Source organism: Gossypium hirsutum, chromosome A09, assembly GCF_007990345.1.
Source record: "Gossypium hirsutum isolate 1008001.06 chromosome A09, Gossypium_hirsutum_v2.1, whole genome shotgun sequence".
Taxonomy (NCBI): domain Eukaryota; kingdom Viridiplantae; phylum Streptophyta; class Magnoliopsida; order Malvales; family Malvaceae; genus Gossypium; species Gossypium hirsutum.
In genome coordinates, this window is record NC_053432.1 from 41174128 (window position 1) to 41246216 (window position 72089).

General features: G+C 36.8%; 1 non-coding gene and 1 pseudogene across 1 annotated transcript; both read right to left on the reverse strand.

The window, feature by feature from the left end:
* Positions 1-7508: 7508 nt before the first annotated feature.
* Positions 7509-36167, reverse strand: LOC121205991 (protein argonaute 4-like; annotated as a pseudogene).
* LOC121206787 (small nucleolar RNA R71) lies at positions 23722-23828 on the reverse strand. The gene has a single exon (XR_005901960.1). It is a non-coding gene; the product is annotated as a small nucleolar RNA R71 (small nucleolar RNA).
* Positions 36168-72089: the final 35922 nt, after the last annotated feature.

Genomic DNA, 72089 nt, shown 5'->3' on the forward strand with positions numbered 1-72089 from the left:
TTCGGGTGAAGAGGTCACGTCGAATGCCAGAGCATACTAGGAAGGGATACGATTACACAACTAGTTCGTCATCCGCTCTAGCAAAAGGTGCATTGCCTATGGCTGCACAATATCTGGGTCACTTCAGCGCAGGTATTCCCATTCAATTAAGTAACCTAATGTTTTATTCACAAGCACCACTACACTACGCACCACCACCACATGTGGCAAGTTCTTCTGTTCCCACAGGTATATATTTTGCTCCATCGACGTCCCCGCATACTACACCCCTATGTAGATGTGATGCCGAACCCCATGTTGGGACAAACACTGACATATCCACTGCCACCGATGCAAATGCCAATGCAGCAGTTAATGGTGATGTCGATGTCCAGTACATTTCCAATGTACCCGGATTTGAAGCACCACAAGGTTTCATGCCTATAGTGACCCAAACACCGCGCGCATCACTATTTTACAAGGGTGGTTCATTGTCACAACAAGTGGATTAGGAAGTGGCAGATACACGATGGCAAGCGAAGATAACACAACAATCGACCACAGAGGAAGATGATGGTAGTGCCAATCCTGAATATATGATCGCGCAAGGGGCCATGATAGCTACGTACTCAGGTGACGACGACAAGGAAGTCTACAAGCCCACACCTCCGGATGCTACTCCAGATGCACATTTGGTTGCTCATACTTTACTTCTTTCAAATTGATTTAACTCTTCTTACATGGCCAATATCCAATATTCATTATTTAATGCTTCTTTGATATTTTTAGGCTCAATGCATAAGATAAATGCAACATACTTACAAGCACTTCTAAGAGAAGATCTAGTAATTACCCCTTAGGACACATAGTTGAACTCTCTTGGATGAGTGACTTTCCTTTCCTCAATTGAAAGTACTTCTAGAGCATCTTGTGTTTGTTCTTGAATTTTGTCATTTGATTGTTGATCCTCTTTATCATTATTAAAAAATTCTGCATTATCATCATCAAAACAAGAATCCTTTCTAGAAGGAGGATTAGAGTCATAAAAATATAATATGTATAGACTCTTCGACTACTAAAGTTCTTTTGTTAAAAACTTGATAAGCTTTAGAATTTAAAGAATAACCAAGAAAAATTCCTTCATCACTTTTTGCATCAAATTTACCAAGATTATCTTTGTCGTTGTCTAAAACAAAACATTTTCATCCAAAGGAATGAAAATAGCTAATATTAGGATTTTTATTTTTGAAAAGCTCATATGGAGTTTTCTTTAAAATAGGCCTAATCATTACTCTATTAATAATATAACAAGCGGTGTTTATGGCTTCTGCCCAAAAATATTTTGGTAAATTATTTTCACTAAGTATTGTTCTAGTCATTTCTTCTAAAATTTTAATTTTCCTCTCAACAACTCTATTTTGTTGAGGGATTCTAGGTGCAGAAAAATTATGGAAAATTCCATTCAAGTTGCAAGAATTTTCAAAACCAAGATTTTGAAATTCGGTTCCTTTGTCACTTCTAACACTAGTGATAGAGTAACCTTTTTCATTTTGATTCATTTTTGAAAATGTGATGAATTTTTCTAAAGCTTCATCGTTAGTACTTAAAAAAAGAATCCAAGTAAATCTAGAATAGTCATCAACAAGCACAAAAACATAATGTTTTCCACCCAAGCTGTCCTAACAGGACCAAATAAGTCTATGTGAATTAGTTGAAGAGCTCTACTAGTTGATACATCATTAATAGGTTTAAAAGACATTCTTTTATGCTTACCCTTAACACATGCATCACAAACTTTATCTAGTTCAAAATCAATTTTAGGCAAACCTCTTACTAAGTCATTTTTAGCTAATTTATGCAATATGCTCATGCTAGCATGTCCTAGTTTTCTATGCCACAATAAAGAACTATTTTCATTTATAATAACAAGGCATATGTTAGAATTATGCAAATCATCTAAATGCACCATATATATATTATATCCTATGTCCTATAAGCATAATTTTATTAGAAGAAATGTCCTATAACCATATATATATTATATCCCATCTAAACTCGAGCATTCTATTTATGACGTCAGCATGCATTTAGGGCCACACGGCCAAGACACACACCCGTGTGCTAGGCCGTGTCCTCCACATGGTTGAGACACACGACCATATCTCTACCCTTGTGTTTACTACCATGCATTATGACTTAATGTTTTTAGGTGCAGGGGACACACAGCCATTTCACACGCCCATGGGGCGGTCCGTGTGTCACACACGACCTAGATACACGCCCGTGTGTCCATCCGTGTGGACCTTATTAGGTTATTTTCCAAGGCTTAGGTTACCCTCTAATAACCATATCCACTTATAGTTTTCAATAACACTTAAAATGGTCTAACTATACTCTTAAATAACCTTAATATACCTCATTGCATGTAAATCTCATCTCATCGATTTTTATACATGCTAGGTTATCCCCTTTATCTTAAGGATTTCCATGACATGTGACTCAATTAAGATTGGCTCGTTATCTTAACTCATTGCCAAAATTGTGGCCTAACCACCCCATGTGATTTGGTCATGCTATATATGACTAATTGTAATACACCATATTTAATCATCACAAGAACATTGGAACATAACATGCACAATTTGGTAGGTCATAACCTACACCAACATGAGCTAATTTCCATAGCCATATACAAGTGAATATGTATAATTTTATAAGCCTTCATATTGGCTAATCAAATGACACATATAACAAAATAACAAAAGGCCTATACATGCTATTGAACAAAATAAGAGTATCTATATACCAAAGCTAGACAAGATGATAGTGTGTTGACTCTCCAACCGTCTCCCAATCTTCGCGAGTCCACGAGCTCTGTAAGACAGGGAAAAGAGAGGGGTAAGCATTTACATGCTTAGTAAGCCCGAATAACTGGAAAGTAAACTTACGAATTAATTAGCATGCATCCATATTAGGCAATAAAACCAACAAGCATGAAATAGTTTCCCTATCACATGCACTCAATCAACAAGTTAGTCTCATAACAATGTACCATGTCATTTATCTTAGATGAGCTCATCATTCAACATTTTCATTTTTATATCTCGTGTTAATCCCGTTGAGTTTCTGGGAAGTCTTGATGGATTATTCATTTACCGTCAAGTCATAAGAGCGATCATCTCAAGTATGCACTCTTGCGAACCTCACATTTTACGGCGGGATTACCAGTCCAGGCTAAATCCCCCGTAATGTAAACTCATAGGGTGGTGTCAGGATTACCAATCCAAGCTAAATCCCTTGCAGCGACAAACACCCGTAATGAGCTCAGATCTGAATTACCAGTCCAGGCTAAATTTAGACCCTAGTCGGATTACCTGTCCAGGCTAAATCCACAATGCACACATATTCTTCGGGAGGCTCGATCATTCAAGGAACACCCGTCTGGGCTAGATCCTTCCTATATTTGAGATCAACGGATTACCCGTCTGGGCTAAATCCTTTTCTGTAATACATGCAAGATCTCAAATCATGTAAGCCATGGTTTATCCATCAAATTTCCCTTTTTGACTTCAATCGGGACATTTATTATCATTTCATTATTATTAACATACTTCATGGATTTTCATGCCATCATTATAACCAATTATCATACATTCATAACACATGTAACTAGGCATATTAATAGTTTACTTAAAGTTATTCGAACTTACCTGGTATCCGTTTCGGTTTTGCATCTCGGTTATTCTGAAACCTTTTGTTTTCCTCGATCGACCTCTGGAATTTGTTCCTTGGGGTCTATAACAATAAAAATGAATCAATAATACCTCACATTATACTTTTTGAGTCTAAATTTCACCCCGGACAAAATGACCATTTTGTCCCTAACCTTTCACATTATTTACAATTTAGTCCCTAGGCTCGTATGATGAAATGCATGAATTTTCTACATTACCCAAGCCTAGATGAATGTTCTTTCCTCTTATGGTAGTCCAAAATTTTCCATTAATCCACATTTCTACCACATATTTTACACCTTTTGCAAAAAGGTCCTTTTAGGGGGTTTTCATGAAAATCACCTAGAAAAAGATGTTTAACACGCATCCAACTTTCATATTCCTCCATAAATCATCAAAGAATAAAAATTTCACACATGGGTCACTTTACATACATGAACCCTAACTCAGAATATGGGTAGAAATTGAGAGAGTAAGTTACCGGGATTTCAAAAATACGAAGAACATTAAAAACGGAGCTTGGAAGCACTTACTATTGAGCTTGAAAAGTGAAGAAACCCTAGCTATGGTGGCTCTAAAATTTTGGCAGCAAGGGGGAGAAGATGAGCTGAGTTTTGGCTTATTTTCCCATTTTATTTCATTAATTAGCCAAATGACCAAAATGCCCTTAAGCCATTTCTTTCAAATTTTATCCATACAATGCCCATTTTTGTCCAAAAACTTAAAAACTGGGAAAATTGCTCTTTAAGGATTTCTAATTAATAATCTAAATCAATTTCATACAAATTGCTTTTAGAATCCAATTTTTGCACTTTATTCAATTTGGTCCTTAATTTCCAATTGGACACCTTACTCATAGAATTTGTTCATGAAACTTTAACACATGCATATAATCATATTATAGACCTCATAATAATCATAAAATAAATATTTCGACGTCAGATTTGTGGTCCCGAAACCATTGTTCCCACTAGGCCCTATTTTGGGATGTTACAGGCATCTTGCATCTCATCAAAAGAATAAGAATTTGAAATAGATGAGTTATAAGTTACCTTAGAATCATCGATGGCCATGAGACATAAGTTGGATATTTCTTGTGTTTCTTCATCGGATGAGTCCTTATCACTCCAAGCAACAACATTGACCTTGTGTTTTTGTTTGCTAGACCCCTTCTTTTTCCATTGAGGACAATCAAACTTGATGTGTCTTAGTTTCTTGCACTCATAACAAAATGATGAGATCTTTCTCCTTGGTTGATTCAATTTTGAGTCATTCCTTCTTTTGGAATTGTTTTCCTTTATTGGACCTCATGAACCTCTTGAATCTTCTAGCAAACATAGTCATCTGTTCATCATAATACACATCTTCATTTGTATTACCTTATTCTATTATGGATTTAAGGTCAATGCCAACCTTCTTCTTCTCCATCTATTATTCTTCAACCCCTTCTTTTATTCTCATCTCATGAGTAAGTAATGAACCAATAAGCTCGTCTAAAGAGAGTGTTTCCAAGTTCTTTGTTTCTTCTATGGCGATCACTTTAGCTTCCCATGTCTTTGGCAAGCTTCAAAGCATTTTTCTCACAAATTCTTCATTGGGATAATTCTTCCCATATGTTTTGAGCCCATTGATGATAATTGTAAATCGATCTGACATAGCCATGATGTCTTCCTCGGGTTTCATTTTGAATGTTTCATAGTTGAGTGCAAGAATTCCTACCTTAGACTTTTTAACTTGACTTATACCCTCATGAGTGACTTCTAGCTTGTCCCAAATTTCCTTGGCATTGGAACATGAAGAAACTCTAATGTATTCTTCCAGACCAAGTGCGCAAAATAGAGTGTGCATGGCATTTGTGTTGAGTTAAATGTTTCTTCTATCTTCCTCATTTCATTCATTCTTACTCTTTAGAACTAAATTACCTCATTCTTGCTTTTGAGGAATGGATAGACCACCCATGATGACGTCCCACACTGCAAGATCGTTGGCTTAGATGACAACGTCATTTTAGTGTTCCAATAGGAGTAGTTTACACTATTGAAGTAAAAGGCTTGGAGATGGCTTGTGATTCTCCAAAAAAAAAAACTAAACCAGATGTAGAAGTCATCTTATGTGGTTTGATTTACTGAAAGTTGAGCTACTTCTAGGATTTCCTTTTTGGTTATTAAATCGTCTAAAAGAGGCAAGCTATGATACCAATTGTTAGCTTGATAAAACAAACCAAAATAGCAAAGAGGGGGTGAATTGGCCTTTAAAAAAATTGGTGAAAGCAAAGACAGAAAATGAAACAATGAACACAAAGGTTTAGAATGGTTCGGCCCCAATTACCTACTCCACTACCTTAGCTTTCCACCACTAAGGATTTTCCCAAAATTCACTAATTTGATAACCTTTGAGGATAATGTTAACCTTACAACTCTCTTAATATTTCTACCCAAAATCTTAAGACATAAACCCTCTCAAGGAAATACAAATAAGAAAACAAAGAAATAATCCTTACAAGATCAAAGTGTTCGCAAATTAAGCTCAAATACAATGAAATACACTTAAGCAAAAGAATAGGAGTAAAGCTCACAAGTGTATGAAAAAGCAATATGGAAATAGTAAGCTCAAAGGTTGTTTGATGGAAGATTTTTTTGCTTGAAAGTGCTTTTTTTTATGTAAGTCTTTGGAAAATGGTATTTATGCCCCCTAATTGATTTCCAATTGTTAAGGTTGTTGGTGTCATGAATATGGTCGTTAGGGATGTAAAACCAAAACATTTATTTTACCTGCAACTGTGAGTATCGATACCAAATAAAAGAGTATCAATATTTTTTGTAATAAATACTAATTCAGTGATCGTTGGGATTTATTAGTTGATACCAAAAACATTTTATCGATACTTTTGAAAAAATGTATCTATATCAGAACGATACTGTGTAGGGTTTGTAAGAAACAGAATGCTATTTTGGTATCGTTTTTAAGGAAGGTATTGATTATTTTCAGAAAATATCAATACCTCAAAAATGGTATCGATAATCTTTAGGATTTTTGAAAACAAAATGCAAGTTTGGTCTCAACTTTTCTAAGAGTATCAGTAGTTTCAAAATTATTGATACTTGGCCAAAATGGTATTGATACTTTTTAGCCTGGAACAATTCTGACTTGTTTGAAAATTATTTGATGTATTCAAAATTTTATCTCTTAAACTTCAAATTTAAAAATCATTTTGTCAATTTTAACTTATATTCAAAAATACTTCAATTAGTTATATCAAAATATTTTATCAAATAAAACTTGGATTATCACTAACTCTAGGATAGAGATCTAGAAAATGCATCTAACTAGACGAGCTTTTTGAAAAACTCATTTAGCTGGCCGCGCTTTTCAAAAAGCTTATTGGACGTGCTTTCTAGTTAAATCGACCTATATCCCTAATTAATTTTTAAAACTGGTCTAAATGTCTAAATAAAAATAAAAATCCGCCTAGGACTTATTTTGCCTTTTTTTAAGGAGAGTTTCTATAATTTTTTTATTATATTTTGAGATAAATAAGGCTTTATTAAAGAAGTAGAAAAAAAGGACAATGATGACCTAAGAAACGTTTTCTCTACTCTCAGCCTAATCACAGATAATCCCCTCCATTAACAAAAAAAACGAGAAAAACAAGGGGAGGAAATCTGTGAGCCAAATACAGCATACCGAAGTTGAAATCTGGAAAATCGTTCACCTCAAAGCTTGCATATCATCTGGGAGGATTGTGTCCGTCGTTTCAAACCGAATCTCGTCCCCCCTCTCTCCTTTTTACTTCTTCTAATCCGGCGGTTCCACGGTCCTTCGATCCGCCGCGACTCTCGGGACTTCTTCCACCCAACACCAGTCCTGATCTCTGTGAAGAGCATCTCCTGCCAGCAGATGGGCAATTTTATTGCATTGACGGTGGGTATGTTTCGGTTTTACTTCCAAAACCTGGTTCATTAAGGCTTTTTCGTCTGAAACATAGGGGCTTATGGTTGATCTGTCTAACCCCTCATGCTGGATTTTATTAATCACCGTTCTCGAATCCCCTTCCAAGATTACATTTTGAAAGCCCATATCCCTCGCAAATGACAAAGCCTGAACACAAGCGAGAGCTTCTGCCGCAAAAGGAAATGATACTCCTTTGTTCACAATCTCACAGGCCCCCATTATGCGGCCGTTCCCATACCTAGCAATTACTCCCGTGCCCGCGAATTTAGTATCCATTTTGAAACTGGCATCGAAATTCATTTCGATAAACGTGTCTCCAGGCTGCTTCCAACTAGAAGGACATAGAGGAGTTTCCTCAGGTAAAACTGCTGTTTCTCTGTCTCAGCAATATAGGATCGTATATAGCATGCAATATTTTGGGTTGTGTCTTTCTTTCATGCAGCCATTTATTTCTTGCGTTCCACATAGCCCAACAATTTACTTCTAACATCTTGCATCCCATCTCATTTGAATGTTTGAACATAAAGCTAAGCTGATCCTTAAACTCTGTGCTCTGCTGTTGCGAAGGTCCCCAATCAATATGACACACTTCCCATACCCGTTTACTCAATCCACAATTGCGTGTGCTGAAGTTTCAGGCCTAGCTTGGCAGACTGGACACAAGGGATTATTCGCCACTCTCCGCTTGTACAAATTTGAGTAAGTAGGAATAATGTCGTGAAATATCCTCCAGACAGTGATTTGAATCTTTGATGGACATGTAATATTCCCGAGTTTCTTTTAAAAATATGTATAATTTTCTGTTGAGGTAGCAGTATCTGTATTTAGAGCAGAATTTAGGCCATTATCCATCAGAACTTTGTATCCGCTCCGAATGGTGTACTCCCCTGTCTCCCCCCCTAACCATACACGCATATCTGGCATCTCATAAGTTGCAAGCGGGACTCCTAATATTTGCATGTCAGTTCTAATCGCAGAATGTTCTCTTTTAACTTGATCAGACCCCAACAACCAACGATCGTTCCAAATCGAGACAGTTTCCCCATTGCCTATTCCCCAAAATTTTTCATTCCATGTTAAAATAGCACATTTACGTTTAAAAAATTAAAAGCAATCCCGAAACTTTTAAGAGATAATAATAATAATAATTTTAAATATCAAGTTATGATAATAATAAACATCAACTTATAATTTTGAGAGAATATTTTTTAATCTAATCTAATATATATTTGTATAGGTTTTTATAAAAGATAATTTTTATAATTTTTCATTTACGTAAGATAAGTTTGATTTATCTGAAATATTTATCAGAAGTGAAGTTTTATAATATGTTGTCTTTTACTCTCTTGTTCTTTATTAGAAGACATTTCGAAAAAACAGGCCTCCCCGTAACCTGCACAATCGTCACTCGGCTATTTAAGTCATTTGCATGTTTTGTACAAAACAATTAAACAAATTCAATCAGATTTGGCCACTACATTGCTGAAAGGAGTAGAAACAGATTGGCGCTGGAGAGAAGTAAAGATACAAGAACCCTAAGCCACAGGAGGATAGATTCGGACTTCCTCAAAATTTATTCATTCGAGATTTGCAGGATGATTTGTTTTATTTTATTTTTAAATTAATTTTAATTTATAATTGATTTGATTAATTTATTATATTTTTATATTTTGGAGGATAATGAAAGATTTCGATCTTAGTATTATTTTTTATTCTTGATCTTGGATTTATCAAACAAAAATTTAAATTGGTATGAAGCTTTGATGTATTTTTTCTTTCAAGTATGATTGTGATTATTATTTTATTTGTTTTAATTCTAATCAAATTATTGAGTTAGATTATTAAATATTGATGGGTTCATAAATTTTTATAATCAACATTCTTAATATATTACTTTTAAATGATTGTTTAAATATATATGTTAATTGTCGATTCAAAATGTAAGTTTTCGTGTAATTGTACCCTTTTAAAGAAAAAATCTGTGGGGATATTTAGAAGACTGTTCTATTAGATATGTTGCATTCCCTTAACTTTATACAAACATAATTTTTTAATGATATAATCATGGACATGAAAAATGACATAATAATAACCTTTCAAAATATAGAGATAACTTATGCTATCAATGTAATATTAAATATCATTGGTCACATACTTGTCTGGGCATTTTGTTCAAAATCTATTAATTTTCGTTTGAGGAAGAAAAGATGTCTCATTAACAATGTAACAATGAATACTATCCTTATAGGTAGAAAGTATTTATCTTAATTGGTACTAAAACAAACCAATATTAATGCAGTATTCGATAGTACAAAATTAGTTGAAAGCTCCAAAAGAGCTAATAATTTGCTGGTACAAAATTAGTTGAAAGCTCTAAAAGAGCTAATTATTTGATAGTGCAAAATTAGTTGAAAGCTCCAGAAGAGCTAATATATCAATATCTAAAAGAATAAAGTTAGTTATGGTTAATGCATAATCCTCTAGAAACATTCACTATAATGGATCTCATATTGAGATTTTGAATGAGGAAAATATTGTATTTAGTATGAACCACTCTTGTTATGAATACATACCTCTTTTACAAAGAAAGATTCAATTATTGAATTATATTATGCATGATACTTGGATATCTATCTTTATTTTGAAAATGATAAAGAAAGATTGAGTTATTGAATTATATTTATTACTCTTGTTATTAATTTGAATTGATTGTCATTATCTCTATAATCTTCATTTGTCATCATCCTCGTGAAGGGAAAGCATAATATTTATGTCACACCCCAACTCTGGCTAATCCAAGAATAAGGTGTGTAGTTGTGAAGTTATCTGTTTGGCGTATTGTAATCTGCCATGTAACAGTTTTCTGGCAGACTAGAGTTTGGTGAAATGTATCCGCCGTAGAATTGATTAAAGATTCTATTATAAGTTATTCTGTTATTTAAGAAAATAATATGTCAATTGAATAGTAAACATGGTGAGAGTTATCGCCAAATGTATAGTACTTTTATTTTGTTTGAGTATTGTGCTAGTTGGGTTTTGTAGTGTGATCTCGTTGGGAATCAACTGAATTGATTGGTCAAAGGGCTTATGATCAAAACTTCCATTTATAATTCTTCTGGTTATTGTAGGTCAAATAAATGACAACTACTGATTGAGGTTGACACTTGTCAAGTTCCATTAAAGGGAATTGAGGTTATATATATGTATAAGAAGGGTTCATGGGGAAGTTTCTTCTTCCTTCAATATTACTCTTTGATTTTTTTTCTTATATCTAATTATATATCTTTCTCTTTAAGTTGGAAGCTAAGATTCTTGGTTTAATTAGTGGTTGTTCCACCTCCTGTTAAGTATTATAGCTCTACATGTAAAGTTTTTGAAAGAGTATGATTGTTAAGAGTCATATGAATAGTAAGTTATGAATAGAAGGCCTTGCATGATGGTTATCTATGATTGAAATGTTAGCAGTTTGTATGTAAATGAATCCTAATGGTGAATCTATGTTCTTTAAGCTGTTGTTATTGGGTTGAGATAGATGTCCAAATCTAAAAATTTGAGCTACAGCTAGGTGAGTACCAGTTGAGTTTCTATACTGACTCTTGCATGAGAACTGTTCAAGCATAATTATATCGATGCTAATGGTATCTAGTATAAATGGTAAGTGTATTAAATAAGGAAAATATATTATACATGCGACAATGATATGTATTAAGTATTGACTAAATAGAAAGCTAAGTGGTAAGTATGCAGGTAAAGTATGATATGAGAGAGTACGAACCAAGGAAGTGTGTAAATGGATCCTGGAAAGTGAAATTTGGGTAAAACATTCCCTTGTGATGCCTCTGGTAAGGCAGTTATATTGCTAACTAGACTAGCAGATCACGATTAAAAATAAGTGTAAGACCATGTGGCTAAGACCCATGGAAATGTATGATAAGAAAACACTCATGGTGATGCCTCTAGTAAGATGAAGACTAGACTAGCAGATCACGACATGAATGTGTGTAAGTCCATATGGCTGAAACAAGTGGCATAATATGTTAATTTGTTAATATGAATATTCATAGTGTTGCCTTCGATAATATGTCAATTGAACTGGAAGATCACGACATGAAGTTATATATAAGTCCAAGAGGGAGAAACCCATGGCAACTTCTGTGAAAGTCTGTCGGGACAGTAAACACGTAATTATGTATATTGTATATGTGGTGTAATCTGCTAAGCCTTTGTGGCGTATTCTAAATTACTTTTGTGGCGAATCCCATTATGTTCGTGTAGCGTATTCAGTGATATGTATATGTATGGAGAGTTAGGTTATTGGCCTTTGTGTTAAGATCTAGGTAAGTTTTAAGATTTCTTTGATAGCTAGTTCTTTGATGAGTTTGAAAATAGTTGGGTTGTTTGGTTTGGTAGTAAGATTGATAAGTTGTAAGAGGTGAACTCTGAAGGAGATATTGTGTTTGTACTTATAAAGGGAACTCTGACAATTTGGGATAAGGGTGTATTCATATTATGAAATGTATACGTGTTCGTTAGTTCAATTTTGGTTACGCTATGTAGGATTGAAATCTAAATTATCTGATATATGCCAAATTTAAGTAGTTGATAACTCTTGAAAAGAGTTATAATTCATGCTTTTAAACTTAATTAAATACTTGTACTTACATAAATTAACTTTATTTTAGGTAATTTGCATGATAATTTCTATTCAATCGAGCAGTGCATCTAAGAACTTAATATGGTGATTACTTTATTGCATCTCTACTTTTCATTGCTTGTGAAAAGGTCTTGTTGTGGCTGAATTATAGGTTTAAGGGAGAAGGATAGTAGAGGATGGAGTTTGCCAAGGCATTCTGAGAGGTTTCCATGGCAATGTTTGTGAAGAAAACGACAAACACCTAGTCAGCAATGAGATCACTTAGCATTCGGTCCCCACATACACGTGAAAAGAAAAATATTCACTTCAAAATTAGGGAAAAATAATCTATTGGCTGATGGCTTTTAACCTAAAAGACAACCAAAGTATAAAAGGCAATAAAAAGGAAAAGAAAATGAGGCAGTTGGTGTAACACCCCTAACCCGTATCTGTCGCCGAAATAGGTTTACGAAACATTACTGTAAAACCGTAACTTTAAACATTCAATTCCAAAAATTTTATAAATCATAACATAATTCATTCAAACAAATGCATAACGTCCCTAATTTGAGCCCTCAACACCTTAGAAACATTTTAGAAATAATTTAGGACTAAATCGAAAACATTTAGAACTTTATGGAAAAAGATAGAAAATTTCACACTGTAGAGGTCACACGACTGTGTAGCCAAGCCGTGTACCTCACATGGCTGAGACACATGCCCATGTCTCAGGCCGTGTAACATTAAAAATAGGGACATGCGACCATGTCCCAGCCCGTGCCCGTGTAACTCTCTGACTTGGGTCACAGTCCAAGCCACACGTCCGTGTGCCAGGCCGTGTAACTCTAGAAATGGCCTTACACACCTGTGTGCCACACCGTGTACTAGGCCGTGTAACTGCCTAACTTGCTACCCTTTGAAACCTACAAAGGACATACAACCGTGTCGCATGGTCGTGTGTCACACACAACTGAGACATACGCCCATGTCTTAGGCCGTGTGGACAAGAAATAGGCCAAATTCAAGCCCTTTCTTTCACCCATTTCAAGCACACACCTACAAGCCATTTGCACATACGATCAAGCCTTAAAGCATACCTAAATCATGCACAATACAACCAATTCAATAGGTCATTTATCCATACAACCAATATAACAAAAGGCACCTCAATCACAAATCATCAAATCAACCTAAACATAAACATATTTATCCATGAATCAACCATACACAACTACCTATTTCCATACCAAGCTATAGCACATTTGACCATATACCAAGTGACAATCAAACATACCAAATTGGTCATTCATAATATACCTTCACTTGACCATTTAACACCAACCATTTAAACATCAAAATGCAAAAAGTTCAGCAACCATAACACCACATATATACATGCCAAACATAACAACTAGATCATTAATACAAGTCCACCTATACATGCCATTATAACCATGAACAAAAAAACAAAAGCTACCAATATATTTGTGGGATAGTGTGATAGGTCTCCGACGAGCTTTCAAACTGAACGAGCTTCCGATTATCTATAAAAACATAGCATAGAATACTACGTAAACATATAATGCTTAGTAAGTTTGTATAACATAAAATATAAATTACCATTTCATTACATAACATTAAAATTTAACATGGTATAATCCAACCAATAGCTTGGCGTAAGCCTAAGCGCTACCAACAACACATGTTAACATACTTGAACATAATTCATATGAATTTAACATAGATAACCATTACACTTGAACATAATTCAATTGAATTTAACATATTCCATAACATAACATATTTTCCATGTATCTCACCATTTCAATCTTTTTCATAAATACATATCTTGGTTCATATTGGACACTTACCATTTCCTTTCCAATTCATGCCCGTTAAATCGTTTAGAATATCATCGAATACGTAGGAAAGCTCACACAAAGTGTGCTAAACATATGGTCTTAACCTTTTCATTTCATTTACATCGTTGCTCACATGAGCTATGGGTCGAAATGTAAGCTAATGATGCTGCCCACATGAGCTGTGGAGTATCCGCAAAAAATGGAAGACCTCAGCCATCGGTAGGACATTCAAGACCATCACTCAAAACATGAAAACCCTAATGACATATCATTTGTATCCTACGAATTCCTAAGGTTCAAACATGGCTCGATAGTTTTCGTAACATCGTTGGATTACATTAATTGATTACATAACAATCAACAATTTACATATAGCTCAAAAGATAGCATTAACACATTACACAATTACACGAACTTACCTCGATGATAAAGGCGTAGAAATTGAGTCGACTAATTCGAAGCTTTATCTTTACCTTGGTCTAAATCTGTACGAGGTCTAACTTGATATAAATAGATAAATTCAATCCATTTAATATTCATTCTATTCAATTCAATCCAAAATTCATACATTTTCAAAATTATACTTTTGCCCCTATTATTTTGATTTCTTTACAAATTAGTCCTTAAGCCCGTGAATTGAAATTAATGCAATTTCATCCACTTACTATGCTAGAAAAATTCAATATAATCCCAAAGAAACTCATACAAATCATTATTTTACAATTTCACCATGTATTTTACACATTTTACAAATAAATCCCTAATTGACATTTTTAACAAAAATCACTTTACAAAAGTTGTTTATTTATAAAAAAGATTCATTTTATTCCATAAAACATCAAAAATCACAAGAATAAATTCATGGAAAAACCATAACCCTTTAAAATTTTTTCAAATTAGTCTCTGAGCTAGCTAGATTAAGCAACAACGATCCCGAAAACATAAAAATCATTAAAAACGACACAAAGATCACTTACATGCAAGTTAGAGATTGAACCAAATGCTTTAAATCTCTAAATATGTTCTTTCTTCTTCAATTTCAATGGAGGAAAAAGATGAATGAAATAAAATGGATTTTGTTTTATTAATTTTAACCTTAATTACCTATTTACATTTATACCCTTTAAAAACGTTAATAATTTCTATAAAACCAAACTCATAATTGTCCACTAACACAATAATGGTATAATTACCATGTAAGTACTCTTATATTAAGGTTCTATAGCCATTAGTTACATTTAGTTACTAGAACTCTACTTTTGCACATTTTATGATTTAGTCCTTTTCACCAAATTAAACATTTAAACGTTAAAATTTCTTAATGAAATTTTGATACGATCTTGCTAATATACTATAGACATGAAAATAATAATAAAATGAATACTTTCACATCAGATTTGTAGTCCTGAAACCACTATTTTGATTTTACTGAAAATGAGTTGTTACAGCTGGAGCTTGGAAAAAGGCCTCATTGTGGGAAGAAGGGTAAGTTGAGATGACTATGAACTTTGGTGAAGATGGGAAACAAGACACTGAGTTGGGAGGATTGGAGTTTAGAAACCTAGATTTCTTTATGTAACAGCCCGATTTTGGGCCTAGTCGGAATAGTGGTTTCGGGACCACTATTGTGGGGCCGAAGAAATTATTTTCAATGATATTTTATGTGTTATAATATGATTATATGAGTGCATGAAAAATTTGGTGAGTTAATTTTAGCGTTTGTGAGCTTAATTGTGAAAAATGACTAAATCGCATAAAGTGTAAAAGTCCTATTTTATTAGCTAAAGGTGTAAATTGAATATGAATCATATTGTGGAGGTCTTTAAAGGGCAAATATACCCTTTTGAGAGAGGTGGCTGGCCATGGGAGACAAAGAAATAGAAAAGTCAATATTAGGTGGAAATTCGGTGATAAAATTGAATAAAATAAAACAAATAGGAAAAGTAGTCATGTTCTCATCTCTCTTTTTACTTCTCCACCGATTTCTCTTTAAGAAAACATAAATGGAAGTGCAAAATTTTTAGCAACCTTAAACTCTTGCAAATAAGTCTTCTTGGTGGTCTTTCTTGATAATTTTTGTGTTTTTGGAACCCCTAAAGCTTAATCTAGCTAATGGAGGGCTATTTTTTGAAATGATTGATAGTATAGGGATTTTCCGTGAAAGGATTTATGTTTTTTGCTAAAATTTAATGGAAGAAAATGAGTCTTGGTTGTGTAATAAACAACTTCTGTGAAAAGATTTTCATGAAAACACCTAATATGGACCATTTTGTAAAGATGGCAAAATGAGTGATAAGTATGAGTAATAATAAGAATTGTGGGCTGATCCTAGTATAAAAATAATTCAGCTAGGCTTGGGTAGTGAGGAAATTTGATAAAAATCGAATTACGAGCCTGGGGAAAAATTGTAATTTTTGTAAAGTCTAAGGGCAAAACGGTCATTTTTCCAAATTATGAATTATTGAATGTTTTAATTAATGTAATGATTAAATGAGTGAATTTCATCATGTTAGATCAAGAAAATCGAGATTTGAGCTTAAATCGGAGAGTACAAGGTTATGGACTAAAATGGGAATAATTGGCCGAAATTTGCATTCGAGGTAAGTCCGTGTGACTAAATAAGCATGTTACCCATATTATTGTTAATATAATTGAAACATATTTTTCTATAATTGTATTGAATTATATGTTGAAGATATTGTATATGAGAAAGTGATGCCAAATGTTAATAACATGTATGTGATGATTGAATGTATTGGAAATTTGATGGAATATGATATTCCATTGAAACGAGTAAGTTGGGTGTAAATAATGCAACTACATGGTTATTATGTGTGATTAAATTGATATAGCATAAAGTATTTGATTGTGACTATGAGTAATGGTATGATGTGACTTATCATGATAAACTCCCAGTTGAACCTTAGAAATAGATTGAATAATCATGCCATAACATTTGGGTCATATGTATGCTAGTGTAAGACATGTCTGGGACATGCATCAGCCTCGAGATATGCAAGCTAGTGTAAGACCTGTCTGGGACATGGCATCGGCTTGACATGTGTCAATGTAAGACCTGCCTGGGACGTGGCATCGACACCGATAGATGAGAGCCATTGTAAGACCTATTTGGGACATGGCATCGGCCTCGATATATGAAAGTCAGTGTAGGACCTGTCTAGGACATGGCATCGACTTATATATGTGAGCCAGTGTAAGACCATGTTTGGAACATGGCATCGGCATCGTACCATATGTTTAAGGCTTAGTGATTATCCTGTGGTATTCCAAATGGTTCAACGGAAAATTTATGATTTAGGTCGAAATTACAGAGCTTATGGCTATGTTGTGAGTGGTACAGGTACTTACATGAAATTGATGAGATTTAAATTCAATTCATGTTGTATGATTAATAAGGAATGAATATGAGTAAGTATATGAGCATGTTGAGTAACACAGGTATGTATACCAAACTCATGAGAAATGATTTCGGTTTATGATGCACATTTAGTGAGGATGTAAATAGGTAAGTAATGCCTATGAGAATGATTTTGTGATGACCTTATGATTATAGGTCTATACTTATGATGCAAAAACATGTATTTTTACCAATGTGGTGAAAATGAATTAATAAGGTGTGATAAACTTAGTATCATTAATTTACACTAAAACAATTTTGGATAGCAGCAGTCCGGCTTTGAAAATCCACCAAATTTTTTCGAAATTTAGTTAAAGGCTGAATAAAATATTAAATTAAAGCTTAATGAGTCTAGTTTCACATGGAAGAAACGATGTAAGCAAAAGAGTTTCATACTATGAAACATTTAAATTGTTGTGAGACAGAGTTAGAATGATTTCGAAATCCCCCGTTCTGATTTGGGAAAATCATTAAAAATTGTAAAAAAATAATTATGGGTTACAATTTATATGATTAGAATCCTTAATAAGTTTATTTTCAAAAGAAACAAATGGGAAGACCATTCGAATCTCATGTGAGGAGATAATTAATTTTTAGTAAAGAAAGGTTGAAGTTGTCAAATGGCAGAATAGGGGTGACTTTGAAGAATAAACTGTACTAACTGACTAAACCAAAAATTTTAAAAATTTTATGGTAAGAATATATGTGAGTTTAGTTTCTGGGAAAATTAGAGGATCCTAATTTGGAGTTCCGTAACTCCAGATATAAATAATTTAGTGACTATGACTCGAGAAAATAGCTTGACCTGAACATAGAAAAAAAAAAGCAATTATGATAGTATTACCTTGAGATCATGTTGTAAGAATTGGTGGAAGCATATTGATAAATTGCTTATTATTTTCATATGAACTTACTAAGCATGAAGCTTACTCCCTCCTTTCCATTCCTTTAGTGTTGTCAGGTTAGCTCAGGGTTGGAGATTGTCGGAGGCAGCATCACACTATCAAGCTATCACCTTTGGAGCATTGATACATATGTTAGCATTTTCAAGTGAGTGGCATGTATAGGGGCTCAATTTTATGATATGAGTTATTTTGGTTAGCCAAATGTATTGACCTATATTGAGTTATTTGTATATGGCCACGAAGTGTGGCTCATATTGATTACGGTTTGTGAACTTATCTATCTATGCTATGTTCTAATGCTAGTGATATGATGATATGATTCTGCTTGTTGGACATATAAGGTTGGTGTTATGAATTATGTGCATAATGAATGCTTTATGACCAATCGAAATGGTCATGGCTATGAATTAAATGTGTAATATGGAAATAAGTTGATAACTATAGTATAATGGTAAAAGTGATCATCAAAATGACTAGTCTTATGAATGTGAATTAAGGAATCTAAACTTGGTATTGCATAAGTAGATTCATTTCTTGTAAGAGGACATGTTATTGTTATGAATATGTCTTAATAAAGAGTGTTTAATCACTAAAATGATGTCATGATATGTGTCCTTGGTGGGTATAAAGATGTGAAGGATTAAGGGTAACATAAAGGCTTGGAAAATAGCATAAGTGTTGGCCACACGGGCAGAGACATGGCTGTGTCTCAACCGTGTGGACACGGCCTTAGCAGACAAGCATGTGGCTTGGTTGTGTGGTTTAATTTAGTCACTGAAGTCATAGTCAGAGAGTTACACGGCCATAGGATACGGGCGTGTCGAAAGCACACGGGCGTGTTCCTGAGTCCACACGGACGCGTGACTTTGTGTCATGAAAATTTGTTTTGAGTCTTCCCAAAACTTTTTAAGGTTCTCGATTTAGTCCCTAACTAACTTGAATACATGTTTACGGCTTCGTAGGTCTGTGTATGGGACATCATGCATGTGTTTGAAAAGTTTTGATTTGAACAAAATTTTATGGCCCGATTTTTGCATGTATGTGCATGTTGAAGCCCAATAATTCCTTGTACCTTGTCCCAACGTCAGACACGGCTAAGGAGTGTTACACTTTATCTGCATTTTGTTTCAATTCTTCTATTCTAGACTCATATTTTGGGATATTGATGATACGAAATGTATAACCCAACCATGAGCTAACTTAATACGACTAGGGTTTGCTTTGGATGATATTTTAACTTTGATTAATGTTTATGGATTAATATGGTTTATATTACTACTTTACCCAATGGTTGTTTTTGTTTAAATGCTTAAAAGAGTGTTGATGAATGCTCAATAAGTCTTAAGGTGGCTTGGCACCGACAGGATTAGGTTACTTGGATCGAAGTTGGGTAATATAAATAAGTGTTGATTAAAATACTCATGTAAAATCTAGACATAGAGCCTTACCTTTAGAGGGTTGAGCTTTAGAAGTAGTTGCTAATCCTGAGCCTATATACCTATAGTGTTTTAAGGGTGAGTAACCCTAGGTCTTACTTTTGACAGAGGTAAACCACATTAGCACTCAATCAAGTAGTAAGTTTGCCATAGTTTTGCCATAGCATTGTTCACGGGTTAGAATAAATCCCTCAATAATCCTAGCTTTCGTGACCTATATTCCAACCTTGCTAAAGCCTTTAGTACTCTTGTTTGATTTGTTGCAATGGTAATCTCTGCTAGTATACTTCACTATTCTCACTTTTAATGTGTTAATCCCATTTTAATATCGTTAAACACCATTCGATACATTTATCTTTTCTATTCAATTGTGATAACTTAGAAAAAGAGCACTCATACAATCCCCGTGGGAATGATACTCACTCATCATTTTATTACTTGATTCAATATGTAAACTTGCAGAATTCGCACATCATATTCACACGCAACAAGTTTTGGGCGCTGTTGCCAAGGATTTGCGATTGGTAACTTTAGTTTTTGTTATTACAATTTTTATAGTTTTAGTTGCTAAATTTTTTGTTTCATGATCTTAACAGGTCTATTACCAGTTGTATACATAAAGACACTCCTGCTGAAGGACTCTATCCCTTAGATCCAGAAATTGAAAGGACCTTGCTAAGAAGGAGAAGAGATTAAAGAGCAATACAAAGTGAAATGAATCAAGACGATGACAATCCACCTGCTATGAATAAGCAACTTCATTCGAGAGCTCTAAATGTTAATCCTCTTGTTGCTCAGATGTTTGATGATCGGGATAGACCAATATGAGAGCATGTAGTGCCTATCTTAGACAACCTGAATCCTAGAATAGGCAGGCCAAAAATTCAAGCTCCCCACTTTGAACTGAAACCTGTAATGTTTCCGATGCTTCTATCAATTGGTCAGTTTGGTGGTTTGCCAACTGATGATCCCAAATTGAACTTGAGACATTTCTAGGAGGTCTGCGATTCTTTTAGACAGTAAGGTGTCTCTAAAGATGCCTTAAAACTAAAATTGTTTTCCTATTCTTTAAGAGATCATGCTAGACCATGGTTCAATGCTTTACCATCTGGAATAGTAAAATCATGGAATGATCTCTGTCAAAGATTTCTACTGCGATATAACCCACCCAATATGAATGCCAAACTAAGAAATGACACAACATCCTTTAAGAAACTAAAGGATGAAACACTATATGAAGCATGGGAAAGGTTTAAAGATTTACTTAGGAAATGTCCTTAGAAACACGAAAATTTATATATTTTTACATACCTTTTTTAACTTAAAATCATACAGTTTCGATAAAATTATTGTCGAAAAATAATTAATTTTTATAAAATAATTAAAGTGCACTTAAAATATGAACATGTTGAATTTTAATTAATTTTATAATTAACTGAATTTTAATTAATTTTATAATTAATTTTGATAAATTTTGGTTATTTTTGATAGATTTGCACAAAAGGAAAAAAATGGCTCAGCAGACTTGCAATTTGAAGTATCGAGATGAACTAAATTTCAGCATAAGACGGTCCAAAATTATATGAATTAATTCTTAATATAATTAATTTTATTTTATATCCAATTTAATTTGGGTTAATAAATTATTATTAATTAATTATGAAAAAGTGGTCCAGTTGAACTGAACTGAGTGAACCGAACCGACCAAGAAATGGAAAGCCCAAAAACCGTCGCAAGAGCTGACCCAAATCAACTTATTAGCTGATTATTTAAGGTTGAAAATAGGCCCTTGAAGACTTATTCAAGTTACATTCAACCCCTTCACAATTGGTGGCATTGTAGCCCCAAGCCAAATTTAGCAAAGTTGAAACCATCAACCTTGCCACATGTGTGGCCGACTAAGGGATGGCTCTTTGGCTGATATTTTTAGCTAATTTAAGCAGCCATATTCAGCTATAAAAACCCCTCTTGGCTGATCGTTCAACACATCTCACTTTCATTCACATCTTTTCTCTCTTCTCTCCACTTTCTCTCTTCTTTGCCATTCCAAATTCTCTTACTCTCTTGCCGATTTCTTCCCTTGGAAAAGAGGTGTTCATCAGCCATTTTGGAGCAAAATTGAAGTGTTCATAGTAGCTTTAGTTGACGAGGACAACGGAGAAGGAAGAACGGAGCAAACTAGTCAAGCCACGGAAAAACATCGGATTTGATTCTTGTTCCCTATCTCTTTAATTTTTGTTGTTGTTATTATGAACATATCTATGAATATTTATGTTTTTGGAATGGTTAATTTAATCAATTTTTCTTGAATTTAATTCGTGTTAGGTTGATTGCATTTCGTTTGCTTCAATTGTTAAAATTGTGTTTATGTTGTTATAGGTCTCGGTAAGATGCTTGATTAAGTAAAACCATGACTAAGTTATTCTTGCATTATAATTGTTAGGTAATTAATGAATTAATTATTTAAATGGATTGAAATTGTAATTAATGGACACAATACTTAATCAGTGCATGTTTAATCATCTAAGGTAGCTGAGGGTTAAATTAGCAACGGTATTTGACGATACAATTGCCTTGCATAACTTGCAACATTATTGTGATTAAATTGTTTCAAGGTAAGGATACTTTGTTACCTCACATAGTCTTTTATGTGCTTATTAAATCAAGTTAATTGTTTGAATTGACATAGGGATATGTTTAAGAGATTATTTCAATTTAATAAGTATGTATGTGCTATAACATATTTGCCTATTAAGATTTGTTTAATCGATTGAATTGACATAGGGATATGTCCAAGAGATGAATGGATTGTGGTAAGTAAGTATGTTCATATGTTAGCAAATTACCGAGTTGCCGTGAATTTATTCGCAACAATGTAAACATGAGTTTAATAATCCTAAGTTAAGAAATGTAATTAATTTAACACAATTATGTCATCTTGATTAAACCGTATTTTGAAATCGTGCATTTAAGATTTATTTATTTAGTTTACTTAGTTTAAAATCTTAGTTTTTAATCACCCTCTTCAAACAAAATATTTTTCTTCACCAAAGTGTTTTAAGTAGCATTCATAAATAATTCTTTTCACAGTCCCTGTGGGTACGATAACTCAACATTTACTTGTCACTTTATTACTTGTTGCAATTGTGTAAACTTGCACATTTCATTGTTCCAAGTTTTTGGCGTCGTTGCCTGGGATTTTTTTAAAAAGTCATTATTTGTGAATTTGTTAGTTTTGCATTTTGGTTTATTTTTCTGTTTAAATTTTAACTTAATTAATTTTTCTACGATTATTTCAGGTGTTTATGAGTATTGACTGATTTATCAATTTACTCCCTGTAGACCCTGAGATTGAACGAACTTTTCGACAGCGTAGAAGACAAGCAAGTTAGAGAAGGACCGAAGAGATAAACTTCGAAAATCTGAATCAAGGAAATGGAGCAGACCCTGCTCAAATTCCTATCCTTATTGCTGATGATAGGGGTAGAACTTAAAGACAGTATGTCGTGCCAGTGTTTCATGGTCTTAATCCGGGTATTAGGAGACCTAAAATCGAGGCACAACAATTCGAGCTGAAGCCAGTCATGATCCAAATGCTTCAGACAGTGGGCCAATTCAGTGGAATGCCTACCGAAGAGCCTCACCTACACTTAAGACTATTTATGGAGGTGAGCGATTCTTTCAAGTTAGCCGGAGTACCCAAAGATGCCTGGTTGAACTTATTGCCACTAAACACAATTACCACATGGCAAGAGTTAGCAGAAAGATTCCTTATCAAGTATTTCCTGCCTAGCAAGACTGCTAAGTTGAGGAACGAGATCACTACTTTCCAATATATGGATGATGAGTCCTTGTATGAGGCATGGAAAAGGTACAAAGAATTATTACGGAAGTTCCCTCATCACGGAATCCCACATTGCATCCAACTTGAGACATTTTATAATGGTCTCAATGCTCACACGAGGATGGTAGTATACGCTTCATCTAATGGTACTCTCATTTCTAAGTCTTATAATGAGGCTTATGAAATCATTGAGAGGATTGCCTGCAACAATTATCAATGGTCAGCCAATCGAGCAGCTCCAGGAAGACGAGTCGCTGGAATACATGAAGTAGACGCTCTCACTTTACTCATATCTCAGGTATCCTCAATATCCTCAATGTTAAAAAATTTCACCACTAAAGGGTGTAATAGTTTTGCAGCACAGCCACCGAATAAATTTGAAAATATAGCCTGTGTTTATTATGGGGAAAGACATTTGTTCGAAGAATGTCCATCGAACCAAGAATCCATGAATTACATGGGTAACCAGAACCAAAATCGAGGAAGGCAAGGGCTGCAATCCAATTTCTATAACCCATCATGGCGAAACCACCCGAATTTTTCTTGAAGTAACTAAGTGCAGGAACCAGTAACAATTATGTCCAACTTAGACCGACCCAGCCACCTAGTTTTCCCCAACAAGGTCAAAAACCAACCCAAGCTGAACCATCCAATAGCCTAGAGAATCTATCGAAGGCATACATAGGAAAAAATGATGCCACTCTAAGGAATTTAGAGAATCAAGTGGGCCAACTTGCAACTGAACTCAAAAACCGACCACAAGGTTCTTACTTAGTGATACGGAGAGTCCGAGGGAACCAGGGAAGGAGAACTGTAAAGCATTGACATTAAGGAGCGGAAAGACATTAGAGCCCAACACCGTCGAAGTTGAAAAGGAGCCAGCTAATGCTCAAGACTCAGAGGACAATCAATCGAGTATTGAAATTCTAGTTTCACAAGAACCAGATTTTGCAAAATCCAACAAGGTAACTTTAGAACCAGCTAATTCTGATCAACCAACAACTCCGTTAGATACAGAATTACCACAGGAGACGAATCAACTAGTTCCAGTAAAGAAACCTCCACCACTCTACCCTCAAAGACTTTAGAAGTAGAAGCAGGAAATGCAATTCAAGAAGTTCCTAGACGTACTCAAGCAACTTCATATCAACATCTCGTTGGTTGAAGCATTTGAACAAATGCCAAACTACGTCAAATTCATGAAGGATATCCTATCTAAAAAATGAAGGCTTAGAGAATTTGAGACTGTAAACCCGACAAAAGAATACAGTGCATATCTTCAAGATAAACTACCCCCAAAGTTGAAGGATCTGGATGTTTTACCATACCTTGCAACATTGGAGCAACATATTGTGGTAAGGTACAATGTGATTTGGGTGCGAGTATCAACTTGATGCTCATGTCAATATTTAGGAAGTTAGGAATAGGTGAAGTTAGACCTGCTACGGTTACACTTCAACTAGCAGATCGATTCTTAGTGCATCCAGAAGGAAAAATCAAGGATGTATTGGTACATGTAGACAAATTTATTTTTCCTACTGACTTTGTGATTCTAGACTTTGAAGCAGACAAAGAGGTGCCAATCATCTTAGGAAGACCTTTCTTAGCAACCGGAAAGACCCTTATTGATGTGCAGAAGGGTGAGCTTACTATGCATGTTCAGGATGATCAGGTAACATTTAATGTTTTTAAGTCTATGCGATTTTCTGACACAATTGATGATTGTTCTGCAGTGTCCGATTTAGAGGAGCTAATCATGGAAAAGGAACTCAATTATGATGAGGACCCATTGGAACAAATTTTGACATCAGATCCTCCAAATGATGAATACTTAGCTTTGTTAGATACTAATCAAAGGGGATTTAATCCGCAATCTTGCTTTAAATATTTAGAGTTAGAGAAAAGGGATTATGCCCAACCAAAAGCGTCAATCGAGGAGCCATCTAAATTAAAACTGAAGGTACTTCCCTCACATTTGAAATATGTTTATTTAGGTAACTCATCTACTCAGCCTGTGATTGTTTCAGCAGAATTAACTACTAAGCAAGAAGAGAAACTCATCCTGGTTCTAAAACAATTCAAGAAGGCTATTGGATGGACCATAGCTGATATTCAAGGAATTAGTCCATCTGTGTGCATGCACAAGATTATCCTGGAAGATGGAAAAAAAGGGACAATTGATGGACAACGAAAACTGAACCCCATTATGAAGGACATAGTCAAGAAAGAAATCATCAAGTGGTTAGATGAGGGTATAATTTACCCCATCTCAGATAGTTCATGGGTAAGTCTGGTCCAGTGCATGCCAAAAAAAGGAGGTATCACGGTCATTGAAAATGAGAATAACGATTTGATATCGACTAGAACGGTTACGAGATGGAGAATTTACATCAATTACCGGAAGCTAAAAAAGGCAACTAGGAAAGATCACTTTCCTTTGCCGTTTTTGGACCAAATGCTAAATAGACTCGCAAGGCGAGACTATTACTGTTTTCTCGATGGATACTCGGGGTATAATCAGATTATAGTAGCACCGAAAGATCAACACAAGACAACATTTACCTACCTATACAATACATTCACATTTAGACGTATGCCGTTTGGTTTATGTAGTGCACCTGCTACATTTCAAATATGTATGATGTTTATTTTTACTGACATGGTTGAGAAATATTTGGAAGTCTTTATGGATGATATTTCAGTATTTGGAGATACATATGATGATTGCCTAGCCGATCTAGCCAAGGTACTGAGGTGATGCAAAGAAACAAACCTCAACTGGGAAAAGTGTCACTTCATGGTACGAGAAGGTATTGTTTTAGGGCATCAGATAACGAGACATGGAATCGAGGTAGATAAAGCAAAGGTAGATGTTATTGAGAAACTCCCACCTCCAACATTTATAAAGAGTGTTAGGAGCTTTTTGGGCCACGCCGGTTTCTATCAAAGATTTATCAAAGACTTCTCCAAAATTGCTAAACCCTTATACAAATTATTGGAGAAGGACACGACGTTTAAATTTCATGAGGAGTGCTTAAGAGCTTTCAACGATTTGAAGAGTCGACTAGTTTCAACACCCATTATCATCACACCAAACTGGGATTTGATATATGACACAAGTGACTTCGCGATCGGAGCTATCATGGGTCAATGAAGGAACAAAGTTTTTCATCCCATCTACTATGCGATTCAGACTCTGACAGGAGCTCAACTGAAGTATACAATAACAGAGAAAGAGTTACTTGCTATTGTGTTTGCTTTTGACAAGTTTCGATCTTATCTTGTAAGTACCAAAGTGACTGTCTATACGAACCACTCGGTAATTAAGTATTTACTTCTACTTCAAGAGTTTGATCTAGAAATTCAAGATCGAAAGGGAGTAGAATACCAAATTAAAGACCACTTGTCCAGGTTGGAGCCACAAGAAGGGAACTCTCCTCTTATACATATTCGAGAGTCGTTTTCAGATGAACACATACTGAAGGTAAATCATGTCCATAATACCCTTTGGTTTGCTGATATTGCTAACTTTTTAGCTTGTGGGTTGATGCCGATTAATAAGACATATCATTAAAAGAAAATTTTTCTTCACGATGTGAAGTACTATTTCTGGGAAGAGCTGTATCTGTTTAAAAAGTGTGTAGATCAAATGATCAGGAGATGTGTGGCAGAAGATGAGATACATAAGATTTTATACCATTGTCACTCAGCTCCGAATGGGCGACACTTCGAGGGTACACGTACTGCAGCCAAGGTATTGCAAGCAAAATTCTTTTGGCCAACATTATTCAAAGACGCATATGCTTACGTAAAGAGTTGTGATCAATGTCAAATGGTCAGAAATATCACCAACAGAAATGAGATGCCTCGAACAAACATCATTGAGGTAGAATTATTCGATATTTGGGGTATTGACTTTCTCAGTCCTTTCCCTCTGTCTTTTGGTCACAAGTACATATTAGTAGCAATAGACTATGTGTCTAAGTGGGTTGAGGCAGAGGCATATCCAACAAACGATGCTAAGGTTGTGATGAAATTTTTGCAGAAGCATGTGTTCACAAGGCCTGGAACCCCAAGAGCCATCATCAGTGATGAAGGGTCCTATTTTATGAACAAGTGGTTGAAATGGTTACTTGACAAACATGGAGTTAAGCACAAGGTCGCCACAGCTTACCATCCGCAGACAAATGGGCAAGCTAAACTGGCGAACAAAGAGATCAAAGGCACACTTGAGAAGGTAGTTTGTCTGAACTGACGAGATTGGTCCACAAGACTGGATGATGCTTTATGGGCTTACAGGACATCATACATGACACCTTTAGGGATGTCACCCTATAGGTTAGTCTTTGGGAAAGCCTACCATCTACCCTTGGAGTTAGAACACAAAGCTTACTGGGCTCTCCGACAACTCAACTTGGATCTTAAGCTTGCTAAAGAGAAATGCATGCTCCAACTCAACGAGTTAGAAGAATTCCGAATGTTCTCATACGAAAATGCCAAATTGCTCAAGGAGAGACTTAAAAAATGGCATGACAAGCACATTCGAGCTCGTGAATTTGAAGCAGGTCAGCAAGTTTTGTTATTTAATTCCAGATTAAAGTTCTTTCCAGGTAAGTTAAAATCACGTTGGTCTGGTCCATTTACGATTCATCAAGTCCATCTGTATGGAGTTGTTGAACTTCAAGGTAGGGGAGGTAATTTTTGAGTTAATGCTCAACGTTTGAAACATTATTAGGGAGATAAAATTGAACGGAATCAAATCTCATTCATTTTATCAGATATTTAATTTTTTTCTTGTTCATCTTTTTGAATAAATGATTTAGGGTATATTTTCGGAATTAGTATGTTTAAATAAATTCTGTCTAGAAGATTGAAACTTAAGCAAGACCGCTTGTGACCCCTCCAATCTTTCCTAGGAATTGATTTTGACATAATTTTCTGAGAAATTATTCCCTAAATGGCAAAATAATTTTTTAAATTTTCAAATAAAAGGGTCAATCTTGATCCAAGTTTTAAAATTGCAACTCAATTTCAAATTTTCATTAAGTCTAGGGACTTTATTGAACTGTTTTTAAAATCTGGTTGCTCTTTTTGTAAATAATAAAAATTAAGTGCCTCTTTTTGTAAATATTTTTAAAAGGCATCTAGTATAAATTTTTTTAGTTCAATAAAAAATGATAATTATTAATATATAATTATATCCATTATAATATATATTAATTATTATCAACTTTATATAAAGTTAGGATTAGTTTTAATTTAATCATATTTTATTTGATAAATTTTTATCTTAATAAATTACTAGCAAATAATAATTTAATATGCATTATATTAATTATTAATTGCTATTTACTTTGATTAGAATTAGAACTTAGAATTTTTAATTATTAAATTATACTAAGAATTCTACTCTAGATCCTAATCTTTTCACTATATATTCCACCCATCTATTCTTTTTTTTTCATTCATACATCATTCCCTCCAAAAACACCAAAACCCTTAAGTGTCGAAACCTCCTAGCAATTCCCTAGCCACAACATTGCCCTGCTGATCGATCAATAGCACGCTGCACACCCATCTCACGCACGCCTGCTCTATCGTGCACTGCATTGAGCGCCTGGTCTTGCTCAGCACCTAGCTGCTTCTTGGCACGCCTACTACTCCAGCCCCAACAGCCCAGGCCGTGTCCCGCATCAGTTCCCAGCTTCCGCGTGCCCACACCAAGCCTGCTCAATGATCCGCACGCTGTTCACATCCATCCCCTGCTGCGCGCTGCTGTTTTGCCCACCCGAGCGGCACACCACCCTTTCACCCATCCTTAGCCAAAAACCGCCCAACCTCTTTTAATTTGCCATCTTCTGATTCATAATTATTTTTCTTAAAAGCTCTTAAATTTTACAAAAAATATAGTAAGACCAACTTTTCTCTTAAATTTTAATTTTATTCAATTATCTAATTTTTCAATTTATTGAATTATTAATATTTTATATTAATTAAATTTTTGAGAAAATAATTGTTACCATCTTATGATTAGGTTAATCATGCCTCACAAGAGAACTCGTGCATCTGCCCAAATTGATGAATCACAAAACAAGTTCCACTGTGAAGAAGCCAAAGCGAGATACGAGAGTATCTTCAAGAATCACCAGATACATCCAAAGAAAGGCTTTAGATTGAAAAAAAGCAACTATATTGATTTTATGGCGCGTATTCATCAGGTTGCTGAAACTCTCAATTGGGAGTTGTTTTGTAAGAAGAGGCGTAGTGTGGATGAGGAGTTAGTTCGTGAATTCTATGTGAATTTAACCTCAAGCGAGTTGACGAAAGTTCCAGTTTACGGAATCAAGGTACCAATAACTTCAAATGCTATTAATGAGTTCTTTGAATTACCTGATTTCAAAAACAATGAATATTTTTCCTTAATGAGCAATATCGAACCTGAAAATTTGCAATAAATACTCGAGGAACTTACATTTCTAGGTTCTAAGTGGATTGTGTCAAAGCAAGGAATCCACACTTGTAGAAGAGAATATTTGACACCACTTGCGAATGTATGGTTCTATTTCATCCGATTCAGCCTTATGCCTAGTTCACATGGAACTATGATTTCATTAGAGCAAATGGTATTATTATACTCGATTTTAACTGGAAAGACCATTAATGTGGGAAAAATCATCTTGAGAGAAATGTGGAATTGTGCCGTTAGACGTTCTGGCCCAGCTTATTTTCCCTTTTCGATAACAATTCTATGCTTGAAAGCTAAAATTCTTGAAAAGGAAAGAAAATAGGCTATAGCCAGGGCACAATCACAGATTTGGACCTCTACTAAATAGCTGGAGACTCTATTCTATAGTAACGAGTTGAAGAAAGTGAGGACCCCGAAAAAGAAAAAGAAGATCCCATAATGTAATCAGCTGAAGTTCCAGATAAGGCGGAACCAATAGAACCAGAAGCTGAACCTGATGTCGAAACTTCAATGTTCAGATCTCAATCACCTTGCCCAGATCTCCGAAATGAGCTGTCAAAGTTGATGGACATAATGCAACATATGCAATGGTAGTAACAAGCTTACTAGAGATACTCAAAAATAAGGGATGACTCAATGAGAAGCACTTTTACGAAAATATGCAATGACCCATTTATTTTTGTGCCTGAGTTTCCAAATTTCATATTTGAACCATAGAGTCCACTATCGAAGAAGGAGCGAAGTGATTCATGCAAAGGCAATAATGATGGAGCAAAAGATGAGTAAAATTTAGAAGGATCTGCAAATAAATAAAGGGGGGATCTTGGCTTTATTTTATTTCTATTCTTAGGTCATTTTAAGATTATTTTTAATTAGGAAATTTTATTTTTGCATAATAAAGCAAGAGATGGAAATCATGAATAAAAAGGAACAAGTCGCAAAGTATAAAGTGTGGTAATAGGTATATACATGTCTAGGATTGTATTTAGAGAGAGCTTGGTACTTAAGCAGTCAATTTGACTCACCCCCACCTTTCTAGAATCCTACCTGGTGTATGTCGAAACCATTTTTTAAAGGGATGTTTGAAAAAACGGGGTTCGACTTTTTGAAAAATGAAAATGGGAGTCGCCACCAACCTTTTTAGGTGTGATTGGATCACCTTTATAAAACATTTTGATCTACGAAATTCAAGAAAACAGGTTCAGGAGTCGGTTACGCACAAGGAAGGATTAGCACCCTCGTAACGCCCAAAATTGGTACCGAATTGATTATTTATTGTCCTAATGTCGAAAATTTGAAAAGATTTTAAAACTTGAACAATTTAAAGTTGAAACTTGAGATTCCTTTGTTTCGAAAGTATTCAAACATTACATCCAACATGTTAGGACACGATGTTTCAAATCCTCGTAACTAAAATTATCTCATGATTTTGAAAATTTATTAAAAGGATATTTGGTTATTTAGTCAAACGAAAAATCGCAACCCAGCATGTTAGGGCACTATTTCCCGAATTTCTAAACACCAAACATTGCCTTATTTAAGAAAAACTTTTTCAATTAAATGAAATATATTTTTTAAAACAATGAATAATATAGAATTTAATAAAAAAATAGTTTGATATAGTACTAAAATTATTAAAAAAATAAAATATAAAAGAGAATTAAAAATCAAGGAAATAGGGATTAAATCAAAATAAAAAAGGTTGAAAACGAAGATGAACAAAGAATAAATAAGAACAAACCGTAGAAAATAAGAACGCACGAGGGAGAGAAATTTGAGTGAATGCTCTTAAGAATTCTTATTGCTTCCCAAAACTCAAGTGAAGTCAAGTTGTTTTACAATGAGGGGAGAGGCCTCTATTTATAGTTGAGCCTCCCCAAATCCAACGGTACAGATCAATTACATCAACGGTTAAGATTAAAAGGTATCTACAAATTAAATCTCTAAGATTACAAAATCATATCTTCTAAGATTGCATATCATATCTAAGATTGCAATCATATCTAAGATTGTATCATATCTAAGAGTGTATCATATCTAAGATTGCATATCATATCTAAGATTGCATATCATTGAAGATTATATTTCCATATAAGTCAAGCTTATAAATGGACCTTAAATCTTTTCAAGTAATGGGCCATTCCGATTAGGCCAAATTATTTTGTAATTCTGGACTGAACTTGGACTTCATTTTTTTTTTGGGTTTATTATATTTTTGTTTTTGGACTTATTTCTGGGCCCGGGAAAAATTGAGTGTCAACAGCTGCCCCTCTTTGCTCATTGATGTGTAACAGGAATAGAGCAAAGACTATAAAAGGACCAATTTTGCCCGGGCTCGCCTAGTCTTGAGTTCTTGATCCTTGATCTTCTTTAAATCGCCTCTTGATGGCTTCAATCTGCTTCACTGCAACTCAGGAAGGCGATATCTGCTATCTTTGATCTGCTCCCCGTCTAATACAGAGACGCCAAATCTGTTATCTTCGATCTGCTCCCCATCTAATACAGAGACGCCAAATCTGCTTCTTCAATCTGCTCCCTGTCTAATACAGAGATGCCAAATCTGTTATCTCTGATTTGCTCCCCGTCTAATACAGAGATGCCAAATCTGTCATCTTGGATCTGCTTCGATGTAAACACATGAAGGTTAGATCTGCTATGTCTTCGATCTACTCCCCGTCTAATACAGGGATGCCAAATCATCTTGGATCTGCTTCAATGAAGGTCCAATCTGTTATGTCTTTGATCTGCTCCCCGTCTAATACAGAGATGCCAAATCATCTTGGATCTGCTTCAATGAAGGTCAGATCTGCTATTTCTTCGATCTGCTCTCTGTCGAATATAGAGATGCCAAATTTGTTTCTTCGATTTGTTCTCTGACAGTACAGAGATGCCAAATCATCTTAGATCTGCTTCAGCGTAAACACGTGAAAGCCAAATCTGCTATGTCTTCGATCTGCTCCTTGTAAACGCAAGGATACCAAATCATCTTGGATCTACTTCGATGTGAAAACATCTGAAGGTTAGATCTGCTATGTCTTCGATCTGCTCTCCGTCAAATATGGAGATGCCAAATCTGTTATCTTCGATATGCTCTCTGACAATACAGAGACACCAAATCATCTTAGATTTGCTTCAACGTAAACACGTGAAATCCAAATCAGCTATGTCTTCGATCTGCTCCCTGCCAATACAGAGACGTCAAATCATCTTAGATTTGCTTCAACGTAAACACGTGAAAACCAAATCAGCTATGTCCTCGATTTGCTCCCTGCCAATATAGAGACGCCAAATCATCTTAGATTTGCTTCAACGTAAACAATTGAAAGCCAATTCAGCTATGTCTTCGATCTGCTCCCTGCCAATACAGAGACGCAAAATCATCTTAGATTTGCTTCAACGTAAACACGTGAAAGCCAAATTAGCTATGTCCTCGATCTGCTCGCTGCCAATATAGAGACTCCAAATTTGCTGTCTTCGATCTGCTCTCTGCCAATACAGAGATGCCAAATCTGTTATCTTCGATCTTCTCTCTGTCAATACAGAGATGCCAAATCTGCTATCTTTGATCTGCTCTCTGACAATACAAAGACGCCAAATCATCTTGGATTTGCTTCAACGTAAACACGTGAAAGCCAAATCAGTTATGTCTTCGATCTTCTCCCTGCCAATACAGAGATGCCAAATCTGTTATCTTCGATCTGCTCTCTATGATACAGAGACGCCAAATCATCTTGGATCTGCTTTAGTGTAAATACTTGAAGGTCAGATCTGCTATGCTTTAGCCTATTACCCTACTGCTTAGGGGGTTAAGGCGCACCAATCTTCAGTGTCCCTTGAAGGACACAACCTGTATAATGTGTATGAATTCATGCCTATTGATTAGGATACTTATGATTAAAATGGGTCAAATACTCTTAATTAAACCTGTTATAATGCAAAATGTTTATGAATATAACCTCTATTCAGACGTCACTACTCATTCTTTCATCCAAGCTCATCCTTATTTCTCTCAAAATATCATTCTCTCGAAATATCATTTCCAGAGTAATGAGCAAAACTTCATTTGTGAAAATTATTTAGTTCATCTATCATTATTTTAATGCAACATACTTTAAGAATATTGGAAAATGAATTTAATCTTGAGAATAATTAGATTTGAATAAATTTGTCAAAAATACAAAGGAAATTAATATGAAAGCCTATCTTTGAGAAGAAAAAGAATCTAAGGATAGCAAACAGGACAAAAGTTAGATGCCCTAGATATCGCCGCTTGAGCGTTTATATGCCAGCTCCATGAAGACTTTCTTGAATTCAACATGTGTTTAAAAGATCCAAAGTACTTTGCTGATGCCCCGATATGCAACGCGCTTCACTCTTCTTTGAATCAGATATAGCAAGATTACCGTGTGCTCTTCAAAATTTGAGCTGCCCTTTCGGGTTTTCAACTCAAAACCCCTTTGGTCACAAGGCGCCCTTTGCAGGTTTTCACCTTGGCCTCTCCATTTCTTCTTGTTTCTTTTTTTCTTTTTTATCTTTTTCTTTTCTTTTTTCCTTTTTTTTTTGAAATAGAAGTCCCAAAGTGCCCTTTGCGGGTTTTCACCTTGGCTTCCCTTCTCCTTCAGACAAAGTACTCCTTGACCGAGTCCGAATTCACTGGATCAGATAAATTCTTCCTATCCATTTCTTGTCAAAATCAGTGCACCTCTAGAAAAATCCCTCTTCGCAACATATGGCCCTTCCTAATTCGGTATCCTTTTGCATGGGAAGGATCTCCTTCAGCACAAGGTTTCCTTTATGAAATTCCTTTGGACGAACCTTCTTTGTCATAAGTCTGTGTCATCCATTCCTGGTACATTTACTTAGGATGAATACTTTCAAGTTAAGTTTACTAGAGGTATTCAATTCTTAACTCCATCAAAGCTTGGAGGAAAAATCTTGATTCATAAACCCATGAGAAAGGAATTGCCCCAGCAGCGGTCCTGGCTGTTGTTTGTCAAACCCTATAAAAAGATGGTTCAATGATTCTCATCAGACAAGTATGAAGTTACTGACTTTATCCTTCAACCTGGAAAGCTGAGGTATAGAGATTACTCCCGGGGCATACATCCCACCATGACTCGATGATGTTTCTGAAGCATCCCTAATCTTCATAAATTGCCCCCAATTGCGAAGCTGCCAAATGAGCGTAGCAAATAGGAGCCACAACAAATATGGCTGTGGTGCTCCTTTGGTACATAAAGGATAGAGAATGAACAAACTCTTGCAAATCATCAGTCGAAAACCCAGCCTGGTCTAAGAGAACATGATAGTGGGCCTACCTCGTGATTCCAATCATTCCAGCATGGGTACCAAGGTAAAAATCATTGTTCTTTGGATGGCATACTTTGTTGTCAATGACAGTACCATGTAGCACATTGTCAGGAGATCCCTGCTGAAAAAAAAACTTGGTATGATGGTTTTTCGTACAATAGTAACCGCAATCTTTAGGGTTCCACTTCTCGTCAAGGAACTTGCAAGCCTCAACTTGATCAAAACTTGATTCAATTGAGACTCGCTAACCCCATCCCTGAAAATAATGATTCGATCAGGTTTCGTCTTCCCTAAACTTGTATAGAAGTCTAAGAGAGCTTCCTTCATAATAGCGTCATCCACTTTGTCAGAAACTGGTTTTGAAGAAAGAATCTATCATTTTAAGCTTCAGAGACTGTGTACGGCCTGATGCCCCATAGTTGGAAATCAATGGCCACCACCTGGAGCTAACCATCGCAGCAATTGACGGCACATCAGAATGATCAGGAAAGCCAAACAATGCACCCATTCCAAGGATGATGGTTGGAACATTTGAAACAATTGGAATTAAAGGTGTTTGCCCCAGCATAAGCATAGAGAGTAGGCGGTAGTTTCTTATGCCAATTTTTACCAGTCTCGATCATCTTCTGTAATTTGTTTTTTTCTTCTTTTTCTTTTCTTTTGGTAACCTTTGTTGTACTGTGGTATGGCGCATTATCTTTGAAAAGATTGCAACAGTTATATATAATATTTTTTTTGAAATGGATGACTTTTGACTTTGTAATATTAGCATATGAAGCTATCTCCCCCTCTTAATGGAGTAGTTGACGTCTACAAAGATGAGTTATTGTCAGCTTGAAACTTTTGACGAGCTCGCGCCTATAACATACATGCCTTATAAGTCTTGACTCCTTTAAATTTGGCATTCATTGTACAATTGATGCGATCTCTTTCCATGGTGGACCAACAGTGCCCCAAAACCTCATGTTTATCCTGGCAAATGCAAATCCTCCTGCATGCGTCTTTGGACCACATTTTTGAATTCCCATAATAGTCTCAACAAGGTCTTGTTTTGTCTCCTCAACTAATTCCAATTTCGCAATCTTTCCTTCCTCTAAGGCTATATTTCCTACCACCACTTCATGGGGTAAAAACCATTTTCAACAAATTCAGAAACAACTCACAATTTCTATCACCTTCAAAGTACTGAGATTCCTCTAAACACATATCGCACTCAAAAGGAACTCTGAATCTGTAGTATCATTGCCCGTGTCATTGATATCTAGGGATCTATGATAGGCACACAAAAGAATATACAAGGAATAAATGAATTCAAGAAAGACTATTTACATGAAATGAAAATTTATAAAGAATGTCAAAGGTTAAAAGAATCAGAATGAAAGAATATTTACTCGAATAAATAATAAAAGTATGTTTTATTGAAAATAAAAATGTCTGAACATGAGCCCACTTCTCAAAAGAAATCTCATTACTCCTAGGCTTTAGAGCAATAAGAGTGTTCTGAATATTACTCCGTAAAATTCCTAAAGATTACACTTCTTCTACAGTCCAATTGTTTAAAGAACTTCCTGGTTCGTAAGGGCGAATGCCCTCAAGGTTTCTTTGTTCAGTCCCTTCCTCATGTATGACATTGATGGGATGATTTTCATTTCCGAACACCCCTTTCTCCGGGTAAACTATCCCTCCTGACACAAAAGTCGAGGATATGTAAGGGAACATTGTTAATTCCCATTCAACTTCTTTTTTACTCAGCCGTGACCCTCTTCTCTCTCTCTCTTTTTCTTTCTCTTTTTAATAACTTTAACTAATTAGGGTCTTTTTATGGATTTAAATACATGTGATGTGATGCAATGCAAATGCATGAATGCAAAAGAAAAGGAGATGTTGATCTTGAATTCAATTCCATTAGAATAACTTTTCTAGAAAACAGATTTCTTTACATGAAAATAGATTACATATGCGATCTTGCCCTTCATAGTCAAAGTAAAAGCTAATCTTTTCTTCATGGTCGAATCCTGTAAATTCTCCAAAAGATGCCTTTGCTAGCTCCTTGCTGCTTAATCTGAGCCTCGATCTCTGGCTCGCTTATCTCCATGATACTCATCAAAAAGTGCCGGCTCTTGGATAATCTTCGTTAGCAATTAAATCAAGTCATGTATTCCTTCGTGGACTTCCAGCTTTCTCTCGTCATGCTCTTGGATAACCTTTGTTGGCTTGAATCTCTAGCAATTACATTATGTATTCCTCCGTGGACTACCAGCTTTCTCTCGTCGTGTTTACTTGGACTATATTCAGACGATCGCACTATAATCTACTTTATCAAGAAATTCATTTCCTTATGGAAAAACTATTCTATTTAGGAATCGAATTTCGAATCAACACCTTCTTTTCTTTGATGTAATGTAATGCAAATGCATGAATGCAAAAAGGTATCGATCTCAATTTAGTTTTATTTTAGAAAACGTTATTTAAGAAACAAAAGTCTTTTCATAAAACGGATTACAAATACGCTTTCGCTCGTAGGCCCAGAGTCTTAACCCTATCTAATAACAAAGCTAAATTTTGACCATGATCTGACTGTAGCTCATATTGGTGCTCAACGTGCTCGCCCTTTCTACCAGTATCTGTAAATGATTAGCTATCTTTTGAATTTGAATTACGGCTTCACCTACGAAGTAAGCTCTACAGCCAAAGACACCTCCTCCAATGTCTGTGAAGTTGCTCTGATTACCTTGAAAGAAAGATTGGCGAACAAGTAGGCATTCCAGCTCCACAGCATACTGCCTTAAAATGATATCAAACATCCACAGTGCTTCTTGAGAGTCTACAAATTTCTGCCCCCACAGAACATTTTAAATTGCTCGCATGAGTATCTTCACAGCATAGCTAATCTCCACTTTAAAAGTTTTTAAACAATACGATCTTTTTTAATCTCATGCTCATTTGGGCTGTCCCGGCCATTAGGTCTTGCATTTCCATTATTTCTGATAGGTACAATCATCCTAAAGTACCACAGTAAATTCCAGCTTGTTGTTTGGTAACGGTCCTATAGTAAGTGAGCCTTTCTACCATCATAAGCAAAATTCTTTCCATCCAATTCAATTTTGTATGTCTTATACCCCTACCATCCACGAGGTGACTATCTTCATCTGTAATGGTAGAAGTGTCCCTCAATACTCCCCACGCTCACCTTGAATTGTTCATCTATCTTCATGTCAAACAAATATTGCAATTCCCCATAACTGTAGAACAACTGCTTGGTTTCGTTACTCCATTAATCCAATATTTCCTTTAACTCTTGGAGGTTATTTTGCATCACACTAATGAGAGTGTAATCCCATAATTCTGATGTGTATCCTTTGGTGACACAATTTCCTTTTTCTATCTGGGTTTTCTCTGACCAAGCACAAACGAAAGAGTTGTCCTCTACTTTATTAAGATATTCGTTCCCCATTACAAAACTTTCTAACTCAGAAATCGAACCTTGAATCGACACCTTTTAATGATAAATGACATGCAATGATAGCAAAATAAGAAAAACAAGTCAGTGTCACATATATAATAAATAAGAACTTATAAAGGTAGGTACTAAAGGTCATCATCATACTACCTGGGGCAAGCACTTAAAGTTCACTATATGTAGTTCGGCTCTAAAACAAGGGTACCTGAACCAGCAGATTCCTCGATCCTCACTAATTATAGGCTCATATGGACCAAGTTCGATTCAGAGGGACACATTTCCCTATGGCCATGCGGAGATGAAAATCTCACGAAGACATAGGTACGGATATATCCCGGAAGCAATCCACTAGCCCATGCGGAGGTGAAAACCTCACGAAAGCATTGCTTCTCACTCCCACTTAAGGGTGTGACCACAACAGTCATGCAAATGCAATGTGTGCGTAAACAATAACAAACATATGCAACAAACACATGTAAAAAGAATGATGTATTTTAAAAATTTTCCAAATTTCCGACATTAAGACAGAAAATAATCAATTTTTGGCTTGACTCTCTTATAGGTCCCCAACGAAGTCGCCAAGCTGTCGAAACCATTTTTTAAAGGGATGTTTGAAAAAATGGGGTTTGACTTTTTGAAAAATAAAAATGGGAGTCGACACCAACCTTTTTAGGTGTGATTGGATCACCTTTATAAAACATTTTGGTCTACGGAATTCAAGAAAACAGGTTCGGGAGTCGGTTACGCACAAGGAAGGATTAGCACCTTCATAACGCCCAAAATTAGTACCAAATTGATTATTTATTGTCCTAATATCGAAAATTTGAAAAGATTTTAAAACTTGAACAATTTAAAGTTGAAACTTGAGATTCCTTTGTTCCGAAAGTATTCAAACATTAGATCCAGCATGTTAGGACACGATGTTTTAAATCCTCGTAACTAAAATTATCTCATGATTTTGAAAATTTATTAAAAGGATATTTGGTTATTTAGTCAAACGAAAAATCGCAACCCAGCATGTTAGGGCACTATTTCCCGAATTTCTAAACAACAAAAATTGCCTTATTTAAGAAAAACTTTTTCAATTAAATGAAATATATTTTTTTAAACAATGAATAATATAGAATTTAATAAAAAATAGTTTGATATAATACTAAAATTATTAAAAAAAATAAAATATAAAAGAGAATTAAAAATCAAGGAAATAGGGATTAAATCAAAATAAAAAAGGTTGAAAATGAAGATGAACAAAGAATAAATAAGAACAAACCATAGAAAATAAGAACGCAAGAGGGAGAGAAATTTGAGTGAATGCTCTTAAGAATTCTTATTGCTTCCCAAAACTCAAGTGAAGTCAAGTTGTTTTACAATGAGGGGAGAGGCCTCTATTTATAGTTGAGCCTCCCCAAATCCAACGGTACAGATAATTACATCAACGGTTAAGATTAAAAGGTATCTACAAATTAAATCTCTAAGATTACAAAATCATATCTTCTAAGATTGCATATCATATCTAAGATTGCAATCATATCTAAGATTGTATCATATCTAAGAGTGTATCATATCTAAGATTGCATATCATATCTAAGATTGCATATCATTGAAGATGATATTTCCATATGAGTCAAGCTTATAAATGGACCTTAAATCTTTTCAAGTAATGGGCCATTCCGATTGGGCCAAATTATTTTGTAATTCTGGACTGAACTTGGACTTCATTTTTTTTTAGGTTTATTATATTTTTGTTTTTGGACTTATTTCTGGGCCCGGGCAAAATTGAGTATCTACAGTGTATAGTATCTATTCACTTTTAACAATGAGGACATTGTTCATCTTAAGTAGGGGGACAGGAAAATTGAAATTATTTCCACTCAGAATAAATTTTTCTTTCAGTTATGATTAGGATATACTTTGTTCAATAAATTAAAATTTTGTGAAGTATGCTAAGCTTCAGTATAAATAAAGTTCTATTATTTCAATAAATTGTTATGTTAGCTTAATAATGATATGAATGTATTTTTAATAAAGGATGCAAATCGTACCATAAAATTTTTAGTTCCTTAGGAAAGTTAGACGTGCATAAAAGTTTAAGTCTTTAGAATTGACTTAGTAGTTTCTTAAGGCGAAATCCTAGGAAGCATGGAATGTTGAAAATGATTTAAGTAACTGTTGTTTAGACCGTTTGAGCCTTTCAAGCCGACCTTGATGAAATTTTACCCTTTGAAACCCAACTATGAAACTATATGGCCTAATTTTATTTGAACCTTTGCAATATTTAGCCATCACGTTTCTCTTAATTATCTTTAAATTGCCCCAAACACTAGACTCAGTACTGTACAGAATATTTGTAATATCCTGATTTTTGGGTTTTGTCGTGATTCTCAATATTTTGGTAAAGTTTTTAAAATTAGGTATTTGGTTGTGAAATTCATAATTGGAGGGTGTAAATGGGCTTATGGAAGGCTCATGTGTTGGCCAAAACCCCGTAGAATTTTTGAATTTTTGGACTTAAGAGTTAGGGGATTTGGATAGGTGGTCTTATTAAAAATTGTGGGTAAAATGTATCACAAAAAGGAGCCTCTGGTAAAGTGGCTAAGTGACGCCACTAAAGAACTAAAAAGGTGGCGTGTAAGTGGTTGGGGGAAGACCTGGGTTCGATTCCCTGTAATGGCAAAGGTGATGTTAATTTTTATGCTTTGAGCAGGCAGGAGTTGTAGCCGAATGGAACTCTGTGGGAGAGTTTGAATCAATCAAACGCATGGATTAAGGAGGGATAAGGGGAAAGATTTTAGGGATTTGAGAGGGAGATAGAGTTAGCCGATTAGAGGGGATTAGGAGGGGATTTCGGCAGAGGGTGTTAGGGTAGTATTTTCGGCATTTAGGAATTTAGCTGTGCTATTTTCTTCTGTAAACCATAGTTTTATTCTTTTTTCTTTTTTCATTCTTCTTCTCTAGCTGAACTACCACCCTTTCATCCATCTTTCTTTATTTTTCTTTTTCCGAAACCAGTTCACTATTCCCTTTCTCAACAGCACTTTTGCCAAAAAGCCTCATATTTTAGTGATTCAGGAATTAATATTTAGATCTATTTTCTATGCACGTTTAAGTTAGATTCACAACGGATCTGGGGTAGAAAGGTATTTGGAACGTTCTTCAACGAGTAGATCTCTTGGTAAGTATTTGAACCTTCTTTCCATTTGTATCTTGTGGTTTAAGAAAAGCTGAAAACCCCTATATACATAGGGTGGCTGTCGACTAAGAGTGAAAGGATTTTTTTGGTGTTATTTGGTTTGTTGGTGCTAATGAGGATTAAAGGCTGCCAATCGAGGAGTGAGTGAAAAGCTTGGATCATCGGAGTGACTAAATCTAGATCTAGTCATCAATTTCGACAAAGGTATGAATTCTAGGGCCATTGTAGATGGTGGCCGAATATGTAAGTGATGATAATAGGTAGTTTTCGATTTGGTTTAAATATTAACATGATCTAATCTATAAGCGGTTGATTATAGGAGAAATCACGTAGGAGATCTCGTCAAGGAATATCGCAAATCAGGTGTGTAACGAACCCTCTTTCGTAGCTTAACTCGATATTTTCCGAAAAGCCGAAATGCCGAAATTCTGGCATTTCGAGGACTTGTGAGCAAGCGAACGCTCATTGGTTAGTTAGATTCACTAAGTTGATAATCGGGGTCATTGGAACAGGTAAGAGCACGATTGTCGGCATCATGGTAAGTTGGGCCTCGAGGGGCTAAAATCGGGCCCAATGGGCTTCCGGGCCCATTTGGGTAAATTTGGTAGAAATTGGAATCTTGTCAGATTGCGCATTAATACGGCTAAGACCATTATGGAAATGGGATAAATAGGCCTAGATGACTAATTCGGCTATGTAGGGCCTATTAAGGGTTTTTGGCCCAATAACTCGGTTTCGCTAAAATTGGGCTAGAATCGCTATCAAAACACATGAAATTATTAGTAACTGTTAATGAACATAGAAAACCCTAATATTTGATAATATTACAAAATTACCCTTATAATACGAAAAATGACTGTTTCACCCCTAGGTAAAAATGACCATTTTACCCCTAGAGTTTAATTATGAGTTTGATGCATGAGATTTTGATATATATATATATGATTTGATACGATATGCACATAATATGTATGATATGCACATGATGTATTCATTTATGCATGGGTTGGGTTTATATGGATGGAGGAAGTGCAAAAGGGCTATGCCCCAGTTACAGAAAAGGGCTTTTGCCCCAGTTATTAAAAGAGGCTAGGCCTCTAGTTATATGATAAAGCAGCTATGCTGCCAGTGGAGAGTTTGGTTGGGTGGGTTGAGTTATTCCCCACATGGAGAGCTTGGTTGGTACGGGTGGAGAGTAGCGGTTGGTGGGTTGAGTAGTCTCTCCAAATTGGCTTGCATATGTTCATTGATGTTGCATGTATTATTGAAATGGGCCTATGGGCCATATTGTTACAGTAAAGGCTTCAGCCCAGTGATATGAATAATAAAAAAGCTTCGGCCCAGTGATATGAATAATGTAAAGGCTTCGGACCAGTATATGCTGAGATTGAATTTGGGCTTAGTCCCAGCAGGCTGATATTGTTTTGGGCTCTGAAAGGGGCTTGTTGCACACTGAATTTCCAAACTCACCCCCTTCCTTAACCTTGCAGGTGAGCCTTGATGTGGGGGCTTGGAGCTGGAGGGGATTCAGAGTGGCCACGGTGATTGCTTTTGGGCTTTTGAAATAAGTGATTGGTTTTCTTTAGTTTACCTTATTTATTATTTATTTTTGGGTTGTAATAAGGCCATTTTAACTTTATTTTCTTTTTTGGGATTATTTTATTTTTAATAACTTTAAACTAGTTGATAATAATTCAAATGGGCTAGACTTAGGACGCGTTTTCAAAACGATACCTGTTTTCAATATAACACAACGTCACAAATATTCGATTTAGCAAAGATATCTACTCAAAGAAATTTCAACTCGTTATAATCTAGTGTGGTAATGGTTGTGGGCATGTCTAGGATTGGATCCAATCGAAGAGCTTGGTACTTAAGCAGCTTTCATGGCTCACCTCCTCTGTTACGGATTCCTACCTGGTGCCCAGCTTCCATTCACTTGGTTAAGCTTAACAAAAGATGGTTTTAAAGCGCTAAAACGAAACGTGGATTTTTAACTTCAATGTGGCACGTCAGATTCGGCCGTAACGTCTAGGCCGGGTTTGGGGTGTTACAATATTCTTTGAAATTAAGTTTGGGGGAGTTGAAAGAAGTATCAAATGCTTTAAAAATTGTAGTACATACAATAAAATGCTCGTGTTAAAAAAAGAAGAAGAAGAAGAGAGTGCACATGTACTTGAAAGAAAATAGATGTACATGAAAGCAAAGTAAGTTGGTGTATTGAGGGAAATTATTACAAAGGTCCGATTGAAGCTAAGTCTAGGGTTTAAAAGCCAAAATTTATCTATCTTTTACCTACCCCTAAGCCCAGCCACGTTACAACCCTGTTAAAGACCTATTGATTCAAAGTTTCAATGCTACCTACATTAGTAGAGAGGAATTGCTACGTTCAACATATGAAGGCGTAAGTTAATGTGACAGCCCAAAATTGACCCTAGTCGGGAAGTGGTTTCGGGACCGCTAAACCGAGTCACCGAAAGGTTTGAATGTGATGTTTATTATCTAGAATATGTAATCATCAATGTGTGAAAATTTCAAGCTTCGATTTAGTCGATTGCATGTGAATTTAGTCAATAGGACTTATATGAGAAATTTTAAAATGTGATAGGTCAATGCATGAGGACCTATTAGTGCATGTGGAAGAAAAAGGGGACTTGCATGTCAAATTCCCCCTCCCTAATATGTAGTGGCCGGCCATGCTATGGGTGGAAACATGTCACCAACATGTTGTGTTAGTGATGTATGGTAAGGAAAATAAAATATTAAGCATGATAATTAAAATAAGTTAAAGAAAGGAATTAAACAATGAAAAGGAAGGGTGATGAAAAAAAAATGGTCTCATCCATACCCCCCCCTTGTTGCCGTGAGTTGAGGAAAGAAAACAAAAAAAAAATGTGTGTTCATTCTTGAACACCTTTGGCCGAATAGAGGAAAGAAAGGAAGGGGAAGAGCTTGAGAAAATCGGCTATGGTGGTTTGCTAGACTAAGGTATGTTTGATGTTGTTCTTGAGATGCATGCATGTTTTAGTAGTTGACTTGAGTTCTAAAAACCCATGGTTCAATTTTGTGGATTGATGATGATTTTGTGTTTTGCCATTGATGAGTGCTTGAGCTTTTTGATAGTTGTTGATGAAAAGTGAAAGATATGTTAAAGATTAATATGTTTTGTGTTGAAGTTTTTGGTGATTTTGAGTAGTTAGAGCTAAATTACAAAAACAAATTTTTGAAGGACTCAAAGGTGAAATAAATGAGATGTATGGACTTATATGGGCACTAGGAAGATTCGGCCCTTAAGGAGTGTGACCAAACTTTGTGTGTTTTGTGTTTTGTGGAATAAAGACTAAATTGTGAAAGTGCGAAATATTAGGGGTAAAAATGTAATTTACCCATTTATGCGTTATTAGACTAAATTGAATGAAAATATGTTAAATTAAGGCTTGGCAAGCTAGCTATTAAGGTGAAATGCTAATGTTAGTATTTGATTCGGTAATAATCTGTTTGGGGACAGCAGCAGTAAGGTGATTTTGGAAAATCGCCATAATTTGTAGGAGTTGAATTAGAAGCTGAGTGAATTATGCCATTAAAGCTTGAAGAGTCTATTTTCTTACAAAAGAAACTATGAAAACAAAAGAGTTACCGATCTTGAGATATTTGAAGTATTGTGGGGCTGAGTCAAAATGACTACTAGATTCCCTGTTCTGTTTTTAGAAAATCATTATAAATTGTACAAAAATGATTATAAGATAAAATTTATATGCTTAGACTCCTTAATGAGTCTAGTTTCAAATGAGATCAAATACAACACATTTTGAATTCTGTAAAATGAGAAATTTGATTCGTAGTGAAGAGTGGTCAGAATAGTCAAACAGTGAAACAGGGGAAACTTTAAGAAAAATCTGGTATTGATTGGCCAAGCCAAAAATTCTGAAAATTTTATGGATGGAAGATATACGAGTCTATATTCGGGGAAAATTAACGGCTAGTGATTTGGAGTTTTGTAGCTCCAGTTATAAACAATTTAGCGACTACTGCTCAGGAAAACAGCTCGTAGTGAATATGTGATTTTGTTGTAAACATTAATGAAAATTTGCCAATGAGTTATTTATTGACTATTATAAAGCTTACTATAATCTATGTGTGTGAAAGTCAAATCAATATATATATTATTCTGAAAGTAATACTTGAATAGTCGATTAATGACTATTTTAAATTATTGATTTGGCTCAAGGAGTTAAAGGAGGTGAATCGAGTAAAGGTAAAGAAAAGGTTATCGAGTAGTCGAGTTGGAACCGTCTTACCCAACACGAGGTAAGTCATTAAGCATGTAGTTGGTATTATTTCAAATGGTCATAATGTGTATGTATTGATGCGAATGGAATGAATAAATATACATATATATATATGTGCATGTACGTATGTGATGATGAAATCGTTGAATGAAAGAAAAGAGGTAAGATGTACTGAGTTGTTGATCTCGGCACTAAACGTGCGGGATAACCATTTATAACCATGAGATTGGCGCTAAGTGCGCGGGATTAAATTGTACAGCACTAAGTGTGCGATTTGACTATGTTGCACTAAGTGTGCGAAATGAGTATGATGCACTAAGTGTGCGAATTGACCATGCGGCACTAAGTGTGCGAGTTTGACTATGTAGCACTAAGTGTGCGATTTGATTATGTAGCACTAAGTGTGCGAGTTGATTATATAGCACTGAGTGTGCGGACTCGATATACATTCGTGAATCATTATGGACACTATGTGTGCGACACTATTGAGTCGATCGCGGACAGCGGATCGGGTAAGTGTCTTGAGTACATGGCTAATAGGTGCTATGCTTATACTTGGTGTTGAGCTCGGTAAGTTTGAACCTATGTGACAAATATACTTGAAGTCACGTACATAAAATTTATCGTAGGATGGGTGAAAGGCCGTTTAGTCATTTGATTGTAACAAAAATAAATTGATTTATGAAAATGCTTCAATGTCCTATTGATGAGTATATGGAATGTGAATGCATGAATTGATATGAAATTGAATTGATAGGTTGGAGGAACTATGGTATGGTTCGGAATGGATGGAGTAATTAGCCTCGTTCCATTTTGTTTTCTCTTGTGATAATGTTATTGATGGATGGTAGTGCATAGCTTATGACTTACTGAGTTATAAACTCACTCGGTGTTTCCTTGTCACCCATTATAGGTTGCTTGGACTCATCTATTTTTGCGTGGTCGGGCCGTCATCGAAGTCATCACACCGGATAGCAAGTTTTGGTACTTTCTTCTTAGTTGGCTTAGAAGAACATTTTGGCATGTATAAGCTAGTACGTTGTGTTTGAATTATGGCATGTAAACTTTAAGCCATGCGAAAATGGCACGAATGTTCGATTGAGTTGGATCAAGGGTAGGCATGAAATGGACCTAGTTACTTTCGTAACAGATGCTGGCAGCAGCAGTGTCATGAGATTGAAAAATCACTAAAAATAGTAGGAGTGGAATTAATTGATGAATAAATTATGTAATCGAAGCTCGATGAGTCTGATTTCATGAGGAAGTAACGAAAAGATCATATGGGCAGTATATTAAGAGATAATCAGATTTTTGTGGGACAGGGCCAGAACGGTTTCTGGATTCCCTGCTCCGACTTTGGAAATTCATTATAAATTAACCAGAGATAATTAGGGGTCGTACCATATATGTACAGATTCCTCTCTGAGTCTAGTTTTCATAGAAACAAACGGCATCAGTATTGAAGCCCCGTGCAGGGAGATATTCAAGTCGTAATGGGAAAAGGTCAGTGTAGTCGACCCCTGCAACTTGGGGAACTTTGACTAATAAACTGTACTAATTGGCCCAACCAAAAATTCTAGAAAAAAATACATAGATGGGCACATGAGTCTAGTTTCTGGGAAAAATTACGAAACTGATTTTCGAGTTACGAAACTCAAGATATGATTTTTAAAACGACTAGTACACAGGTTGGGCAGTGTCTGGAAAATAAATTTTGTAAGGGGTTAAAGCCAGTTAACACCTCGTGTTCGACTCCGGTGTCGGTTTCGGGTTCGGGGTGTTACATTTTATTGGTATCAGAGCCATGGTTTAGTCGGTTCTAGGACTACCATAGCGCGTATGAGTCTAGCTATACATGCCGAATGTTAATGTTTAAATGTGTGATGACTTCCGACGGTTGAAATGTTTTTGTTTTGATTAGTAAATGGACCCCGGTGAAGAAAGAACCCTAGCGGATGACGTTGAGAGCATAGCGGCTGCTCCTGCACAAGGGACGCCGCTTGTTGAACCTCAGTCATCTGCGAATAATCAAGGTGAGGGGGCTAAACAAGCCTTCTTTACCATGATGAATGAGTGGGTCGCGCAATATGCCCGAACCAACCCGGCTGTCCAACAATTCCCGAATTTGAATAATCCACCCCAAGAGCCTGTAATGCCATCAATCGTTGATCCTGTGAGGCTGAGTAAGCCACCTGTAGACTTGATTAGGAAGCGTGGGGCCGAGGAGTTCAAGGCCATAGTAACTGATGATGCCGAAAGGGCCGAGTTCTGGCTAGATAACACCATTCGGGTGTTCGATGAATTGTCATGCACACCCGACGAATGTCTAAAATGTGCTGTATCTTTGTTGCGAGACTCAGCCTACTATTGGTGGAGGACCTTGATTTCCATAGTCCCGAACGAGCGAGTAACTTGGGACTTCTTTCAAATGGAATTCCGGAAGAAATTTATTAGCCAACGGTTCATTGATCAGAAGCGTAAGGAGTTCTTGGAACTCAAGCAAGGCCGTATGACTGTATCTGAATACGAACATGAATTCGTAAGACTCAGTAGGTATGCCCGGGAGTGTGTAGCTGACGAGGTTGCTATGTGCAAAAGATTCGAGGAAGGATTGAATGAAGATTTAAAGCTACTAATGGGTATTTTGGAAATAAAAGAATTCGTAACACTAGTCGAACGAGCCTGCAAGGCGGAAGAACTTGGAAAGGAGAAGAGGAAGGCTGAATTTGAAGCTAGAGATTATCGTAAGAGATCGACGGGTAAAGCTCCGTTCTCAGCTGTAAAGAAGTTCAGGGAGGACATTAAGAAGTCGAGGGCGACTGCGGGAATTTCCATCAGGGCAAGACCATCGATGGGCTCCCGAGCTACTTCGGTAGCTAGTGTGGGCAATAATCGTCACGAGAAACCTGAATGTCCCCAATGTGGAAGACGACACCTAGGTGAATGTTGGGGCAAGTCTACTAGCAGGGTCTGTTACGGATGCGGTTCGAAGGACCACCTCATTAGAGATTGCACGGAGCTGGATGAGAAGAATAAGATTCAAGGTGCAAGACCTAGTGGAGTGACATCTAGAGGTAGACCACCGAGAATTTTAGGAGGCAGGGGTGGTAGTCAGAGGGGGGCTTCTGATACGGCCGATCGAGCCGAGAACCGTACTCCTGCTAGAGCATATGCCATTCGCGCACGAGAGGAGGCATCCTCCCCCGACGTCATCACTGGTACCTTCACTCTCTTTGATACTAATGTGATTGCATTGATTGACCCTGGTTCTACTCATTCATATGTATGCAAAACCTTAGCAACCAGTAAGACTCTACCTGTTGAGTCTACTGAGCTCGTAATTCGAGTATCAAACCCTTTGGGTCAATGCGTACTTGTTGATAAAGTGTGTAAGAGATGCCCTCTAATAATCCGAGAATCCTGTTTTCCGACCGATTTGATGCTTTTGCCGTTCGACGAGTTTGATGTTATTCTTGGGTTGGATTGGTTAACCGCGCATGATGCGGTTGTGAATTGCAAAAGCAAGACTATCGATTTGAGGTGCGCAAATAACGAAATAATCCGAGTTGAGTCTGCGGACTTAAGGGGGTTGCCAGCTGTAATATCGGCAATGTTGGCCCAAAAATATGTAAGGAAAGGGTGCGAAACGTACCTCGCGTATGTACTTGATGACAAGGAGTTAGAAAAGAAACCCGAATCGGTGCCGGTGGTTTGTGAATACCTGGATGTTTTTCCTGAAGAGTTACCGGGTTTGCCACCTGTTCGGGAGGTAGAGTTTGGTATTGAGCTTGTACCTGGAACTACGCCTATTTCGATCGCTCCGCATCGTATGGCACTAACCGAGTTAAAAGAGTTGAAAGCTCAGTTGCAAGAATTGACGGATAGAGGTTTCGCTCGACCGAGTTTCTCACCTTGGGGTGCACCAGTATTGTTCGTGAAAAAGAAGGACGGAACCATGAGGTTGTGCATTGATTTTCGTCAACTGAATAAAGTGACGATAAAGAATAAGTATCCGTTACCGCGTATTGATGATCTGTTCGATCAATTAAAGGGAGCATCGGTGTTTTCAAAGATAGATTTGAGATCGGGTTATTATCAGTTGCGGATTCGAGATTCAGACGTACCCAAAACTGCTTTCAGAACGAGGTACGGTCACTACGAGTTCTTAGTGATGCCGTTTGGGCTCACTAATGCCCCTGCGGTGTTTATGGATTTGATGAATCGGATCTTCAGGCCGTATTTGGATCGGTTCGTAGTTGTGTTTATTGATGACATCTTGGTCTATTCAAGAGATGAGACCGAACATGCTGAGCATCTGAGGCAAGTGTTGCAAATTTTGCGGGATAAGCAGTTATATGCTAAGTTCAGTAAGTGTGAGTTCTGGTTAAGAGAGGTTAGCTTCTTGGGTCATGTGGTATCCGCATCGGGTATTCGAGTTGACCTGGGCAAAATTTCAGCCATACTTAACTGGAAGCCTCCGAGAAATGTTACTGAAGTCCGGAGCTTTCTAGGGCTCGCCGGTTATTACCGACGATTTGTCAAAGGTTTCTCGATGATAGCCACACCAATGACGAAGTTACTTCAAAAGGATGTTAAGTTCGAATGGACGGAGGAATGTCAGAAAAGCTTCGATCAACTGAAAACTCATTTGACTGAAGCTCCAATTTTGGTGCAACCTGAATCGGGTAAAGAGTTTGTCATTTATAGTGATGCATCCCTACTTGGGTTGGGTTGCGTATTGATGTAAGAAGGTCGAGTTGTGGCCTATGCGTCGAGACAATTGAAGCCACACGAGAGAAATTATTTGACCCATGATCTCGAACTAGCCGCCATTGTGTTTGCATTGAAAATATGGCGACATTATTTGTTTGGTGAGAAGTGCCATGTGTTTTCGGATCACAAAAGTCTCAATATTTGATGACTCAACGAGACTTGAATCTGCGACAAAGACGTTGGCTTGAGTTGTTGAAAGATTACGAGCTTGTCATTGATGACCACCCGCGAAAGGCTAATGTGGTTGCGGACGCCTTAAGCCGGAAATCACTGTTTGCTTTGCGAGCGATGAATGTACACTTGTCTGTTCTACCTGACAATATGTTAGTAGCTGAATTAAAAGCCAAACCATTATTGACTCATCAAATTCGTGAAGCTCAGAAAGTCGATGATGAATTGGTTGCAAAACGAGCTGAGTGTGTTCCGAACAAGGAATCGGAGTTTCAGATTGATGATGATGGTTGTTTGAGGTTTAGAAGCCGTTTGTGTGTTCCAAGGAATTCGGAACTCATTCCGATGATTTTGAACGAAGCCCATTGTAGCCGAATGTCAATTCACCCGGGGAGCACGAAAATGTACAACGACTTGAAACGTCGGTTTTGGTGGCATGGTATGAAACGAGACATCTCCGACTTTGTTTCGAGATGTTTAATATGTCAACAAGTGAAAGCGGAACATCAAGTGCCTTCAGGGTTACTTTAGCCGATCATGATACCCGAGTGGAAATGGGATCGAGTCACAATGGACTTTGTGTCCGGACTGCCATTGTCAGCAAGTAAGAAGGATGCGATTTGGGTTGATGTTGATAGGCTGACTAAGTCGGCTCACTTTATCCCCGTGCGTACGGATTTTTCATTGGATAAACTAGCCGAATTGTATGTTTCACAGATTGTGAGATTACATGGAGTACCTATTTCTATCGTGTCGGATAGAGATCCGAGATTCACCTCGCGATTTTGGGAGAAATTGCAAGAAGCTTTGGGTACCAAGCTGCATTTTAGCACCGCTTTTCACCCCCAAACCGATGGTCAATCCGAGCGGATAATTCAGATGCTTGAGGACATGTTGAGATGTTGCATCCTCGAGTTTAGTAGTTCATGGGAACAGTATTTACCTTTGATTGAATTCGCTTACAACAATAGTTTTCAATCAAGTATTAAGATGGCACCTTACGAGGCTTTGTACGGGCGTAAATGCCGCACACCATTGTTTTGGACTGAGCTTGGTGAAAGTAAAATTTTCGGAGTTGATTTGATTAAAGATGCCGAACAGAAAGTAAAGGGGTTATGGCTCGAACACGGGATCGAGGAAGCTACTTGGGAAACCGAGAGCTCGATGAAATAACGATATCCAAACCTATTTACCGGTAAGATTTTCGGGGACGAAAATTTCTTAAGTGGGGGAGAGTTGTGACAGCCCAAAATTGACCCTAGTCGGGAAGTGGTTTCGGGACCGCTAAACCGAGTCACCGAAAGGTTTGAATGTGATGTTTATTATCTAGAATATGTAATCATCAATGTGTGAAAATTTCAAGCTTCGATTTAGTCGATTGCATGTGAATTTAGTCAATAGGACTTATATGAGAAAATTTTAAAATGTGATAGGTCAATGCATGAGGACCTATTAGTGCATGTGGAAGAAAAAGGGGACTTGCATGTCAAATTCCCCCTCCCTAATATGTAGTGGCCGGCCATGCTATGGGTGGAAACATGTCACCAACATGTTGTGTTAGTGATGTATGGTAAGGAAAATAAAATATTAAGCATGATAATTAAAATAAGTTAAAGAAAGGAATTAAACAATGAAAAGGAAGGGTGATGAAAAAAAAATGGTCTCATCCATACCCCCCTTGTTGCCGTGAGTTGAGGAAAGAAAACAAAAAAAAAATGTGTGTTCATTCTTGAACACCTTTGGCCGAATAGAGGAAAGAAAGGAAGGGGAAGAGCTTGAGAAAATCGGCTATGGTGGTTTGCTAGACTAAGGTATGTTTGATGTTGTTCTTGAGATGCATGCATGTTTTAGTAGTTGACTTGAGTTCTAAAAACCCATGGTTCAATTTTGTGGATTGATGATGATTTTGTGTTTTGCCATTGATGAGTGCTTGAGCTTTTTGATAGTTGTTGATGAAAAGTGAAAGATATGTTAAAGATTAATATGTTTTGTGTTGAAGTTTTTGGTGATTTTGAGTAGTTAGAGCTAAATTACAAAAACAAATTTTTGAAGGACTCAAAGGTGAAATAAATGAGATGTATGGACTTATATGGGCACTAGGAAGATTCGGCCCTTAAGGAGTGTGACCAAACTTTGTGTGTTTTGTGTTTTGTGGAATAAAGACTAAATTGTGAAAGTGCGAAATATTAGGGGTAAAAATGTAATTTACCCATTTATGCGTTATTAGACTAAATTGAATGAAAATATGTTAAATTAAGGCTTGGCAAGCTAGCTATTAAGGTGAAATGCTAATGTTAGTATTTGATTCGGTAATAATCTGTTTGGGGACAGCAGCAGTAAGGTGATTTTGGAAAATCGCCATAATTTGTAGGAGTTGAATTAGAAGCTGAGTGAATTATGCCATTAAAGCTTGAAGAGTCTATTTTCTTACAAAAGAAACTATGAAAACAAAAGAGTTACCGATCTTGAGATATTTGAAGTATTGTGGGGCTGAGTCAAAATGACTACTAGATTCCCTGTTCTGTTTTTAGAAAATCATTATAAATTGTACAAAAATGATTATAAGATAAAATTTATATGCTTAGACTCCTTAATGAGTATAGTTTCAAATGAGATCAAATACAACACATTTTGAATTCTGTAAAATGAGAAATTTGATTCGTAGTGAAGAGTGGTCAGAATAGTCAAACTGTGAAACAGTGGAAACTTTAAGAAAAATCTGGTATTGATTGGCCAAGCCAAAAATTCTGAAAATTTTATGGATGGAAGATATACGAGTCTATATTCGGGGAAAATTAACGGCTAGTGATTTGGAGTTTTGTAGCTCCAGTTATAAACAATTTAGCGACTACTGCTCAGGAAAACAGCTCGTAGTGAATATGTGATTTTGTTGTAAACATTAATGAAAATTTGCCAATGAGTTATTTATTGACTATTATAAAGCTTACTATAATCTATGTGTGTGAAAGTCAAATCAATATATATATTATTCTGAAAGTAATACTTGAATAGTCGATTAATGACTATTTTAAATTATTGATTTGGCTCAAGGAGTTAAAGGAGGTGAATCGAGTAAAGGTAAAGAAAAGGTTATCGAGTAGTCGAGTTGGAACCGTCTTACCCAACACGAGGTAAGTCATTAAGCATGTAGTTGGTATTATTTCAAATGGTCATAATGTGTATGTATTGATGCGAATGGAATGAATAAATATACATATATATATATATGTGCATGTACGTATGTGATGATGAAATCGTTGAATGAAAGAAAAGAGGTAAGATGTACTGAGTTGTTGATCTCGGCACTAAACGTGCGGGATAACCATTTATAACCATGAGATTGGCGCTAAGTGCGCGGGATTAAATTGTACAGCACTAAGTGTGCGATTTGACTATGTTGCACTAAGTGTGCGAAATGAGTATGATGCACTAAGTGTGCGAATTGACCATGCGGCACTAAGTGTGCGAGTTTGACTATGTAGCACTAAGTGTGCGATTTGATTATGTAGCACTAAGTGTGCGAGTTGATTATATAGCACTGAGTGTGCGGACTCGATATACATTCGTGAATCATTATGGACACTATGTGTGCGACACTATTGAGTCGATCGCGGACAGCGGATCGGGTAAGTGTCTTGAGTACATGGCTAATAGGTGCTATGCTTATACTTGGTGTTGAGCTCGGTAAGTTTGAACCTATGTGACAAATATACTTGAAGTCACGTACATAAAATTTATCGTAGGATGGGTGAAAGGCCGTTTAGTCGTTTGATTGTAACAAAAATAAATTGATTTATGAAAATGCTTCAATGTCCTATTGATGAGTATATGGAATGTGAATGCATGAATTGATATGAAATTGAATTGATAGGTTGGAGGAACTATGGTATGGTTCGGAATGGATGGAGTAATTAGCCTCGTTCCATTTTGTTTTCTCTTGTGATAATGTTATTGATGGATGGTAGTGCATAGCTTATGACTTACTGAGTTATAAACTCACTCGGTGTTTCCTTGTCACCCATTATAGGTTGCTTGGACTCATCTATTTTTGCGTGGTCGGGCCGTCATCGAAGTCATCACACCGGATAGCAAGTTTTGGTACTTTCTTCTTAGTTGGCTTAGAAGAACATTTTGGCATGTATAAGCTAGTACGTTGTGTTTGAATTATGGCATGTAAACTTTAAGCCATGCGAAAATGGCACGAATGTTCGATTGAGTTGGATCAAGGGTAGGCATGAAATGGACCTAGTTACTTTCGTAACAGATGCTGGCAGCAGCAGTGTCATGAGATTGAAAAATCACTAAAAATAGTAGGAGTGGAATTAATTGATGAATAAATTATGTAATCGAAGCTCGATGAGTCTGCTTTCATGAGGAAGTAACGAAAAGATCATATGGGCAGTATATTAAGAGATAATCAGATTTTTGTGGGACAGGGCCAGAACGGTTTCTGGATTCCCTGCTCCGACTTTGGAAATTCATTATAAATTAACCAGAGATAATTAGGGGTCGTACCATATATTTACAGATTCCTCTCTGAGTCTAGTTTTTATAGAAACAAACGGCATCAGTATTGAAGCCCCGTGCAGGGAGATATTCAAGTCGTAATGGGCAAAGGTCAGTGTAGTCGACCCCTGCAACTTGGGGAACTTTGACTAATAAACTGTACTAATTGGCCCAACCAAAAATTCTAGAAAAAAATACATAGATGGGAACATGAGTCTAGTTTCTGGGAAAAATTACGAAACTGATTTTCGAGTTACGAAACTCAAGATATGATTTTTAAAACGACTAGTACACAGGTTAGGAAGCATTTAGTATAATTTTTGCTATCATAAGAATGATTGAGATTAATTTGAATGATATGTATACATAAGTAGCATAAATAACGAATTTCTTGTTTTTTGAGCATAAGTATACCAAATTCATGGTTGTTGGGAAGAATGTTGTTCTGAAGGTGTTTTTCAAAGGTGTTTTCTAGAATTTCTTTTTAAATTTGTGCATTACTCGGGACGAGCAATGAATTAAGTTTGGGGGTGTGGAAACACGGAAACTTATACATTTTTACATAACTTTTTCAACTTAAAATCATACAGTTTCAATAAAATTCTTGTCGAAAATAATTAATTTTTATAAAATAATTAAAGTGCACTTAAAATATGAACATGTTGAATTTTAATTAATTTTATAATTAATTTTGATGAATTTTGGTTATTTTCGACAGATTTGCACAAATAGCGAAAAATGGCTCGGCAGACACTGCTAGAAACACAAAACCGAGAAGCAATTTGAAGTATAGGGGCGAACTAAATTTCAGCCTAGGGCGGTCCAAAATTATATGAATTAATTTGTAATATAATTAATTTTAATTTATATCCAATTAAATTTGGGTTAATAAATTATTATTAATTAATTATGAAAAAGTGTTCCAGTTGAGCTGAACCGAACCGACCAAGAAATGGATAGCCCGAAAACCGTCCCAAGAGCTTACCCAAATCAGCTTATTAGCTGATTATTTAAGCTTGAAAATAGGCCCTTGAAGACTTGTTCAAGTTGCATTCCAACCCCTCCACAATTGGTGGCTTTGTAGATATGCTCCAAGCCAAATTTAGCAAAGTTGAAACCATCAACCTTGCCACATGTGTGGGCGGACAAGGGATGGCTCTTTGGCTGCTATTTTTAGCTAATTTTAGCAGCCATCTTCAGCTATAAAAACCCCCTTGGCTGGTCATTCAACACATCTCACTTTCATTCACATCTTTTCTCTCTTCTCTCCACTTTCTCTCTTATTTGCCATTCCAAATTCTCTTACTCTCTTGTCTATTTCTTCCCTTGGAAAACGGGTGTTCATCAGCCATTTTGGAGCAACCTTGAACTGTTCATAACAGCTTTGGTTAACGAGGACAACAGAGAAGGAATAACGGAGCAAACTAGTCAAGCCACAGAAAAACACTGGATTTGATTCTTGTTCCCTATCTATTTAATTTTTGTTGTTGTTATGATGAACATATCTATGAATATTTATGTTTTTGGAATGGTTAATTTAATTACTTTAGCTTGAGTTTAATTTGTGTTAGGTTGATTGCATTTCGTTTGCTTAAATTGTTAAAATTGTGTTTATGTTGTTATAGGTCTCGATAAGATGCTTGATTAAGTAAAACCATGACTAAGTTATTCTTGCATTATAATTGTTAGGTAACTAATGATTAATTATTTAAACGGATTGAAATTGTAATTAATGGACACAGTACTTAATCAGTGCATGTTTAATCATCTAAGGTAGCTGAGCGTTAAATTAGCAATGGTATCTGACGATACAATTGCCTTGCATAACTTGCAACATTATTGTGATTAAACTGTTTCAAGGTAAGGATACTTTGTTACCTCACATAGTCTTTTATGCGCTTATTAAATCGAGTTAATTGTTTGAATTGACATAGGGATATGTTTAAGAGATTATTTCAATTTAATAAGTATGTATGTGCTATAACATATTTGCCTATTAAGATTTGTTTAATCGATTGAATTGACATAGGGATATGTCCAAGAGATGAATGGATTTTGGTAAGTGAGTATGTTCATAAGTTAGCAAATTACCGAGTTGCCGTGAATTTATTCGCAACAATGTATACATGAGTTTAATAATCCTAAGTTAAGAAATGTAATTAATCTAACACAATTATGTCATCTTAATTAAAATCGTATTTTGAAATCGTGCATTTAAGATTTATTTATTTAGTTTACTTAGTTTAAAATCTTAGTTTTTAATCACCCTCTTCAAACAAAATATTTTTCTTCACCAAAGTGTTTTAAATAACATTCATAAATAATTCTTTCCACAGTCCCTGTGGGTACGATAATTCGACATTTACTTGTCACTTTATTACTTGTTGCGATTGTGTACACTTGCACATTTCCGTCATTCCAATCCTATGCATGGATTTTAGAATTTGACCTAAATGGAGATGTTCTACAATGGTTTTAATGCATAGACACATATGGTGGTTGATGCTTCAACTAATGGAACTTTGTTGGATAGGTCCTACAATGAAGCCTATGAGATTTTGGAAAAAAATGCCAATAATTATTATTAATACCCCATAAAAAGAGCTAGAACTAGTAGAAAAGTGGTTGGATCATTCAAACTTGATGCTATTACCTCACTTTCTACTCAGGTATCTTCTTTAGCCAACATGATAAAGACCATGCAGAAGCCTAGTAAGGAGAAAGAGCTAAAAACAACTGGGTTATCTTATGTTTATTATGGTGAGGATCACGTGTTTGAAGAGTGTCCCTTGAACCCAACATATGTCTACTATATTGGCAACTTTAATTGGAACAACAATCATTATTCCAACACGTACAACCCTGGTTGGAAACAACACCCAAATTTTCGGTGGAGCAATCAAGGAGCTGGAAATTCCAACATGTTTATTAGACCCAATGCCATGAATGTTCCACCTAGTTTCAATTAGTCTATACCGCCTCAAAAATGAGTTCAATAAGGACAAACATCATCTTGTTCCTCATCTATTGAGTCTCTACTGAAGGAGTATATAGCCAAGAATGATGTTGTGATCTAGAGCCAAGCATCATCATTACGAGCTTTAGAGAATCAAGTAGCTAATGCTTTGAACACAAAAACACAAGGAACTTTGCCTAGTGATACCGAGAATGCAAAACCACATGGGAAAGAGCATTGTAAAGCATTCACTTTGAGAAGCGGCACACAACTCGATAGAGTTGTCAAGAATGTTGTTCCTAAATTAGTGAATTCAGAAACAATTACAAGGAAAACCCTTGAACAACCCAAGAAGAGCACCGTAACTGAGAAAACTAGACCAAGCCATGCCGAAGCAAACTCAGACAGCACTATCGAACACAATGCCCGGGTAAAACAATCATTCCAACTTGAAGTTCTCCCACCCCCACCATTTCCCCAATGCTTTCAAAATCATAAATAAAACCAATATTTTAGGCAATTCTTGGATGTCCTTAAGCAAATTCACATTAATATACCATTGGTGGAAGTTTTGGATCAAATGCCTAACTATGTCAAGTTTATGAAAGACATACTTTCAAAGAAGAAATGATTGGGAGAATTTGAAACAATCGTACTCATTAAAGGGTGCACTGCTATGTCAACAAATAAATTACCTCCAAAGTTGAAAAACCTAGGAAGCTTCACAATACTTTGCTCAATCGGCAACCAATATGTTAGGAAGGCCATGTGTAATTTAAGAGCGAGCATAAATCTTATGCCCATGTCTATGTTCAAAAAGTTAGGAATTGGTGAAGAAAGACATACTACGATAAACATGCAACTGGCAGATTGATCATATGGACACCAAGAAGGTTAAATCAAGGATATCCTGTTAAGGGTAGATAAATTCATTTTTCCTATTGATTTCATTGTGTTGGATTGTGAAGTTGACAAAGATGTGCCTATTATTTTGGGTAGACCTTTCCTTGCAATAGGTAGGACTGTGATTGATGTTCAAAAGGGAGATTAACTATGACGGTGAATGATCAACAGATCACTTTTAATGTTTTTAAGGCTCTGAAATGTGCTGAAGATATCGATGAGCGTTATGTTGTCAATTTGTTAGATGCCATCATTGAAGAGGAATTTGAGAAAGAATACCATAACAAAGAGCATAGTGAATCAGATTCAGTTGATATTGATGATGAAGAGCCACTAGAACACCACAATGAGTTATTGGAATCCAAACTAATTGTTGATAGACTTGGAAAGAGGTTTGACACATTAGATTTATCTACTCAAACTTTCAGCCCTTCTAAATTGTCCATAGAAGAACCACCCACTGTGACAGCCCAAAGTTGACCCTAGTCGGGAAGTGGTTTCGGGACCGCTAAACCGAGTCACCGAAATGTTTGAATGTGATACTTATTGTGTAGAATGTGTAATTATGAATGTGTGAAAATTTCAAGCTTTGATTTGGTTGATTGCATGTGAATTTAGTCAATAGGACTTATGTGAAAAAAATTCAAAAATGTGATAGGTCAATGTGTGAGGACCTATTAGTGCATGTGGACAAAGGGGGGACTTGCATGTCAAATTTCCCCCCCCTAATGAGTAGTGGCCGGCCATGACAAGGAATGATGGGCAAAACATGTCATGAAACATGTTTTGTTAATGGAAGAATAAAATAAGGAGTATGGGTAATAAAGAAATGGAAAACAAAAGAAAAAAAATGTGTGTGTAGTGTTGCCATTGCCGTGAGCTAAAGAAGAGAAAGGGGGAATTTTGTTCATCCTTTTCTCATCTTCATGCTTGCCAAAACTAGAAAGAAAAACAAAGAAAAATTTTCTCATCCTTTGGTTCATCCTTGGCCAAAAATTTTAAGGAGGAAAGAAGAAGAAAGGTGAAGAGATTCGGCCATGCATGTAGCTAGGCTAAGGTATGTTTGATGATGTTCCATGAGAGGCATGCATGTTTTAGTTGTTAGCTTGAGTTCTACCTAACCCATGGTCTAAATCTTGCTATGTGATGGAAATGGCACTTGACCATGGATGCATCATTCTTGGTTGATGTTTGATGTTGTGGTGATGAGGCATGAGGATGAGTTAAGATTCGGCCTAGGTGGAGGTTGTGTTAATGCCATTGCATGCAAAATATGAAGCTTGTTAATGATGCATGTGATGATGGCTTGATGATTCTTGAACCTCCTTTTTAGCATTTTTGTGTGAGCACATATGTGCATTGGTTGCTAAATGGAGAAGAATCGGCTAGCAAGATGTGTGCTAAGGCCGAATGTAACTTTGCATGTTAATGAGCAATGCATGTGTTAAATTGATGAAAAGGGGAGGATGCTTTACTAGTGTGTATATGTGTGTATTAAGTGTTGAAATCGACCCCAAAAATGGACATGCATATTCGGCCAAGGGGAAAGAAATTAGCTAATATGTTGTGTTGATGCATGATTTTTGCATGTATGAGACTTTAATGTCTAATGTATAAATATGGGCTAAGTGCCTTGTGTTCATCTTTTGATGCCTAAACGATGAAATCAATTTATTTGTTTGATTAAGCTCAAGAGCAAAGGGGAAATAAAACCGATAAAGGGAAGGAAAAAGTGGTTGAATAGCTAGCGGAATCGTTCGACAACACCCGAGGTAAGTTCTTGAGTAAGAGAGCTTAAATTTCGATGTGATTAAGTCATGCTCTATGTGTGGCTATTGAGCCGAATGTGCAAGGACAATATGTGCCTTGTGTTTGAGTTTCGTAAACAAAAATGAAATATGAATGTGCCATGAATTATTGTTAGATGTGCATGATTAATTGAATGCTGTCCGGGCTAAGTCCCGAAGGCTTTGTGCTAAGTGAATATATCCGGATTAAGATCCGAAGGCCTTTGTGCGAGATACTAAATCCGGGTTAAGTCCCGAAGGCATTCGTGCGAGTTGTTAAATCCGGGTTAAGTCCCGAAGGCATTCGTGCGAATTGTTAAATCCGGGTTATGTCGCGAAGGCATTGTGTGAGTTACTAAATCCGGGCTATGTCCCGAAGGCATTTGAACGAGGAGCTATATCCGGTTAAATCCCGAAGGTACGTGATTTGGTAATGAATGAGCTTGCTGTAAAATTCCAGCGAATACTCGAAAAACATCCCAATATGGGGATATGTTACGTATGTGTTGAATTTAATCGAGCCCTTACAAATAAATGTTCGCTCAGTTGATAAACGAGCTATCGGCCTTCGGCTAAGTTAGTCTATTGTGTATGTGCATAAGGGTTGTTAATGTTGTGAAGCAAGTTTAATATCGATAAATTGCGTATTATGAAATATTCCGTTTAGCTAAATGTGTGATATTCTTTGTTTATGCTGGAATTCCTTGCTCAAACTTACTAAGCATAAATTGCTTACTCGTTACATTGCTCCTCTGTTTTATAGATTTTTGGTTCTCCAGCTATCGGACTCGGGATCTTGAAGTCGAAGTCGCCCACACTATCAAAGGCTCTTTTGGGTACTATTTTGGTTGAATCTTGATATGGCATGTATAGGACTACCCATTGTTGTTTTTCGAGTACTTTATAAAATGTATAAGTGTACAGCCATGCGAAAATGGCTTGTAGAAGTGGAGTATGGCATTAGACCATTCGTGTTTATGAATGTATAGATGGTTTCATGATGTAACTATAGTTGGAATGGAAGTGTTGAGCAAATGATCAGCCACCGGAATGGCTAAGTATGATCATATGTGGGCTTATGTATGACAAGGCCCTAGTTGGTCCATGAAACCCCAAATTAGGTAAGGTTTACTTTGAAAACAGAAGCTGATAGCAGCAGTGGTGTGGATTGGAAAAATCACAAGAATTCGTAGGAGTGGAATTAAATAGTGAATAAATTATGTAATCGAACCTTGATGAATCTACTTTCATATGGAAGTAACGAAACAATCATAGGAACAGTACAGTAAGAGATATTCGGGTTCTTGTGGAACAGGGCCAGAACAGTTTCTGGATTCCCTGTTCCGACTTTGGAAATTCACTATAAATTGACCAGAGATAATTAGGGGTCATACCATATATGTATGGATTCCTCTCTGAGTGTAGTTTCCATAGAAACAAACGGCATCAGTATTGAAGCTCTGTGCAGAGATATATCCAAGTCGTAATGGGAAAAGGTCAGTGTAGTCGACTCCTGTAACATGGGAGACTTTGACTAATAAACTGTACTAATTGGCCTGACCAAAATTCTAGAAAAAAATACATAGGTGGGGACATGAGTCTAGTTTCAGGGAAAAATCACAAAACTGATTTTCGAGTTGTGAAACTCAAGATATGATTTTTGAAGCGACTAGTACTCAGACTGGGCAGTGTCTGGAAAAATTTTTCAAAGTTTGTTAACATCTCGTGTCCGACTCCGGTGTCGGTCTCGGGTTAGAGGTGTTACATTTTTATTGGTATCAGAGCTACGGTTTAGTCGATTCTAGGACTACCGTAATGTTTTGGGTCTAGCTATACATGCCATTTTATGTGATTACTTGATAGTGTGGTGATTTCTGACAATCGTAAATGTGTTTATTTATAGTAATGGATCTCGATCGTGACCGAGAGGTAGCTGATGATCTTGAGAGTGTAGCGCCTGCTCCCGCACAAGGGACAGTGCCGGCGGACTCTCAACCTAATGCTAGTAATCCGAATGATGAAGCTAGACAAGCATTCTATAGCGTGATGAATGATTGGTTTAACCAATACATTCGAACTAATATGGCTGTTCCACAACCTCCATTCCCGACAAATACTACCCCCGCACCTACAATATCACCGGTAACGGACCAAATAAGGTCAAATAAGCCCCCAGTTGACAGAATCCGAAAACATGGGGCTACTGAATTTAAGGCTATGGATAGCGATGATGCCGAGCAAGCTGAATTTTGGCTGGACAACACTATCCGGGTACTCGATGAGCTATCTTGTACACCCGATGAATGCCTAAAGTGTGCTATCTCCTTGCTACGTGATTCTGCCTACTATTGGTGGAGTACTCTGACTTCTATTGTGCCCCGAGAGCAAGTAACTTGGGAGTTTTTCCAAACTGAGTTTCGGAAAAAGTATATCAGTCAGAGATTTGTTGATCAAAAACGGAAGGAATTTCTTGAGCTTAAGCAAGGCTCCATGTCGGTTACTGATTACGAGCGAAAATTTGTTAGACTTAGCAAATACGCTCGGGAATGTGTTTCGTCCGAAGCTATTATGTGTAAACGCTTCGAGGATGGGCTGAATGAAGATATAAAGATGTTCGTTGGCGTTCTTGAAATACGAGAGTTCGTGGTACTTGTTGAACGAGCTTGTAAAGCCGAAGAGCTTAGAAAAGAAAAGCAAAGAGTTGATGAGGGAACTGGAGAGTTTCGTAAAAGATCCTCGGGAAGGTCTCTTCAACAGACATCGAAGAGATTTCGAGATGATGCGGGTCAGTTTAGAGGCACTTCGGGCCTTTTTGGACGAGATCGTGATCGACCCCCTGTGGGTACACGAGGCACTTCGGTCGCCAGTGTTGGGAATGAACGTCGAGACAGGACGAAATGCCGATATTGCGGTAAATGGCATTCGGGGAGTTGTAGATTTCCTGACCGCTCCTGTTACAAATGCGGATCAGTGGACCACTTCATTAAAGATTGCCCGAGGTTGTCGGGACAGAATGCAAATCAGAGTGGGAGACCGGGTGCTACCACTGCTCGAGGTAGACCATCTGGAAATATGGGCAATGCTGGTGGTGGTCAGAGAGGATCTAGAGATGATATAACCAGATACGAAGCCCGTGCGCCTGCTAGAGCTTATGCTATACGTGCCCGCGAGGATGCTTTTTCGCCTGATGTTATTACCGGTACATTCACCCTCTTTGATACTAATGTAATTGCTTTGATTGACCCCGGTTCTACTCATTCTTACATATGTGAAACCTTAGCATCCAGTAAGACTTTACCTATTGAGTCTACTGAGTTCATAATTCGGGTGTCAAATCCCTTGGGTCGTTACGTGCTTGTCGACAAAGTGTGTAAGAAATGTCCCCTGGAAATTCGAGGTTCCTGTTTTCCAGCGGACTTGATGCTTTTGCCGTTTGATGAATTTGATGTTATCCTTGGGTTGGATTGGTTGACCGCGCATGATGCGACTGTGAATTGCAAGAGCAAGACTATTGATTTGAGGTGCGCAAATAACGAAGTAGTCCGAATTGAGTCTGCGGACTTGGAGGGGATGCCAGCTGTAATATCAGCAATGTTGGCATAGAAATATGTAAGAAAAGGGTGCGAAGCATACCTTGCATATGTGCTTGATGACAAAGAATTAGAAAAGAAACCCGAATCTGTGCCGGTGGTTTGTGAATACCCGAATGTTTTTCCGGAAGAATTACCGGGTTTACCACCTGTTCGGGAGGTAGAGTTTGGTATTGAGCTTGTACCTGGGACTACGCCAATTTCGATAGTTCCGTATCGTATGGCACCAACTGAGTTAAAGGAGTTGAAAGCTCAGTTGCAAGAACTGACGGATAGAGGTTTCGCTCGACCAAGTTTCTCACCTTGGGGTGCACCAGTATTGTTCGTGAAAAAGAAGGACGGAACCATGAGGTTGTGCATTGACTATCGTCAGCTGAATAAAGTGACGATAAAGAACAAATATCCGTTGCCGCGCATCGATGATTTGTTCGACCAACTGAAGGGAGCCTCAGTGTTCTCAAAAATAGATTTGAGATCGGGCTATTATCAGTTGCGAATTCGAGATCCAGATATTCCCAAAACTGCCTTCAGAACGAGATATGGTCACTACGAATTCTTAGTGATGCCGTTTGGGCTCACTAATGGCCCTGCGGTATTTATGGATTTGATGAATCGGATCTTCAGACCGTATTTGGATCAGTTCGTAGTTGTGTTCATTGATGACATTTTGGTCTATTCAAGAGATGAGACCGAACATGCTGAGCATCTGAGGCTAGTGCTGCAAATTTTGCGGGATAAGCAGTTATATGCTAAGTTCAGTAAGTGTGAGTTCTGGTTAAGAGAGGTTAGCTTATTGGGTCATGTGGTATCCGCGTCGGGTATTCGAGTTGACCCGAACAAAATTTCAGCCATACTTGACTGGAAACCTCCGAGAAATATTACTGAAGTTCGGAGCTTTTTGGGGCTCGCCGGTTATTACCGACGATTTGTGAAAGGTTTCTCGATGATAGCCACACCAATGACGAAGCTACTTCAAAAGGATGTTAAGTTCGAGTGGACGGAGAAATGTCAGAAAAGTTTCAACCAACTGAAAACTCATTTGACTGAAGCTCCAATTTTGGTGCAACCCGAATCAGGTAAAGAGTTTGTCATTTATAGTGACGCATCCCTACTTGGGTTGGGTTGCGTATTGATGCAAGAAGGTCGAGTCGTGGCCTATGCGTCGAGACAATTGAAGACTCGCGAGAGGAATTATCCGACCCATGATCTCGAACTAGCTGCCATCGTGTTTGCTTTAAAAATATGGCGACATTATCTGTTTGGTGAGAAGTGCCATGTATTTTCGGATCACAAAAGTCTCAAATATTTGATGACTCAACGAGACTTGAATCTGGGACAAAGACGTTGGCTTGAGTTGTTGAAAGATTACGAGCTTGTCATTGATTACCACCCGGGAAAGGCTAACGTGGTTGCGGACGCCTTAAGCCGGAAGTCATTGTTTGCTTTACGAGCGATAAACGTGCATTTGTCTGTTCTACCAGACAGTGTGTTAGTAGCTGAATTAAAAGCTAAACCATTATTGACTCACCAAATTCGTGAAGCTCAGAAAGTCGATGATGAATTGGTTGCAAAACGGGCTAAGTGTTTTCCGAACGAGGAATCGGAGTTTCAAATTGATGATGATGATTGTTTGAGGTTCAGAAATCGTTTGTGTGTTCCAAGGAATTCGGAACTCATTTCGATGATTCTGAACGAAGCCCATTGTAGCCGAATGTCAATTCACCCGGGGAGTACGAAAATGTACAACGATTTGAAACGTCAATTTTGGTGGCATGGTATGAAACGGGACATCTCTGACTTTGTTTCGAGATGTTTAATATGTCAACAAGTGAAAGCGGAACATCAAGTGCCTTCAGGATTACTCCAGCCGATCATGATACCCGAGTGGAAATGGGATCGAGTCACAATGGACTTTGTGTCCGGACTGCCTTTGTCAGCAAGTAAGAAGGATGCGATATGGGTTATTGTTGATAGACTGACTAAGTCGGCTCATTTCATCCCCGTACGTATGGATTTTTCATTGGATAAACTAGCTGAATTGTACGTTTATCAAATTGTGAGATTACACGGGGTACCTGTTTCTATCGTGTCGGATAGAGATCCGAGATTCACCTCACGATTTTGGAAGAAATTGCAAGAAGCTCTGGGTACCAAGCTGCATTTTAGCACTGCTTTTCACCCCCAAACCGATGGTCAATCCGAGAGGATAATTCAGATACTTGAGGATATGTTGAGATGTTGCATCCTCGAGTTCAGTAGTTCATGGGAACGGTATTTACCTTTGATTGAATTCGCTTACAACAATAGTTTTCAATCAAGTATTAAGATGGCACCTTACGAGGCTTTGTACGGTCGTAAATGCCGTACACCATTGTTTGGACCGAGCTCGGTGAAAGCAAAATTTTCGGAGTTGATTTGATTAGAGATGCTGAACAGAAAGTAAAGGTAATCCGTGAAAGTCTGAAGGTAGCCACGGATCGTCAGAAATCGTACGCAGATTTGAAACGAAAAGACATCGAGTATCAGGTGGGAGACAAAGTGTTCCTTAAGGTTTCACCTTGGAAAAAGATACTCAGGTTCGGCCGTAAGGGCAAGTTGAGCCCAAGATTCATTGGGCCGTACGAAATCTCCGAACGAGTTGGTCCGGTTGCGTATAGATTGATTTTGCCCCCGGAGCTTGAAAAGATTCATGACGTCTTTCATGTTTCGATGCTTCGACGCTATCGATCTGATCCATCGCACATAATTAGCCCATCGGAGGTTGAAATTCAAGTCGACATGAGCTATGAAGAAGAACCGATGCGTATCCTAGCTCGTGAAGTGAAGGAGTTGCGAAACAAAAGAGTTCCGCTAGTAAAGGTGTTATGGCTCAAACACGGGATCGAGGAAGCTACTTGGGAGACCGAGAGCTCGATGAAAGAACGATACCCAAACCTATTTACCGGTAAGATTTTCGGGGACGAAAATTTCTTAAGTGGGGGAGAGTTGTGACAGCCCAAAGTTGACCCTAGTCGGGAAGTGGTTTCGGGACCGCTAAACCGAGTCACCGAAATGTTTGAATGTGATACTTATTGTGTAGAATATGTAATTATGAATGTGTGAAAATTTCAAGCTTCGATTTGGTTGATTGCATGTGAATTTAGTCAATAGGACTTATGTGAAAAAAATTCAAAAATGTGATAGGTCAATGTGTGAGGACCTATTAGTGCATGTGGACAAAGGGGGGACTTGCATGTCAAATTTCCCCCCCTAATGAGTAGTGGCCGGCCATGACAAGGAATGATGGGCAAAACATGTCATGAAACATGTTTTGTTAATGGAAGAATAAAATAAGGAGTATGGGTAATAAAGAAATGGAAAACAAAAGAAAAAAAAATGTGTATGTAGTGTTTGTCCCCCCCCATTGCCGTGAGCTAAAGAAGAGAAAGGGGGAATTTTGTTCATCCTTTTCTCATCTTCATGCTTGCCAAAACTAGAAAGAAAAACAAAGAAAAATTTTCTCATCCTTTGGTTCATCCTTGGCCAAAAATTTTAAGGAGGAAAGAAGAAGAAAGGTGAAGAGATTCGGCCATGCATGTAGCTAGGCTAAGGTATGTTTGATGATGTTCCATGAGAGGCATGCATGTTTTAGTTGTTAGCTTGAGTTCTACCTAACCCATGGTCTAAATCTTGCTATGTGATGGAAATGGCACTTGACCATGGATGCATCATTCTTGGTTGATGTTTGATGTTGTGGTGATGAGGCATGAGGATGAGTTAAGATTCGGCCTAGGTGGAGGTTGTGTTAATGCCATTGCATGCAAAATATGAAGCTTGTTAATGATGCATGTGATGATGGCTTGATGATTCTTGAACCTCCTTTTTAGCATTTTTGTGTGAGCACATATGTGCATTGGTTGCTAAATGGAGAAGAATCGGCTAGCAAGATGTGTGCTAAGGCCGAATGTAACTTTGCATGTTAATGAGCAATGCATGTGTTAAATTGATGAAAAGGGGGAGGATGCTTTACTAGTGTGTATATGTGTGTATTAAGTGTTGAAATCGACCCCAAAAATGGACATGCATATTCGGCCAAGGGGAAAGAAATTAGCTAATATGTTGTGTTGATGCATGATTTTTGCATGTATGAGACTTTAATGTCTAATGTATAAATATGGGCTAAGTGCCTTGTGTTCATCTTTTGATGCCTAAACGATGAAATCAATTTATTTGTTTGATTAAGCTCAAGAGCAAAGGGGAAATAAAACCGATAAAGGGAAGGAAAAAGTGGTTGAATAGCTAGCGGAATCGTTTGACAACACCCGAGGTAAGTTCTTGAGTAAGAGAGCTTAAATTTCGATGTGATTAAGTCATGCTCTATGTGTGGCTATTGAGCCGAATGTGCAAGGACAATATGTGCCTTGTGTTTGAGTTTCGTAAACGAAAATGAAATATGAATGTGCCATGAATTATTGTTAGATGTGCATGATTAATTGAATGCTGTCCGGGCTAAGTCCCGAAGGCTTTGTGCTAAGTGAATATATCCGGATTAAGATCCGAAGGCCTTTGTGCGAGATACTAAATCCGGGTTAAGTCCCGAAGGCATTCGTGCGAGTTGTTAAATCCGGGTTAAGTCCCGAAGGCATTCGTGCGAATTGTTAAATCCGGGTTATGTCCCGAAGGCATTGTGTGAGTTACTAAATCCGGGCTATGTCCCGAAGGCATTTGAACGAGGAGCTATATCCGGTTAAATCCCGAAGGTACGTGATTTGGTAATGAATGAGCTTGCTGTAAAATTCCAGCGAATACTCGAAAAACATCCCAATATGGGGATATGTTACGTATGTGTTGAATTTAATCGAGCCCTTACAAATAAATGTTCGCTCAGTTGATAAACGAGCTATCGGCCTTCGGCTAAGTTAGTCCATTGTGTATGTGCATAAGGGTTGTTAATGTTGTGAAGCAAGTTTAATATCGATAAATTGCGTATTATGAAATATTCCGTTTAGCTAAATGTGTGATATTCTTTGTTTATGCTGGAATTCCTTGCTCAAACTTACTAAGCATAAATTGCTTACTCGTTACATTGCTCCTCTGTTTTATAGATTTTTGGTTCTCCAGCTATCGGACTCGGGATCTTGAAGTCGAAGTCGCCCACACTATCAAAGGCTCTTTTGGGTACTATTTTGGTTGAATCTTGATATGGCATGTATAGGACTACCCATTGTTGTTTTTCGAGTACTTTATGAAATGTATAAGTGTACAGCCATGCGAAAATGGCTTGTAGAAGTGGAGTATGGCATTAGACCATTCGTGTTTATGAATGTATAGATGGTTTCATGATGTAACTATAGTTGGAATGGAAGTGTTGAGCAAATGATCAGCCACCGGAATGGCTAAGTATGATCATATGTGGGCTTATGTATGACAAGGCCCTAGTTGGTCCATGAAACCCCAAATTAGGTAAGGTTTACTTTGAAAACAGAAGCTGATAGCAGCAGTGGTGTGGATTGGAAAAATCACAAGAATTCGTAGGAGTGGAATTAAATAGTGAATAAATTATGTAATCGAACCTTGATGAATCTACTTTCATATGGAAGTAACGAAACAATCATAGGAACAGTACAGTAAGAGATATTCGGGTTCTTGTGGAATAGGGCCAGAACAGTTTCTGGATTCCCTGTTCCGACTTTGGAAATTCACTATAAATTGACCAGAGATAATTAGGGGTCATACCATATATGTATGGATTCCTCTCTGAGTTTAGTTTCCATAGAAACAAACGGCATCAGTATTGAAGCTCTGTGCAGAGAGATATCCAAGTCGTAATGGGAAAAGGTCAGTGTAGTCGACTCCTGTAACATGGGAGACTTTGACTAATAAACTGTACTAATTGGCCCGACCAAAAATTCTAGAAAAAAATACATAGGTGGGGACATGAGTCTAGTTTCAGGGAAAAATCACAAAACTGATTTTCGAGTTGTGAAACTCAAGATATGATTTTTGAAGCGACTAGTACTCAGACTGGGCAGTGTCTGGAAAAATTTTTCAAAGTTTGTTAACATCTCGTGTCCGACTCCGGTGTCGGTCTCGGGTTCGGGGTGTTACACCCACCTTAGGTTAAAACCTCTACCTTCACAGTTAAAGTACACATATTTAGGAAATGATAACAAGCTACCCATGGTTGTGTCTACTGAGCTGACTGATGAGCAAAAGGTTAAGTTGTTAGATATGCTTAATAAATTCAAAAAGGCATTAGGTTGGGCAATTGCAGATATTAAAAGAATCAGCCCCATACTATGTATGCACAAAATTTTGCTAAAAGACTTCCATGGCAATTCTATTGAGTAACAAAGAAGGTTGAACCCTATTATGAAAGAGGTGGTAAAGAAAGAGATAATAAAATGATTGGATACTGACATTATCTACCCAATCTCTGACAGCTCTTAGGTGAGTCAAGTCCGATGTGCGCCAAAGAAGGGAGGTGCCCAAAAACCAATCATGAGATGATTGTAATCATATATTCATTCTACCTTGTTTATTAATAAAAGGCATTGCCATTGTTATTTCAGTTTCATTTCCTGTGTGTGTAAAATAAACTTATTTATAATAATGTCCAATGAATAATATGATTATTCTTAAAAATTCCTTAGTCAAGCATTATTGTGGGCTTAGACAACAATAATGCATTAAGAATATTATGTAGTTGATTGATGAAAAAGTGTTATCATTGACATAGGGATGTCAAAATCAATACATGAGTATATGTTAGAGAACGACTTATTATATAATAGTCACAACATTACTTATAGTGATAGTTATGTATACGATCCTTAGACTTGAGATCATCATTGTCCTAACATAATGAGTCGTATATTTTGATACAGTCAAATTTCTACTATAACAGGTTGTACTATAAAAACTGATGTTGGGTATGCAACAGTCTA